At 38.5% G+C, this 72,089-nt stretch overlaps 6 protein-coding genes across 8 annotated transcripts in view; 3 read left to right on the top strand and 3 right to left on the bottom strand.

Moving 5' to 3' along the window:
* The first annotated feature begins 8,604 nt into the window (after nt 1-8,604).
* On the top strand, nt 8,605-10,665 carry LOC110690754 (unknown protein 1-like). 2 transcript variants are annotated; one of them, XM_021867648.1, is made up of 2 exons: nt 8,605-8,845; nt 9,491-10,665. In XM_021867648.1, exon 2 carries the CDS (start codon nt 9,551-9,553, stop codon nt 10,295-10,297), a length of 747 nt encoding a protein of 248 aa, XP_021723340.1. In that variant the 5' UTR covers nt 8,605-8,845; nt 9,491-9,550; the 3' UTR covers nt 10,298-10,665. The 2 variants fall into 2 exon arrangements, with proteins under 2 accessions (XP_021723340.1, XP_021723339.1); XM_021867647.1 differs by having other exon boundaries at nt 8,608-8,845; nt 9,550-10,665.
* A 695-nt stretch (nt 10,666-11,360) lies between these two features.
* On the bottom strand, nt 11,361-11,996 carry LOC110690801. Its single transcript, XM_021867688.1, has one exon. It carries the CDS (start codon nt 11,994-11,996, stop codon nt 11,361-11,363), a length of 636 nt encoding a protein of 211 aa, XP_021723380.1.
* Nucleotides 11,997-13,164: 1,168 nt separating this feature from the next.
* LOC110690800 lies at nt 13,165-13,746 on the bottom strand. The gene has a single exon (XM_021867687.1). The coding sequence runs from the start codon at nt 13,744-13,746 to the stop codon at nt 13,165-13,167; it is 582 nt and encodes a 193-aa protein (XP_021723379.1).
* A 5,789-nt stretch (nt 13,747-19,535) lies between these two features.
* Nucleotides 19,536-28,647, top strand: LOC110690753 (protein PIN-LIKES 6-like). The gene is made up of 10 exons (XM_021867646.1): nt 19,536-19,836; nt 20,024-20,200; nt 20,282-20,361; nt 20,434-20,680; nt 21,837-22,028; nt 23,927-24,001; nt 27,316-27,416; nt 27,682-27,734; nt 27,872-28,060; nt 28,201-28,647. The coding sequence occupies exons 2-10, from the start codon at nt 20,024-20,026 to the stop codon at nt 28,320-28,322; spliced, it is 1,236 nt and encodes a 411-aa protein (XP_021723338.1). The 5' UTR covers nt 19,536-19,836; the 3' UTR covers nt 28,323-28,647.
* Nucleotides 28,648-28,728: 81 nt separating this feature from the next.
* Nucleotides 28,729-42,600, bottom strand: LOC110690752. Its single transcript, XM_021867645.1, has 3 exons — nt 42,340-42,600; nt 42,067-42,160; nt 28,729-30,785 (listed from the first exon to the last, which is right to left on the bottom strand). Exon 3 carries the CDS (start codon nt 30,783-30,785, stop codon nt 29,139-29,141), a length of 1,647 nt encoding a protein of 548 aa, XP_021723337.1. The 5' UTR covers nt 42,067-42,160; nt 42,340-42,600; the 3' UTR covers nt 28,729-29,138.
* A 25,848-nt stretch (nt 42,601-68,448) lies between these two features.
* Nucleotides 68,449-72,089, top strand: part of LOC110690749 — a 6,925-nt gene continuing 3,284 nt past the window's right edge. Inside the window, exons 1-6 of one of the 2 annotated variants that reach the window (XM_021867642.1) lie at nt 68,449-69,559; nt 70,072-70,341; nt 70,619-70,671; nt 71,567-71,624; nt 71,810-71,855; nt 72,064-72,089. The exon at nt 72,064-72,089 is cut by the window's right edge and continues 73 nt beyond it. The gene's annotated coding sequence lies outside the window, so the exon portion shown is untranslated. Of the gene's footprint in view, nt 69,623-70,071; nt 70,342-70,618; nt 70,672-71,566; nt 71,625-71,809; nt 71,856-72,063 lie in introns of both variants that reach the window. The other variant, XM_021867641.1, reaches the window with a different exon arrangement.

Raw genomic sequence — 72,089 nt, 5'->3', positions numbered from 1 at the left:
CAGATAATACTAGCCCGACTCATTTATTCGGGATAAAGGTCCTGCCTCCTGAGTGTCGGCCCTCCGTCTGACACGTCGCCGCCTGTAATGAGTGACGGTGGTGAATGGGTCTCGGGGCGGTGGGGGAGTCAGCTGACTGGACGAGGGGTCCTCCTGGGTACCAGAGGGCGCAGTACTGTGGATGTTGTAATCCTCTGCGTGTCTGGGTGACGTAGGATCACATCCACCGCTGCTTTGGCCGAGATCGAACTGTGAGTTGCCATCATGACCGTCCCGCCGGTGGGCGAGATGAGCGTGACCATATCTCCGTAAGGTAGCGACGCCCATATCTCGCACCTGCTCGACCTGGGCTCTAGTGGTCCAAACTGCCTCATGACTCGGTCGGGCAGGTGACTCTCCACAACCTCGAAACAGATCAGGGGGACCCTAGCACGCCACTCCGCCTGATGGTCTAGCAGATGTGGAGGCATGGCATCTACCAAGTCAGGTACATACGGGTCCCATGTCACCTGTAAATACACATCAACAGTAATATTATGAATATGTTAGTTCGCAACAAGTACAATGTTAAAACAAAAAAGCTAAAACTGTATTTTAAATTGTTACCTGGTCCTCGGTGAGTCGGTCTAGGGCGTCTCGGTAATACGGAAGACCCCTCGCCGCATGAGCATGTGTCAGCCTGGGTACCACCCACCTAATATCGTTTCACCAACAGGTAGGTGGAAGGAGTGCGTCTCCTGTCTCCACCTAATATCGTTTAGTGTGAGAGGGAGGAGGGAAAGCGTTGAGGTTGAGGTTGAGTTCTTGCGCATTCTGCTGAAGTGAACATGCTGATATATGGCCATGAAACGCTGTCCCGGACAGCGTTTCATTTAAAAAAAAAAAATAGGGCATAAAACGCTGTCTCGGACAGCGTTTTACCCATTGAATTTTTTTTAAAAAAAACCCAAGGATAAAACGCTGTCCGAGACAGCGTTTTATGCCCTACTGAATTTAAAAAAATACAGAAGGTAAAACGCTGTCTGGGACAGCGTTTACCAGTTGAATTTTTTTTAAAAAAAAAAACCAGGGGTAAAACGCTGTCCGAGACAGCGATTTACCCTGGAAGCTTAGTTTGGTAAATAGTTTTGCCACGCAACCATTTTTGTCAATAGTTTACGTTTAGAGCTCAAATTGGAAAAACGTTCTAATGATAGAGTAACTAGATGGAGTTTGAGTTGACCCACAATGGATCGAGGTGTTTGAATCGGGTAATGACTAGTCATTTTTATCCTAACAAATCAAATTAAGTCAGGTCATTATATTAATGTTTAGCCAACCTCACTTTCACCTCCTGATGTTATAGTCTACAATGTTATAGTAATCTTTCCCTAAAAAAATGTAATAGTAATTTACATTACTATAAATAGCCAAAGAAATTTAATTGTATGTATGAAACATACAAAAATAGGGTACATAAGAGTAATATACATAAGTAGAAAATTCTACATCTCTTGTCTTTTTCTCTTAATTCTCTTTATATATATTTCATAACAATATATTATTTTGCACTTTCCATACTTCCTCCGTGTGTTTAATAAGTGTTACACTAACCAAACGCGTTCGTGTTTTAATAAATGTTATACTTTATTTTTTTATCCAAAAAATAGGAAAAAAATGAAACTAATAATCTCACCTTTAGCTCATCTGCTCAAAACAATCTCACCTTTATTTCATCTTCTCAAAACAATTTTACCTTTGCGTATTCTAGAAACAATCCCACTTTTATACCCCATATTTGATCTCAAAATGAGCCATTATACCTACAACTGTTTAAACAAATAAGGGCTTGTTTCACATTATTTTTTGTTTTTCAGTTTTGTGTTTTTTTTAAAATAAAAATAAATAAATAAATAAATAAACAAAAATAGATAACAAGAAAAATGTGTTTTCACTTTTAAGTTGTCAATTTTCAATATTATTATGATTTTCTTAAATTTGACAATTTTTTTTTATTTATTATATCACCTCAACAATGCCAAACAAACCTTAATTTTTTTGTTTAATTTACCTCTTCCCACCTTATCACCTTCTTTCATGGCAACCCCTCCATCACCACCATGGGTACCACCCTCACCCCACCTCTAAACTAAACTGGCCCTAACCACCACATCACTACCCAAACTAACCCCCATCTCGAAACTCAAAGGCTTGCCATGTTCCACCTTTCAACCATTACAAACCCAATCAGCCACATCGCCAATAACAATCCATCCTCACCTCTATACACATTCCAACAGTCACATCACCATCTCCAACAAACCCCAATTCTCACACCCTGGCCTTACACAGCTAACCTTCGCCTAAATCCCCTTCTCCCCACCGCAACAACCACCTGATCAGCCCGCTACAATGAATCGCAACAAGCCAGCCATCTCCACCTTCCCTCAACCACCGCTTAGCCACAACTCCAACCACCTCCTCACTACAGCCAATTCTTGAGACAAAGAACCACACTCCTACTGTGCAACGCTCAACCATAATGGTTTTGGGCTGATTTGTGAGGTCTACTGCGAATTTTGAGCGTTTTTTGTTTGAATTGATGGATGTCGGGATTATTGTTGGTATTAGAGTACCAACTCAACCAAAAGCTTAAGCTGATGGTTGAAGCCCAGGAATATGTTTTATACTCTATCACTCCCCCTCACATAAAAGGCCCTTTAGGCTTGAAATGTGGATGCAGCACAAGCCCTCCCATACCCGACGCAAATTAATTCCACTTTGAAGGAGGGGTGGATAAGATTCGAACCCGTGACCTCTATGTCACGCTATGTTAGCAGACCATCTCAACCAAAAGTTTAAGCTTATAGTTGAGGCCCAGGAATATATTTTATACTCTATCACTCCCACTCACTGAAAGGCTGTAACACCCCCGATTTACTAACTGAAAATAAACATTAATTAAAGGAAAAATAAACAACTTTTAAATAAAATTGCGGAAGCATACTCCTAAATCGAAGGTATTACCGCCACACTCCACAACCTGTCAAGTGTTAAGGCTTACAAAATCCCAATAATTACAACCCAATAAATTAATCTAGGTGAGCTGTTTATACAACTTTATAAACTCATGACATCACACTAATCGAAACACTTGAGCTCCTTTAGCTACGACCACTTGATAAACCTGCTTAGAAAATCTTGACTGCTCACCATTAAGGACAAATTCCAAAATAGATCGTCGCAGGGCCACCATAAGAAAAAGACATGGCCGCAAACACAAGTAGCACAACAAAACAACACACACACGTCAGCAAAAAGCTGAGTAATCACCACACATCAGAATACAGAGTATAATTGAATAATAGACCATACTAGCTCAATTAAACAATGTAGTTCGAAACTACATTACACATTGTACTCTGAAAATAACCTTTAACAACTCAACCTCAAATAATAATACGAACCTTTACTCAATATATCCCATAAGTGTGCCATGCTCGTTGTTCTATACCTAGCCTTGGACATGGGTAATTCGAATAGAACCAACAAGTATAAAAACTTGAATACTCTCAATAACAAAAAAAAACACCTTGAACCAGACCACACACGGGCCAATTCCCACTGTAGGGGACCATAGAAAAATAAATAATAAAGATTGTACCTCATTCTTAACTTATGATTATTACCCTCTTACCAACAAGCCAAGGACTAAGTTATATAACGCCGAGCCTCAAACCAAGAATAAAATAATAATTCTCAACCTTTTGATCTCAAACTCGATCAAATAACCATTCATAATTTAATAATAACTCCACAATGGCACAAGTTCCCAAATAACATGACAATTCGATCACAATATCTCAACTCTTAAAAAAAATACTAATAACCCAAATATAATCAAATCTCAACCCAAAAATAATACTCTACCTTAATAACCCTAAAATCTCGATAAAATACTCCCTATAGAAACAACATTAGAACCCTAGAATAAAACATAATCAATAATCATATTTAATAAAAGTAATATGATACTCATATCCAATCAAATCATATAATACCAACAATCAATCATATATATACGAACTTGATCACACGAATTACAATTATAAAATTTACACATAATAATAATATAGAGTGCAAATAATAAATCATATCACACATAATAATAAGAAATATCAAACATGTCCAAAGTTTCGTGTAATTACCTTTCGAAAAGCCAAAACATGGTGTATTGATGGACGAAACAATATAAAATACGAACAGATATACATATTACCATAGTCATGAGAATGAATAAATGATACTTGGAGTTTTAATTATGCATGAGGATAAATTCATGATGAGGTGGAAAGGAAAGATCAAGTGCAGCTTGCTTGATTAACGCATAAACCCAAACAATCAATAAGAAGAATAAAAGGTATATATCTGGCTCACAGTTGCACTCGATACTCCGTAAAGAATTTGATAAAAAAAATAGCATATTTTAGGGTTTATGTATACCTCTAAATAATAGAGTTCTACTTAAAATAAAATAGGGTTACCAATGTTTTATCATTTACAAAATTATACTTACAAAAAAATTATCAAAATAATTATTTAATAAATATACGGGTATTACAAAGGCCCTTTGGGATTGAAATGTGGATGCAACACAGGCCTACTCATACCTGGCCTGGTGCGAATTAATTCCACTTTGAAGGAGGGGCGGATGAGATTCGAACCCGTGACCTTTGTGTCACGCTGACTCTGATACCATGTTAGTGGACTAACTCAACTATCAGCTTAAGCTTTTGGTTGAGTTGGTCCACTATACTCTATAAGTTGGGTTGAATAAATCGTGGAGCAACGCCGCTGGTGAGGTGCGTTGTCGGTTTTTGCGGTTGATGGCGCGTGAATATTATATGATTTTTGGTGGTTTCGGTGAATGGTGAATGGCTTTACAAAACCATTATTGTGTGTGAATGGCTTTACAATAATGGTATTAGATAGTTATTTTGTTGAAGCCGACGTCCAGCAAGAAAGGGAATTAACAAAGGGGAAGAGGAAGGGGAATTTCGATATGTGGCTGGATTAGGTTGATTTGGCGGACAACTAGGTCCGGTCTGCGGGTTGCTAGTTTGACGGGAGAAGGAGGGGCTAATAGGGGAGGGAATTGGTGACTGGGTCTGATTTGTTTCGGCAAGTGGTTGGGTTCGGTTGTTCCGGTGAGTGGTTGGGTTCGGTTGGTTAGTAGGTAGCTGCTCCGGCAAAGCATTTACTTAAAACAGAAGAAGGAAGAAGAAGGGTTATTATTATTAGGATTTTTTGTGAAAAACTACCTTTTATATACAACTTTTTGTGAAAAACTACCTTTTAAAAAAAATGTTGTAAATGACTACCTCTTTTTTAAAAAATGTTGTAAATAGCTACCACTTGCCGGAATCTTGCCGTTGACTTACTTTTCCGGCGTTGACTAGACCACTTGGCGGCTTTTTCCCGTTTTCGACCACCCCCACCCCTCCTCCTCCTCCCTTTTCCAGTTTTCGACCACCCCCACCCCCTCGCCGTCAACTCCCCCTCCCTTTGTCCAGTTTCAGACTGCCCCTACCCATACCCCTGCCGGAAAATTGCGCTTGTTGCCCCTCCGCCTTCCTTCCCGATTTTCGACCATCCCCACCCCCTACAAGCCCTCTTTTTCCCTATCCATCCTTACCCCTTCTTGCAAACCTCCTTTAATTTAGTCGTCCCTACCCCTTCTTCCCCGCAACCACCATTAAAACCAACCTTCAATGTCTTTGAAACCTGAAATTCAAAAAAAAAAAAAACCCCCAAATCCAGAAATTGAAAAGGGTAAGGTTTTCGAGGGGGCCGAAGGAGGGTGGGCGGGATTTTGAGGGTGAGATATGGTGGGTGAGATTAAATTTGGCTAGAAATTGATAATTTGTTTGAGGGGTTTCGAAGTATTTGGGGCCGGAAATCAGAAAATTGATAATTTGTTTGAGGGGTGGCCGGAAATGGATGTCGAAAAAGGAAGTGGGGGTGGTCCGATTGTGAGGGCTGCAATAAGGGGTAAGGGATGGCTACAAGGATGGGTGCAGGGGTGGCGGTGATCGGAAATTGGAAAAGGGAGGTGGAGGGGGTGGGTGGTGGTCGAAATTTAGTAAAGGGAGGCGGAGGGGGTGGGGATGGTCTAGTCAATGTCGGAATTAAAAGTCAACGGCAAGATTCCGGCAAGTGGTAGTTATTTACAACATTTTTTTAAAAAGAGGTAGTCATTTACAATATTTTTTTTAAAAGGTAGTTTTTCACAAAAAGTTGTATATAAAAGGTAGTTTTTCACAAAAAATCCTTATTATTATTATTATTATTATTATTATTTAATTATTGCACCACTTGCTTTTTAAGGAAGCTTCACAAATATTGCAGGCTTTGCAGCATATTCATTTTAAGAAACAAAATATCTTTATTCACACTACAAACACCCAATATACCCCTTAATTTTAAGGCATTATTCTTTAGTTTATGTTTACATCACATGGATAATTTTGTATTTTTTACCTTTCTCTCTCTTCCTGTATCCCACTATAAAAAATGTGTTATCACCCTCTATGGTGCAATAATAAAAGAACGAAAAAAGTAAATAAAACCTAATAAGAAGGTGATACGTGTCATATTACCTTCTAAAACATATTACCAATTTCACAAATCGGTATAAGTCTTGTTTTGAGAAAATGGGGTATAAAGGTGGGATTGTTTCCATTGTACGCAAAGTTGGGATTATTTTGAGAAGATGAGCCAAAGGTGGAATTATTAGTTTTAATTTTTCCAAAAAAATACATGTTAATACTACCTCCATTTCATATTATTTGCAACGATTAAACATTTTTTCATCTCTACTATATGTCAAATCGTTGCAAATAATATGAAACGGAGGTAATATTATTTCTTTATCCTTATAGGGTTCCCAACCAAACTCGCTTATACTTTTTTTTTCCTCTCACGTTATTACTTTTTAATCCCGATCCTCTATCCCACTGTTGTCTTGGTCCGAATCCTCAATACTACTATTATTTCCTCTCACATTATTAATTAAGTGTTTAATGATGAGCTAGCCAAGAAATTAGCTAAGAGGGTCACTATGTGTATTATTAAAAAGTTAGGTATCACTTTACAGAATAAAAATTTCCTTGTCACAATATAAAAATTTCCTTGTCACCATATAGAAATTAGCTAAGAGGGTCACTATATATATATATATATATATATATATATATATATATATATATATATATATATATATTAAGGTTATTTTAGATTTTAACACCTCACAAAAACGCGAAAATTGATTTTAACAACCCCATAAAAAAAAGATTTTAACACCAGATAAATTTCCAAAAAATTGGTATTACCACCACTTAACGGTTTTCATCCAAAAATTCCGTTAAGTGTGGCCCACAGTAACACGTGTCAGCATTTTATTTGTTAAAAAAAAAGAGAAATTAAAAAAAAAAACTTAAAACTACCCCGGCCACCACCACAACGCCACTCCTGCCTTCCACCCAACTCACCACATCCCTCCCCGAAACTACCACTCGTGTCGCACCACCAGCCCTAACCACCTGAACCCTCCCCCTCCCTTTCCCTCAACCGTAACGCCCCCAAAACCCACCAAACCCAAAACCCTCGCCCCCCCTAAACGACCACGAATCCGGCCTTAAAAAGGCCCAAATCGGCCGGTTAAGGCCACTAATCCCCAAAACCGGCCATTTGTGGCCAGATTCGTGGCCGCTTTGGGGAATAAGGGTTTTAGGTTTGGTGGTTTTGGGGGGTGATACGGTTGCGGGAAAGGGAGGGGGAGGGTTAAGGTGGGTTGGGGGTGGTGGTGCGACACGGGTGGTGGTTTCGGGGAGGGCTGTGGTGAGTTGGGGGAGGGCGGCGGTGGCGCGAGGGTGGCGCTGTGGTAGTGGCTGGATAGTTTTAGTTTTTTTTTTCTTTTTTTAATTTTTTTTTCTTTTTTTGGCCAATAATAACACGACACGTGGTTTATGGACCCACTTAGCGAATTCCTAAACGGAATCAGTTAAGTGATGGTAATACCAAATTTTTAAAATTTATCTGGTGTTAAAATCCATTTTTTTTATAGGGGTGTTAAATCAATTTTTACGTTTTTGAGAGGTGTTAAAATCTAAAATTTCCATATATTAAAAAAGGCGTTTCTAACAACGTCCACGTGTCACGTAAACTCTCCTCACTACGCCACGTCACCCATACAACTACTCATAACGCCATGTGGCTCTCTCTTATATCATGCACTTATAATAATAAAAAAAATAGTTCACCACAAGATTTGAACTCACAACCTCTAATTCTAGAACTAATTGTCTTGCCACCAAATTATGTGATTTTTTATGTGATCTTTTGAATACAAAATATTAATATGTAACAAATGACAATATGAACAACAAATTTAATTAGAAGAAAATTGAATCATAAATTACAACATATATTACTAATCAGTTTCATGTAATAATTCCGGGGCATTGCCCGAGCCCAAAAATTAGTTGTTGAATTAAAAGTTGGATCAACAACTGATATTGGGCCTTGTGGACTCATGTCATGGGTGAGTGGAATTCTTTTTTGAAAATGTTACACATTTATAGCTTAAAATAAAAACACCAAAAAGAAGGAATTTGGAGCAAAAAAAGCCTCAATATATAAAGTGGCCGCGGTTAAAGTTTCAGAAATCTCCCATTTTCCTCCCCGCCACCTTTTTGTGCTGCTGCTACTACTGCCTTTCTTCCTTCCCTTTCTCTCTCTCTCTGTCCTCCACACCCAGATTCTCTCTCCTACACTCCTCTGCCTCCCGCTCTACTCATTTTTGGAGGTAAACCTTGTTTTTGTCTTTTTCATTTATATATACCCTCTTTCTTGCTCTAATTTAATCTAATCTAGGGTTTTTTTTTTTTTCCTTTTTTTTCTTTTGGGGTTTTCCCCCAAATTGATCTGCCTGCATGTCCCCTCCCCCTTTTATTCTCTTTATATCTCTATTTGAATGTATGAATCATTGATCTTTTGTGTGACAAATTTGTGTTTTTTTTAATTCAATTTTTTTAAAAAATAAACTTTATGCTCTCTAATCTAATTGGTGATATTGTCCTGTTTCTATGAGATGCAATCTTCCTGTGTTTTTAATTTTATTTTTAAGTAAATTTGGATTCTTTATTGAGATTGGTCTCTGTAAACAACCCTCTTCAAATTAAATCCTTCTTGAATCTCCATTTCCGGGTTTAAGCTTGAAATTTTATGAAGTTAAATTATTTGGTGAAATGGCGCTTATCTAGTTATCTGTATATACTAGTACTTAAAAGAATAAATTTCATTTTTGTAAAATTAATTGTAGTTAGTTTACAAATTGGAGTAATAAAAGCGATAGTGACATATTGCAGCTTAATGTCCGAATTCTTATGTTTTGATAGTTAAGGACTCCTATTGTAATTGGTAATGTATTGCGTTTGTTTGTTTTTTTTAGGCTTCTGTGAATTGTGATGTCGTGCAATTAGTTAATCGGTTTCTTTTCTCCGGAAATAGTATGGTAGGTATGGATGCACAAGAGATTCGTGAGAAATCAGTGGAAAAAGATAGTGTCTGCGAGGAGTCTTTAGAATCTTGTGCAAAGGCCAACGGAAGTGTATCATCTCACTTGAAAGATAGTGGTTCACCAACAACAAATGGTAGTGAAGGCAATGTAAAGGGAGTTGCTTTATGCCCAATTACACCCATTTCTTGCAGAAAAAATGGGGATTCTGTTTTTGTGACCAGCTCCCCATTGTCGGTTGAATCTCCTCAATTTCCAAATGTGGATGGCTTCAATTCCCCAATAAATGAAGAGGTTGTGGCTTTAGGTCTTGATGGTAGCCCTCGCACACCAAATGAGGGAGTTTTCGATCCATTTGCCCCAGGTCCTGATGAGATGCTTCTCGCTCCTATAGGTAAAAAGCATGTGAAAGAGTCTCGGAAAATTGTTGCTCGAAGGCTAAATTTTGATGACCTTGACAATTTTCTAGTATCAAAGGGTGATAGCGAAAATGCAGATATATTGACAGAGAAGTTGTTGCTGGAGTCTGTTTATGAAACTCTTCTGGAAGCCATTATCTTGAAGCAGTCAGAGGAGTTTTTTGCTGAAAATCAGCATTTGGAATTGGAGAATCTTCATACACCAACCTCTCCACCTCCCCTGATGGGAGTTGCTGAGACATGCCCTGGAGCTCCTATGAAGGCTGCAGTCAATAAGTCAAGGATAATTGACGTGGCACTGTGCAGGAAGCTTGAATTTTAGTTACTTTCAGATGTTAGGCAGAGAAGCCTGGATTTTTATACTGACTTATTGTTTAATGCTCCACAGACGCAAGCATATCTGCACATACTGCTGACTCCAAGGGTTGCAAGTCGTTTACTGTTGTATGTGTATTCTAGATCCCTGTATGTTCACCTCTTAGTTTTAGTGATTCACCCTTTAGAGAGGTGTTAGATTATCATGCCCTTGTACAGCTGTTTCAGACAATCATTTTGAGCAAATATCTTCAAGTGCTTCAGTTCTCTTGGAAGTTTTCTTCTTTATTGTTATGGCCCTTGTAGGCTTCACAGCTTTGAACGTTAGTCTACTGTCTAAGTGTGTATTCAAGTTGCTGCATTTTTATGGCATTATTATCTGATATCATGGTATTTGAGTACACTAGAGTATAACTATGTAGGCGTTAGAATTACTTATGAAACACCAGCGTTAGAATTACTTATGAAACACCAGTGATAGCGGAGGCACAAGTTGAGATTGGTTGCCTTTCTCAAACATGGAATTTCTTATACAGAGTACCTCACTTGGCAGCATTGATGGTTGTCTTCTTCTCACATGTGATTTTTTATACCACTCTTGGCAACACATTTTTAATGTCATAGATTCTTGCTCTTATCATTCATAGCACATGCATATGTTACATAAAAGCTGCTTTTAAAAACCCGTGAAAAGGCACCATTTGTACACTTAACATGTTCAGAACATGGATCAAATTTCACAATAAGGCTAGTTGTTCATCCACCAAATATTTCTTTGCATACTGTAGCTGTTGGCCATACAGAAAAGACACACTGACTCCAAATGTAGTTGGTGCTTTTTACCTGAATTGTTAAACTGTTTACTGAGTAAAACTACTACGGAGTACAAGAAAGTGAGATAATAAAGTCTAAAAGAGCGAAAGAATCATTAAAAACCAAAAAAGTTGTACTTAATATAAAGTATCAAACAAGTACGAGGTGCCAAGAACTGTAATTATGTTTTTATGTACAAAAGGGTACTGTCTCTCTATTTTAACAACATAAGGATAGCAGCAAAAGCTAACAGGAAGTCAAAATTTGTTGTGGTTCTTGCAGTCTTGACTTTTTATTTTCAGATCTGGAAATCCGATTACAATCTGGCAATCAGAGGCAGAGACGATATGCTTATGGAAGATTTTCAGAATAGTCACCCTGCCTGGGATCCTGGTTTTGGTTTCCAAGCGTAGCTCTCCGTCAGCTATGTTGCTGAAGAGGGATGTCAGTCCTGAATTCGCAAACCTATCAACCTCGACAGTAAGAAGGCAAATCAAAGTGGATGTACCCCTCGCAGGAATCAGCCCGGGATGAAGCTGAGTATCCCCAACCCGGTCCCCTTGATACAGCAATACACCCTCTCCTTGATCACTTTTGAAGCTGGCATGATTGCGGTTCTGAATCAGGAGAGTGAGGTTGAGAGTGATATTTAGCTCTACCTTTATGGCTGGGAAAGAAATCCTGGGAGCAACACCTTCCAAGGAAGCAGACGCCACCTGAGTCCTTGCAGGTTTAACCTTAAAAACCGTCACTCCTAAGATAATCCCTACAATTATTATTGCTAACAAGAGCAGAAGAGTGGCCAGAACAGCAAACTTACACCTCCTCCGTCTCTGTTTTGGATGAGATAGAGGCGGAGCCGTAGCGGTTTCCTGAGTGTTGAAAGTTTTCATTGAAGGAGCGTATACTCTATATGAAAAGGATGATCAAAGCACGAAATGGGAGTTAAATAAAGAGTTGTTTATAGATCGAGTACTAGATGAGAGTTTCAGCAGACAATGTGATGACATATACTCCTTGTGTTGTAATTTAGAGTTTGTAATCTAGTTATACAGGTAAAATACTGAAATTATGATTAAATGCTGAGCCTCAACTGCCCAGCTAACCAACTACTACCATACAACCCCGTCTTCTTAAATGCTGATACCCCACTGGAATGTATCTTGTGGGTGATTACAGAAAGCTGATGATTCGTGCAAACATAACTGCACTTTTTGGGTATCAAGTCACTTTCTTTGAATACCAAGTCTTCCTTTACTAGGAAATTCATTACTCAACAACCTAACTTGTAAGTATGCGCTGTGTTGAGGTCAGAATTCACAACTTTGAGTTTCAACAAACACGGTTTTCTTGATTGCCAAATCGTCCGACTAATAACTACAGTACGAGTAGGCATCGAGCCATTTATTGCTCAAAATGCCAGTCTTTTACCGTAGTCAAACTTAAACAAATCTTACAGTACTAATTAATATGTTGATACCAAATTCAAATTGTATACAGAGTAATTGCTGATTTATTTTTGGATGGGAGACTAAAACAAGTCCGAAGCCCAATATAATTGGTAAGGGATCGTTTGTTTGAAGGCATAAGTGAAACATCTCACAAGAGTCCTAACAACTTTAGAAAAGTAGGTTAGTAAAACTTGTTAGAAAGTAGCACCTCCTATGTTTGGTCGATTCTTCTTTCATTAAATTTAAGATAGACAGACAGATGATAATTATCACTGAAGCTGTCAGTATTAATTAACAAGTGCAAGGCAACTTATCTAAGATAGAAACTTGTTAATGCTGGTGAAAGATATCCTGGCCTACCTCGTCGAAATTAGAATCAATAATCAAATACGACAATTATCAATTAAAGATATTTCAATTACAGTACTAAAAAGATAATAATACAAGTATTAAAAAGGTGAAGTGAATACATGAATAAATATACGTGCGATATTCTGCTCCCTCAAAGTAACTAATGATCCATTAATTAATTACTCAGTAGCTAAGTAAAACAATAGACAAACCTAATAGTATCAAAATCGCAACCACTTTGATACCAAAAAAAAAAAAATCAAGATAAACGAGTGTTGTAGGTGCAATCGGAGTCGGAAATAGATCGCGTGGAGACGGAGATATTGAGATTACAAGAGGCAGAAGACACAACATGAATCTTTACAAACAATACCGTGACCTTGCCGGAGATGCGCGTACGCGTGGTAAGAGGCAGAGTTCCGGCAAGAAGGTCGGAAATGACAGCCTGAGAGTTAGAAAGAAATCGATCGGCCATAAGAGTGAGAGTAAGGTTCATAGGCAGGGTCTCCCCAGCCGAGATCTGACCGGCGGGAATGGGAGCTTGTCCAACCATCTGACCCCTGTAATCCACAAAGGCGGAGCTATCAGAAAACTTGAGTCCGACCTTATTAGGATTCTTTACAGTAATGGAAGCATCGAGAGAGACATTGAGGTGGACTTTCATTCTCAGGGCATCAAAGGATACGTCCATGTCGTGGAGGGAGACGGACTTCACGGTTGTCACTGGCCGCTTCGCCTTAAACACTGTGCCTCCTAATATTGAAATTAGTAATACCAACCCGATTACCACGCCCAACGCCACCAACCAACACCGTCTCCTCTTACGCCGCTTTTCATCCATCTTCAATATTCAATATTCAATTTTTCATTTGCTTTCTCTTTCTCAATTTTTTATATTCTCCAATTTCGGAATTTTCTGTTTCTCTTTGTGTTTCCAATTTCCAACTCAGACGCCTCTCCTTCTATAACGCCACTAAACACTTTCCTAACTCGTTGTGAGGACTTAATTCACTATTCTTGTCCACTATGCCGACTTTCTCATTTCATGCATTCCTTTCCTTTTATAACCTCCCACCTATATCACAAAATATACTTTCCTTATTTATTTTTGGGAAATTGGAAATTAAAAATTCAACCTTTTACTAATTTTCCCTTAAAAATATTCAATCTTTTACTTATTCCATAAAAATTCAACATTTACCTCCCTATCCTCATCTAAAGATCCATTATCTATTGATGAAAGGTTTTTATAAGTTATATACCACGTGTCAGCTATTAATAGGTCTATTATTTTTTAATTATTAAAAAAAATTAAAAGAAATAAAAATCTAAGCCCTTACCCACAACCCCCCGCCACCTACTCAAACACCTGACCACCAATCACGCCAACGACAACACCTTCCATCTCCAACACCGCACCTAGCAAGCAACCCCGATAGCTGTCGTACATCTCCTCCAACTCCACCATCACAGCCAACCAAAACCACACCAAAAAACGAAATGAAGGGGGCTTTGATGGGATAGGGTTGGTGAATTTGAGGTTTTTGTGGTGGGGGTGTTCGGTGGTTGATGTTTACTTTGGGTGGTGACTAGGTTGTCGGGGCTAGGGGTGTGATTTTCGGGGCCGAGGCTAGGTTTTCAATGCCTTCAAAATCGACGAATATTGAGTCGAAATCTTCCGATTGAAGCAGTCGTTGGGAAGAGCAGTGAGGATTTCGGATTGAGGGCGGAATTGTAAGGTATGACAATAAGAATTGGGAGATGAAGAGGAGTGAGTTGAATCGATGAAGTCGCTAGTCAAGAAGAGGACGGCTTCGATGAATTCGTCGCTAGAGGAAGGGGAAGTGATCGGAGGAAGGTGTTTTCCGATGACGGTAGCAGGACACGCTGTTGATTTTCGTTTTAAGGAGAGAGGAGAAAGAAAGAGGAGGAGTGAGAAGGGAAAGTGTGAGAGAATTAAAACAAAAAAATCAATTTAATCTATTTAACAGGTTAAAAGTCAAAGGGATTTTTAGATGAAGATATGGGGTAGAGGTTAGATTTTTATGGGATAATCAAAAGGTTGGGTTTTTAAGGGCAGACGAGTGAAACTGTGAAGGATTCGATTTTTATTTCCATTTTTCCTTTATTTTTTATACCGTACATTAGGTATACAACTGAACTAGTCTACGCTAGGCTATAGCTTCTAGATAAGGCCCAACATAATGACATCCTTGTTACTCCCTTTGTGTTTTTAAGTGTTACACTTAAATCGACATCTATTAACTATTACTACAACAGAAGTCTGCTGACATCATCTTCTCTATCAAATGTATATGTGTCACTTTCTCATGAAATTTTTTCCCGCCAAATGCACTTATGATGTCATATATATTTTGTTTTTTTATTTATTTTTTGAATTGTTTTTTATTTTTTTTATTTTTAATCATTTTCATTTCAATCTTTTGACTGTGTCAATAAATAAATAAATTTTATTTTTGGTTGGAATAAATAAATTGCTACCTAGAAATTGGCTTTTATTTTTATATTTTGTTACTCATGTAATTTATGATGATAGCTTCATATTTTTTATGATTTAATTTATAAGTATATACAATAAAATTATAAAATAAATAAAATAAATAAGCTATTTTATTTCAAAAATTTTGTAATTTGTGCATCGCACGGGTCTAATCTAGTATAATTCTAAATAGATTAATTGACTTTTTAATATAAACAATAAAGTAATTTTGGTAGTGTTGACACTGAAAATTTTTAAATTATTAGGTGTCAGATATATGTAAATAAGGAGATTATATATATAAAAAAAATATAAGCTATTTATCTTCAACATCTCGTAAAATATTTGATATTTTTCATGTTTACTACTCTTCGCCACTCTATATAAAGAGAGTCATTTCTAGGGTTTAATGGGGCTTAGATGGAACAAGTCACAAAGACCCTATCTCCTCCCACTACCAAACACTGTAGGTACATAGTATGGAATAAGCCGACAATGCTCCATACTATTGATATGTCCATTTTATATAGTGTTTTACTCCCGTCCCTTGGTCATAATTGGTAGTGTTTTTGGCTCTTTAAAACCACTTTTATTACTAATTGGTGTTTTTTAGTGTTTTCGTAGTTTTGGTTGACTTTTGTAGGGAATTGCACTTTTGGAGCATTTTCCCGGGATATTATGAAGTGGCTACGAGCATTGGAGGAGCACTACCAGTTTTCATAGCCCAGGGCCGGTTAGAGTCGTCAAACCGATGATTAAGGGCTCAACATTTGAGATTTCGAGGCATTTGGACCGAGTATTCAAGACCCGAAGAGGAAATCCGGATTGGGCCAAAGAATCGGAGCCCAATCGAGAAGTCTAAGTTGCAAAGGAGTGTGGCCCGGCCGAAATAGGCACCGCCCGAAGGCGCGCCCGACCGAGCGAGGAAGATTACCTTGCGCCCGAGTTCGCGCCAGGCCGGGCGCGAGAGATGCCCATAATGGAAAAAAGGCGGGCCCGGTCGGGCAGCCCTTCGCTCGATTGGGCACGAGATTTTGAGGAGTTTTATTCAGCGGAATTTCTTAGTTTTAATTAGGAGTAATTATTTTTGTATAAATACGATTTAATTTTTTTTGTTTTAGTACTTCTTCTCTCAGATTTTCTTTCTCTACTTAGTTTTAGATAATTTTCTCTCTGTACAACTTTGTTCTCTACTTAGTTTTTAATTCAACTCTTTAATTTCGATTACTTTGGTAACGATTTCTTCTACTTTAATTTCAGTTATTTACTTTGTTTCTTTCATCATGTTTTGTTTAATTGCTTTGATTAGTTTAGTTTTAACTATGTCTGAGTAGTTTTCTTTCTAGGGTTTGTGTGGATCCATAAATAATATGAAGGGGTAAATTATTGTTGTTGATTATCAATGCTTGATTAATTTCCTATTGATTGATTTAATGCTCTGCAACTAGATTAGCGCTGGTCTTTTATGTATGAGTTACGCAATATTAATTTGAGATTCGAGAGATGAGAATTGATATTTAGGCTTAGTTTCAATAGGCAGGTTAATTTATAAATGGTTAAGTCGAGATTCGAGAGATGAGATTTAATACCGGTAGATTAATTCTGTGATTGTAATACGTAGCGAAAGCCCTTTATGATCTGATTAATAATTGATGTATTGATGATTGATTATTATGTCTTACCTTAGAATGTTATTTATTGGTGAAACCTATGCCTTAGACCTTTATTCATTGATTTCTCTTTACTCTTAATCTTAGTAGTTTAGTTTCCTTCCCATATTATTAATTTATTACTTAATACGTAGTAATTTAGATTGCTTTAATTGATTAGGAATAGAAAAACTAGTTTCCCTGTGGATTCGACCCTACTTCCCTATCTACATTAGTTAGAGGATTTAGGAATTACTTTTGATTAGGTGATACGACTTTATCCTGTCAAATATAAACATATCAAAACCCTAATCGTACCCTTTGGAGAGAGTACTCAAGACATCTACGAGAGTTGTAACCCACAAATTATCAATGAAATAATTGTTCCCATATATTTTCTACCTCTTTATTTGTATATTGCAGGTATGAATTTTTATGGTGTACAAATTAGCACGCTCGGTGGGACAATTTTCGCTCTTTATCTCCACTCTCCAAATTTCAAAACTCGTAGATTTAATGGGGGCATGTCAAATTTTCTTTCAAATTCTACAGGAAAGTTTCGAGACCAAGTTGCATCCGATGTCAAATCTCCATAAGAAGTCTCGAGGGGGCATTTGTTGGCACCGAAATTTGTTATTAATTATTAGGTGTCAGATATAAGATAATATATAAAAAAAAAATATAAGATAGCTATCTTCAAGATCTTGTAAAATATTTAATAGCTTTCTTGTTTACTACTCTACGACACTCTATATATAAAGAGAGTCATTTCTAGGTTTTAATGGGCTAAGATGGAATAAGTCACAAAGACCTCATCTATTCCCTACAAGACTTAGATGGAACAAGTCACAAAGATCACATCTCCTCCCTACTAAGCTAGTATGAAGTAAGCGACAAGGTCTCGTACTAAAAATATATCAAAACTCCAACCCTTAGGAGAGAGTGATCGAGAGATCTATGAGAGCTGTAACTCTACAAATTATCAATGAAATAATTGTTTCTGTGTGTTTTATAGCCTCTTTATTTGTATATTGAAGGTTTGAATTTTTATGGTTTTCAAGTAGTTGGGGTTTTACAAAAAAAAAAAAAAAATGACCTTAATTGAAAAGGAATGTATGTGTGAGAAAAACAACTATATAAATAAGAAATTAAAAAAAAAAATGATGAACAAATTTAACTTCAGAAAGTGTTAATAGAATAACAGTATCAATTTGAGAACACTCTCCAAAGTAGATAGCAGACAATCTATCCATAGTACCAGTCATTTGAGCTGTTCGGTTCGAGTTATTTCAGATTGATCTTTCGGCTCGGTCTCCCACCCATAATCATTTAGTAGAGGGGAAGCGTTAGGCAATTGGCTGTTGCCATTTGTTGGAGATATTTTTTCTAACTTCAGTTTTATGCTTCAAAAAAAGATTCATCTCCTTGAATTAATTGTGTAATGGTTAGTAAAATCAATGCAATTTTCCATTTTAAACCTTGTTAACTACTCCCTCTGTTGCATAATGATGTTCATGTTTGAAATCATTGACTTTTTAAAAATAAGAGAGAATCTTCTAAATTTCTCTTAATCTATAAGAACAAATATAGGGTCATGTGGGATCTAGTTTGATTTGTCTTGATGAGTAGATTATTAATATCTAACTTTTATAATTTTTGCTAGTGTGAAATTAAAGATATTTACGGTTAAAGATGGGTCAAAACTTGCATCGATTTCCGCAAACAGGAACATCATTTTGAAACAGAGGGAGTATTACTAATTGTCATCCTTTTTTTTTTTTTTTTTTTTTTTTAAATTAAATTTATTTTTTATTAGAGAAGAGAGAAAGAAAGCATGGTACCAATGCTTGATCCTTGGACCTAGACTTCAGAGATTTCTTCTCCTACCACTAGTCCACAACTCCAAGAGGGAAGCTGGTGACTTGTCATTCTTTTGTCACCGTCTTTAATTGAGGCTAATTGATTATTGTAATCCTTAATTGAGGATAATTGTTGGCCTTCCATATTTTGATTTTCTTAATTAATACTTCGTATAAGATTCTTCCTTTGAAAAAGGAGAAAGAAGAGAAATCTCCTAAACTACGCAAAATATAAACTCGATCTTGTTTTTTGAGCAATATTAGACAATTTTCTCAATCTTAATTCCAGATTTCCAGAGAGGGAGAGCCGTGTATCCCCGAAAGTTGATTGTCAAGACTCAAGAGTTCGTATGGCTAGTAGAAAATTCTAATATGTTAATTATTGTATGTACACTTGCAATTCGGACATCAACCTTATGTCGCAAAAATGATAGGAGTTAAAGTTTATAAATTATCAGTGTCTAAAGAGGGTGAAGTTTCTATAATAAAATCACGAGGACTTAGCCTACTTTTGTATACAATGTCAAAAATGTTAAATTTTAGTAGTAAAACGCATATGGGTTGTGCACGAGGTTCGTTTATAAAAGATGGGTGAAGCCTGATAGGGCTGACAACAAGATTTTTTTGTAAGATTGGGCCAGTTGAACATAACATGTGGGTCTATATGGCGGCTATGGGCCAAGCCGCTATGACGGTTGGTAGTGGAAAAAACGGGAAGACGAAGACGTAGTTACATCTACATGGGATTTGTTCAACACATTGGGATGTCTGTCAAAACTCAGTCACTACTATTTGCTTAATAATTCATAATATACTCTTATCAATTATTAAAATCCTTGATCGACTGAGTTTATAGCATTGGAGAAGAGAAGAGAAATCACAAGATTCCTTTCAAGTGTTTTAGAAGGCAACCGAAACCGCAGGTACATAATACATTTATTTAATTGCGGAGTAAAGTCTGTTCCTTTTTCCCAAGACTTAGTTATTTTAGTCACGGAATACATATTTCTTTTTTAATTAAGATTTATTTCCAAACAAACAAACAAACAAACCCCAGTTGATTTTAATGTTTGTATAGATTTAGATTTTGAATTTGGGTTTTGATATCAGATGATGTTGACACAAGTTTTGATGGGGACGGAAGGAGGAGGCCAATCTATGTTGTCCACCATCAAAATCGCCGTCCTTCCCATTGCAAAGGTGTTTACCATGTGCTTCCTGGGATTCCTTATGGCCTCTAAGTATGTCAATATCCTTCCTTCTAATGGCCGCAAATTGCTCAACGGGGTCGGTATTTTTTATTTTTTTTATTCTCTCTTTTTGGGTTTAATTTTGATCATACTACTGATTTTCTGTTTCTGATCCCAGCTGGTTTTTACTCTGTTGCTCCCCTGTTTGATATTCTCCCAATTAGGCCAAGCTATTACTCTCCAGAAAGTGATTGAATGGTCAGATACTTAATTCTTCAATTCGTAGGACTTTTCTCACTTAGTAGTATTTAATCTCAACTACTTATGCAGGTGGTTCATCCCTTTCAATGTTATCCTCGCTACTATTTCTGGCTCACTCATCGGCCTACTCGTCGCCACCATTGTCCGCCCTCCATACCCCTACTTTAAGTTCACAATTGTGCATATTGGAATTGGAAATATTGGCAATGTACCCCTTGTCTTGATTGCTGCTTTGTGTAGAGATAAGGCTAATCCTTTTGGCGATTCAGACAAGTGCAGTCAAGATGGAACTGCCTATATTTCATTTGGCCAGTGGGTATGTTTTTTTTTTTTTTTTTTTTTTTTTTTTTTTTTTTTTGTGCACACATGCTGGACTTACTTCCTGAATGCCCGAATTTAACCTGTAATTTACGGAGTAATAATTAAATTTTCCTGGAATTCAATTGTTCAAAAAGTTTAGATACTTGTTTGTCATATAGGTCTCTCTGTCAAAGAATATACTGATGTTAATGATACTTTTCATTTGTTATTGCATATATGCAATTTTTTTGTAAAGCATTACACCTTGTAGTTTATCTGATGACTTGATGCATTACAACTTGTAGTTTATCTGATAACTCATTTTACTGGATTGTTGTTACAATACAACTATGCTTGCTATTGCTATATGATACCAGTCCAGAATTATTGAAGTGATAGTGATCCCTTGTTTCCCTTCAGCTTACTTGTGTTTTTTTCACTAGCTTATTTGAGCAAAATTAGCTTATTTGACCAATATTAGCTTATTGACTATTAAATAAGCTAATTCAAGGTGTTTGGCGGGAAGCTTATTTAAAGAGCTTATTCCACAAATAAGCTCTTTTTCAAAAAGCTCCTAAAAGCTTATTCAATTCTTATGGTGAAATGACACCGATACCCCCATTTAATTTAAAAAAAAAAACTATATGAATCACCTACCCCACAATTAGCTTATTGGTCATTTCACATAGGCCCTGTTTGGTAGTAAGCTTATTGGGGGTATATTAGCTTATTTGACTAACTTTAGCTGATTGACTAGTCAAACAAGCTAATACAAGTGTTTGGTAGTAAGCTTATTGAAAGAGCTTATTTCACTGAATAAGCTCTTTTTGAAAAAGCTCATTTTAAGAGCTTTTTCAATTAGCTTATTCATTAATTATTGTGAAATGACACTTTTAACCTCATTTAATTTAAAATCCTATCTAAACTACCTACCCCACAATTAGCTTATTGGTCATTTCACATACTCAATCACCTTTAAACTATCAGCTATTTACCAAACACTTTTCTACAATAAGCTAATAAAATAAGTTAGTCAAATCAGTTTATACAATCAGCTAACACTATCAGCTTTCAGCTTTTAGCTTTTCTCCAAACACGACCATAAGTATTACCTTATTTCTTTTCAGCGCCTTTTTGAATTTTGAAGTCTAGCTGTTTTCCTTGTTTTCTAGGTTGGGGCAATCGTCCTGTATACATATGTATTCCAAATGCTGGCACCCCCTCCTGAAGGTACCTTTGAAGTTGAAGGCGGACATCTTCCTATCAAAAGTCAACAGCACAGTGGAAGTGAAACACCAGAACAAGCTCCTTTGCTTCCTAGAGATCCAGGGCCATTGACATCACACGTGTCACAGAAAGGAAAGGCAAGAATCTTTCTACTTTTCTTATATTTTAAAAGTTGTAACTCTGTGTTTAGGACTTCAACATAGTGAATGTTTGTTGATTGATAGATTTTAATGTCCCTGCTTCACCTACATTTATTTGACTGATTCCATTCTCTTAATTATACGTAAGTTCAATATATTTCCTCCTTTCCACTGTTTTTCATTGATTTATGTTAAATAGTTTGTTGACTTAAGTCTCAAATTCTCAATGACTACCACTCTCCACTTATTGTCCATTGCTTTAATCTTTTTCCAATACGGATATCAAATCTTTTTGATGTTTGCACTATTTGAATTCAAGTAAACTGTGAATCTGGTGTTGACAATCAGGTTATAGTCATTAAGAACTTGAATTTGTGTTTTTTAATCATGCTGAAATTCTGTTTTCCCTTAGCTCATAATCTTGACTTGCTAATATGTATAGAACTTGTGTTTGATTTTTTGTGAATTCAAGCTCTATTGTAGGTAAAATCTTCTGGAATTACTGAGGGGTTTATAATCTTAACTTTATAAATCAGCAACTTACTTTGAAAAGGGTAACTAAACCTTTTTCAGAAGTGCTAAGATTATTTGGGATTGGATTGTTGAATCCACTACACCTTTTTGGCTGCCATTAAGTGATAACTCAAGTCTTGGAGTCTCTTTAGGTTCTCTTTAGTAAACCTGTGCTAAGAATATATAATTAATCTTCCTATCAAGTTTGTATCTTTAGAAATGCAGACTTCAATATATAGTCTCTGAAAACTGCTTGAGTGTTCATCTTTTGGATAGGGCATGTTCGGAATAGGAAAATTTTTTAGGGGTTAATTGAGCCGTGAACTTGTGGTAGATGGGATGAATTAGTGGTGATTGAAGGAGGAAGAGATGAGGAATTTTTTTAATCCTCATTTAGGGGGTAAATCTTTAAGGAATGGTGAAAAGGGGTGGATATGAGCTGAGTTAAGAAGAGCCTTCAGCTTTATTGAATCAAGAACTTAAACCACATAGATGAGCTCGAACTCAGTTCGAAGGGTATGGTAAAATTAGGGTATGCCCATCCCTAGCGGTGGGGAAATGTTGCCTTCATTTAAAGGTAACAATATCCCGATGGACCCCACCTCATCCTCCTTTTGGAACCATCTCCATCCATCTTCCATCTCTTCATTTGTCATCCTGGAACTTCATTTTCAACCTTTTCTATCGCTTTGCAGAGATAGTAATGTCAAACATTCTGATTATGCATGTGTCAAAAATTATGCACAGGAGGAATACAATTCTCTCATATGCTAGTGAGTATCTAGTCTCATATCTTTATGACAATTTCTGATATCTAATTGTATACAAAATTTACATGTTTCCTTTCACATGCATTATTTTCTTCCCTAATACAATTATCCTGATCTACTTGACTGATGGGATGACTGTCTCAGCATACGTTTTGAATCAGTGACTGAGAAAACGGGGTAGTTATCTATACAACCTGTTGAATCACAAAGGAAGGACAAGTACTTGTGGACAACTATCATAAGTCCAAATGCAAGAATTGTAACTGAAAATAAAAAATGGTGACTGTGGGGGACTAGGGGTTTTGGGGGGTTGGGGGGGGGGGGGGGTTGGGGTTGGGAATTATCACATCCAATTTTTACTGAGATTGCTAAAAATTATAAGTAATACAAATGATGAAGATTTACATTTGCTTATCACCTATATTTAAAGTTGACTCAGAATTGTCTCCCAGATACTGAGAGATGTACTGCTTGTTTTCTTTGATTCAAGAATTGTAATGGCTCGTGCAATTTAGTGTTTATCCATCTGAATTTAGGAGATGCATCTGCAAACAAAGTCTACAGTAGCGATACTCTCTCTATTTGTACTAAGCTTCAATTTGTTTGATGCAGGTCAAGGAGTTCCTGTTGTTCATATATGATAAATTAAAGCTCAAACAGCTCATACAGCCTCCTATTATTGCTTCTGTAAGTATATTATACCTATCTGCCTACGTTAAGTATTAAACTTGCAAATGTTGGTCATTTTTGTGCATCAACGTGTCCCCCCTCCCCCTCTCCCACTCTTTCCTTTACACGTGCGTGTAAAATGTAAAAGTGTAATTCATGCTTAGTAATCGATGGAAATGACTACCTCGTGGAATGATACTAATATGTCAGTAAAATTCAATTTGATGTTATATTCTGATATCTTTGTCCCTAGAACTTGTTTACTGTTTGTCGATCATGAAATTAAGTCTCACGTCCCTCATTGAGTCATTTCAGGAGGGTAGCTGGAAATTGCTGACTTTTTGGGGCAGTGGGACTACGTTAGTCCTAGTGATTAAAAAATTTCATAACAGAACGATAAATGACGTGAATTATTTCAATTGAACCTCCCTATCTATAAGTGCAGCCAATAAATAATCCATGACAACCTGATCAACAAGTAAAATGCCAAGTTCATCCTCTTGCAAAGAGAGCCTTTAGTACCTTATACAATTGATAAACCCCAATAATTTTCTGCTGGAATAGTAGCCTTTTCCATAGACAATGCCAACTTATCAATACCTACTGAAACATAAGAAATAAAGAAAAAGCATAGCTATACTTGAAAGTGCCATAGACAATCCATGCACTTTGGCTCTTAACATATCAATCTAGCTGGTTTACCTATACGCCTCACTTCATGAACTCAATATCACTAACACTATGGATAACAATAGTGAAGGGAAAGGGAGGGGAAGGAAAATGAGGGAAGGGAAAGGGAGGTGGGGGGGAGGGAGAAGGAGACCTTCCATTTTCCTTTCAAATCTCTCCAATAATAGAGGGATTTGATTTATTAAAAGTGGAAGGAAAATGGATCCCTCCAATTCCCTCCCCTTCCCTCCTTACATTATATATCCAAACAAGGGAGTATGCATCCCTCTACTTCTCTTCTCTTCCTTTCCCTCCATTTCTCTCTATCCAAACATAGCGTAAGGGCCTTTATGTGATTGTATAGTGGTCGTAAAGGGTTCCAAACAAAGTTTTATGACCTCCGGATGCATCCTCCACCATCACTTGAGTTTTCAATAAGGGGCCTCAATATTTTTAAAAAAATTCCGATTTCGTGTATTATAGCCTTTAGATTTAGCCTCTAGAGAACTTTTTCAGACCTACAAGGTTAAGCATCGTGGTTTTTCCTAGTTTTGCTACTTGCACCACTAGCCTTTACGTGATCGATAATGACCATATATGGTTCCACACAAAATTTTATGACCCCAAGATACATCCTTTACCATCACTTGAGTTTTTGACACCAATTCGTGAAATCTTGTTCAATTTCATGTATATACCCTTTAAATTTGGTATCCGGAGAACATTTGTAGATCTAGCAAGGGTAAGCATCGAGGTGTTTCTTGGGATTCCCAAAGGACCTCAAGAGGCCTACTAAATGCGCGGAATTTTATTAATTCATGCATTTGCCCATGACTTTGCTTTCTTTGTAATCACGTCTTAAGATGCATGCCTTGCCTTAAAGTGGGGCTCTTTGGAGTATCATTTACTGAGGGGTTACTTTTGTTGTCTAATGTTGTCTTTTATCTCTAACGTCTTGGTATTGGGTCCACTCTTCTATTAGCACAAATATGAGGACCCTTCTATAATATCCAGGATTCTAAAGGCGAAGTAATTTTGTGAGCTACGATACCTCTTTCTATTGAAGGTAGTTAAACTACTCTAGAAGATTAACAATCTCTTTATGTTGAAAGAAGGATGGCCTTCTTCATAGGTCATCGAGCGAACCATTAAGGTTTAAGGGCCTTACCATGACTTGCCTTGTCTAGGCCATGACTTGTCCTAAGGCAAGCCAAGATGCTACCCTCTATTGTTACAAGTAGGTGTTTTATGCCTTGGTCTCATACACATGCCCTGTGTTTGTGTATGCCTCAGGCCATGATAGCAGCAACATTAGTAGCGCCCAAGGTCCTTGTGCCTTGGCCCTCATACATAGTAATTTCTTTCGCACACACGACATGATGCTACCCTTTTTTTTTAGCTAATTATAGTTGGTTTTAGGGGGGACAAATTGAAATGATATCATGCTAAATCTTAATAGATCGTGCACCGTGTATTTTATTCCAATTACTTCCTTTATATAGGGTTATTCGACTAACACAAACCCTTATAAAAACTAAAGATAATGCCAATAATAATAAAAATAATACTATGCTCATATAATAATAATGATGTCAACCAACCTATGTAATATACCAAATGTAATGCCGGCGTGCTAATAAATTACACGCCATATCTAAAAAATCAAACTAAATTGATTATCTTGAGTCTCTTTATTGCATCCACACCAAAAACTTGCAAGATTGTCGTATACATAAAAATGTTAGTACTTCCGCTCAACTTTAGACACACATGCCCACACACATCTACACAAGCAAAGAAACAATAAAAAAAACTTGGGTATCTTAGGGCCTGTTCACTTCAGCTTAATTTCAGTTCAGTTCAGTTCAGCTCTTAATTTCATTCTCTCATAAAATATTCATTTCGATTCAATTCAACTCAGGCTCAGCTCCAATCAGTTGATTTCAGCTCAATTGAGTAGGCCCTAACTCCTTAACCCCAAATATTGGGTGTGTTCTTAGTTTGTTGATTTTGGATTGTAATTATATCAAAAACTTAGGTATGTTACTCCTTACTCCCAAAAATTGGGTGTTCTTAGTTTGTTAACTAGTTCTTTGCCAGCGGATATTCAGAATAAAAAATTACTTTTATAAATCACTATATAAGTTTGTACGAAGAATATATTTATGATATCAAAGTATTGATCATTATAGATTAGATACGGTAATGTAGAGTACTTATTATTATGTTATGAATTTGAAATTGAGTTGAAATCCTTTGTTTAGTAGTACAATACATTTTATATATTAACGATTAAAGGTTCAAGGGAATATATATTTTTATACATTAACAATTAAGAAAATATTTTATTTGTTTAAGTTGTTATTATTGTTCTATTTTTTAGGTTGTTTAGGCTGCATATTCTCTCTTTGTTTATTTTTATTTTATTTTTTTATTATCAATTGTCTTATTTTTGTAAGTAAAAAAAAAAAAGGGTTTTTGAAGGGAAATTTTTTTATTGTGAACGTGACACGTGTACTTCGGGGATTATGCGGGTGATTACTTATTTACTTCAGTATATACAATTGATTTTAAATTGTAATTATTATATATATTTTGTCCATCAAGAGTCGTTTGGTCATAACTCTAGTTGAGGTTTTTTAAATATTATTTTCATGCTGCAGGTGTTGGCAATAGTATTTGGCTGTGTGCCTTTCTTGAAGAATTTAATCTTTACAAGTGATGCTCCTCTATATTTTTTCACTGACAGCTGCATGATTCTTGGGTAAGCTTGTTAATCTCTTTTCTATTAATTTCAAGGAAAATTTATTGGTATGATAATATCAGCTTCATATTTTTATTGATCGGAGATTGTTCTCTAATTAGTTTCACATTTGTCCCCCCCAATAAAACCTCTGAAGAAAGGTGTTTAAATGAATATGTATTGCAGCTTCTAACAATAACTCAAGAAAAGTTTATGCTCTTTATAAAAAAATAGGGGGTTGTTAGTTGTTACACAACAATTCTTACATTTGATTTTTTTTTCCTAGGGAGGCTATGATTCCATGCATTTTGTTGGCATTGGGAGGCAACCTTGTGGATGGTAAGCTAACTTTTTGCAAGTTCTGTGATTTGCTGATTATTTTCTTAGTGGTGGTTCTAAGTGCGGGCCTGTCTTCTTTGATTTTAGTTCCAAGGAAATAGAGGATCAGAACTGAGTAGTTGTGTTGTTACATGCAGGACCTGGAAGTTCAAAACTTGGTTTTAGGACAACTGCTGCTATAGTTTTTGGGCGGTTGGTGTTGGTACCCCCAGCAGGGCTTGGCATTGTGACTCTGGCTGATAAGTTGGGCTTCCTTCCTGCTGGTGACAAGATGTTCAAATTCGTGCTTCTCCTTCAGCACACAATGCCCACTTCTGTACTTTCAGGTACTTTTTTGTAACAAATTTTAGTACACTACATTACAGCAGTTGTTTATTATATTTCAGCAGTGACAAAAATCTTACTGCCACACTTATTAGTTTATTGACTTGTTAGTGGTCATGCCTATATACTCAATGTTTTGTAGGTGCTGTGGCGAACTTGAGAGGATGTGGGAAGGAATCAGCTGCAATACTGTTCTGGGTTCATATATTTGCAATTATTTCAATGGCTGGATGGATTGTGCTATACATTCACTTACTCTTCTGAGAATTCAAGATGTCTTTCTTTGCCGAATGCTATCATTTTTTGAGATCAACTAAATTGGAGAGTTGAGATAATATATGCCTTGTACAACTAAATTTACAAGTCTAGTTGGATCCATCCGTGATCGCTGGGAACAGCAAATAGAGAAGACTTTGCTCATTGTTCAGATGATGCTTGGCTGCTAATGGTTTTGGAAAAGCAGCTTTGTACATATGATGCTGGTTATGCCTATGTATACTTTAGTTCAATTACTTGTGGTTATGTCAATTATGATTAAATCTTTTTGAAATTCATTAATTTATATCTATATTCAGTAAATTGATTGATTGATTGATATAATGATATTCAATACTACGTATATTAGTAGGATAACATTGACTTTATGAAAACCCTTAAAATTGAGATCATGTATTCAAATCATAAAGAAAAATTTAATCTGGATGTAGAGAGTGCCACATGAACAATGATCTACCCTAACGAAAAATGGCAGCATTGCCCAGGTTTCTTGAGTGAAATAAAGAAATCAGATAGTTTCAGGCTACGGAGCAAATCTATGTTCTGTACAAAAGACCCTTTACAATCAGCAAAATCATAATTTTACAGAACCCTGTCTATATTTTGCAGGCTCAGACAGACAGACAGACAGACTAAAAGTTGCATTAGCAAACGTTGATTCAAAACCTGATGACTCTGAGAAGTGAGAACTGAAGCGATGAATCCTACAATGAACATATGACACTATGGCAGTAGTATCCCATTCTTACAGTTATGGACAAGAGCAGAAGCAGTAGCTTTCAGCATCTTTTACACTCCGCATGACTAAAACCACCACCACCACCTCTTTTCCCGCTCATTGCGGGAGCCTGAGCCAGAAGGTTGGATGGGTTGTGGAGGCCATCCATTTGAATTAGTTTGCCCATTTGAACTTCCAGCTAGAGAATTGCCCAACCAAAGCACCAAGACAATTCCTGCTAGGCCAAATATAGGAGCGGCTGCCGAGAATAACCACCCTCCCCTCCTACCATTGGTGTGTGAAATAATTGCCGGAGGACCTAAATCACCCAATGCAGCAGCAAAATCTTGAGATTCATCCACTTCACTTGTATCAGTGGCAACTGAAAAACCATCATCCCTACCCTCCTGGATTTCAGAACTGAACATTCTATGGCTAGCGTGGCGCTTGCCTCGCTCATAATCTCTGTCATCGGTTGGGAGTTCATATCGACAAAGGGGGCAAGAATTCCTCGCACTCAACCACGGCAATATACAGGATGGATGGTATAGGTGACAGCAGGGCAGCTGATTCACTTCAATGCCAATCATCAACAAATCTTTACAGATTGCACAAGCCAAGCCATCAGGTTTCAGATGCTCATCAGTAATGACTACGAGGGGCAGTTTATCAATGAAAGACACAGCTGCAGGAGGTGCTCCTCTTCTTGCATTATCAGTCTCAGTAAGATGATCCAAAAATTCTTCAAATACTAAAGAATCAAGATAATTTGCAGGATCACCACTATATGGTGCTTCACCAAACACTTCCATGCTTGCAGGGATGCTGGGAATCTGGAGGTCCCTAACTTCCCTAATTCTCCGGCGAATCATCCTCTCAAACTCAGAAGAATCTGTTCTACTATGTTCAACAAAATAATCATTGCCAGCACTTGAATCAATATGAGCTCGAATTTCACGAGGCCTAACTGTATTCTCCTCAGCATCAATTTCTTCCCACTCACCATCTTCTACTTCATCCTCATCAGAATTCCAGTGCACAATACCAGCATGCATTGGATCAATATCAGTGTCACTGTCAATATCACTTCTCTCCATAGATTGGACAAATAAGTCTATGTCAAAGTAGGTATGATCATCAATTGAAACACCAGAGTCACCTTCATAAGTACTAAATGACAGAGCATCACTATTACTATGATAAATCCTGTGTCCACCAACGCTGACATTAGATTCACTCTCTCCATAAAACGAATCGGAGTTGAATCCTTCACTTCCTGTCTCAGAAAATAGTCTCCGCCATCTACTAGAACCATTAGGTGTTGTATTAGAACTAGCCGGCTGCAGTACCATCACATTAGGATCGGTATCTCCACGAACATCTTCATGCTCAGGCTCAGTATGTCGTGCTAGGCTAATTATTTGTGAGAACTGTTGTGAGAAATTTTCAATGACCTCAGAACTTCCATTAATTGACCTTCCTCCAGAGACCCTTCTTCGAAGAGAGTTGTGTGCTGGGGTGCCAAAATCTTCAACCAGCAAAAATTTACAGTCATCACATATGTTGACACTTTGGAGACCACTATTATTTTCATCCTCCAATGATAGAGTTCTTCCACAAAGACCACATGCCTCAGGCATTTCTACACGATCATTTGTCGAGCCATTATTGACGTGACCAGGCAAATTAGAATGAGGTGATACTAGTGTATTAGTTTGCAAGTCCAATTCCATCTGTAATATTCATAAAAAAGGTTTAAAATGTGGGAGGGCACATATTATCCAAACGAGATATCAAAAGACCTTAACTACATGAAAAATTGAAAATAGAAATACAGAGATCAAAGAGAAAAGTTGTCAGAAAAAAATTTCAACATATTTCAAAAAAAGATGAGCAGATTGAAAGCTTATAAGACCAATAAAAGCATCAGGATTATAAAATGTCATAATAGGTGGACAGATAATACTTTTAGAAAATAGCACATCAAAAGTCACTCTGCTTCTTAAATATCGGCATGCTAATCAAGGAATCCTATAATTGACAAACATTTTCCTTCATATTACTCAAACAACAAAACACAAACAAATAATTAGGGGAGGAAAAAAGGGTAAACCGGTAAAGTTGGAAGGAAAAAGGCATAGAACCATTGTATTGAACAGTAAACAAAATACTTTTTTTTAATTTCCCAATAAAAAGATGACTAATCCCTTTATGTTACTCCATTAACAAATTAAATGATAATTAGGGGAGGAGGCAGGGGTAAAGTTGGGAGATAAAGGCCACACAATGTTCCATAGATTCTGAACTGTAAACAAAGATCTTTCAAACAAAATATGAAAATGCCGAAGTGATTATTACACCACTCTACAGTAATTCATTTTTAATGGGATCTGCAGAAGCACCCAAATAGATTGGTCTGGAGTATATAGAGTAAAAAAGGCAGCTTTCTACTTTCTAATATGGAAAATCTGTGATGCACCATAGCAGAGCACCTGTGAATCACATACGTGAGACGCCAAAAAAGACAACCAGGTAATAGAGAAGGGATTGCAGGCAGGCAAGGTGACTGAGCTGCCAGAAGAGGACAAAGAAGGTGATCAGAGCAGGTGTAACATCCTAGGTATTGATGTATTCGTAATAAATAGCAAAGAGAGGGAGTGGAGAGGGCATTGAGAAGTAAGACCTTAATTTGAGTGAACTGGGAGAGTATGTTAGCTTCTCAAATGCTCACTGCTGTAATTAATATATATATATATATTTATATATATATATATATATATATATATATATATATATATATATATATATATATATATATATATATATTGTAACACTCTAGTGAGTATTTATAAGTAATAGAATAAGTTCAAGCAATAAAGATTCAATCTTGGGGAGAAAGGCAGCTATTTGATTAATTCGAAAATGGAGTAACAAGCACAAGAGTAGCTTGAGGCTACTAATCTCGGACTTAGCACCTTTAGGGCACCACTCTCTAGCTCTAAGAAATTACAATGATCTTGCCTGCCTCGCACATCCTACCCTCCCTTTCTTATATATACATAATCTGCCAAAAGAAGGAAAACAACAAAAGTTGTTGCTGCAGCTGTCAAGGCTATTCCCTGATTGGTGGTGGCTGCTCTGTGACTGCCCTGCTGTCCATTCTCTGACATTCCATTCCAATTTGCTGACCCCTCCTCCTCCTTCTTGCATAAGTGATCAAACCACGGCCCTTGTTGAGTATTGTGTCCGTTACATTCCCTCCCCCTTGAAGACTCACCTTGTCCTCAAGGTGAAAGGTAGGAAAGCGCTCGGAGATGAGTGAGGCTTCTTCCCATGTGGCCTCAAGTATGGGTAAGCCCTCCCATTTGATCAGCACCTCCAACTCCGAGGGTGAGCTGCTAGATTTCCTGACATCCAGCACCTGCTGAGGCTCTGCTTGCAGCTCCAGCGGAGCTCTTCTGTCAGCTGGGTCGGTATGGTGGGGCTCACTCCTTGGCTGCCTAGTGCTCTTTTTAGCCGAGAAACGTGGAAGACTGGGTGCACTCGGCAAGAATCAGGCAGGCCCAGCTTGTAGGCCACCTTTCCCACGCGTTGCACCACCAAGAACAGTCCATAACAACGCGGAGAGAGCTTCTCATTATGCCTCTTAGCAAGCTATTTTTGTCTATATGGCTAGAGCTTTAGATAGACATAATCTCCTACTTGGAACTCCTCTTCCCTTCTCTTTAAATCGGCATTGGCTTTCATCCTATGCTGAGCACGGAGCAAATTCATTTTCAAATCTTCGAGCACCCAATCCCTCTCTTGTAACCACACCTCCAAACTATCTACCGGGGTTTGGCCTCTACCCACCTTAATTAGCTTCGGAGGGTCTCTTCCATAGACCACTCGGAAAGGGGTGAACCCGATTGACTCATGGTGGGCGGTATTGTAAGCAAATTCAGCCCAATGTAACATTTTCCCCAAGACTTGGGCTGCCCATTCACGAAGCACCTTAGATAAGTTTCCAAGGTCTTGTTGACTATTTCAGTTTGGCCGTCGGTTTGGGGATGGTATGCGGTGCTTCTTTTAAGTTCCGTGCCTTGTAACTTAAACAACTCACGCCAAAAAATACTCATGAATATGCGATCCCGATCCGAAACTATAGAGCTAGGGAAACCATGGAGCTTGACCACCTCTTAAACAAAAATGGCAACCACTGTAGCAGCACTATAGGGGTGTTTTAAACCCACAAAATGCGCATATTTAGAGAGTCTATCTACCACAACCAAGATAGAATTCATCCCCATCGAATTTGGAAGACCTTCAATGAAGTCCATTGAGATGTCCTCCCAAATGGCCTCGGGAATGGGTAGGGGTTGTAGTAGTCCCGCGGGTTGCATTTGGGAATGCTTTGCTTGTTGGCAGGTGGGGCAGCGTTGTACATGCTCTCCGATGTCCTTCCTCATACCAATCCAATACCACTCCAAAGCAACCCTCAAGTAGGTTTTGGTCTCCCCTTGATGTCCTCCAATTGGGCTATCATGGTACTCTCTCTAAGAGTTTGGGAATTAAGGTGGATGACCTGGGTATTGCAACCCTCCCCTTAAACAACAACCTGCCATCTTCTACTGTGTACCCCACGTAATTCCCCTCCCCTTGCTTCACTGCTGCTGCTATTTTTCCCAAAAGGTTATCCGCCTCAACCTCTCTTTTCACCTCATCCCACTTGATCCCTTGGATGGAGGTCATGGCTGCCATTTCCAACTCCGAACTACCCCTCCTAGAGAGTGCATCCGCCACCCTATTGCTAGCCCCCGGCTTGAATTGGATTTCAAAGTCGAAAACCAACAACTTGCGCACCCATTTTTGATAGTCTCCTCCCACTTCTCGTTGCTCCATCAAATATTTCAAGCTTTGTTGATCCGTCCTCACCACAAAATGACGGCCCAACAAGTAGTGGCGCCACTTGACAATGGCAAGACAAATCGCCATTAATTCCTTCTCATAAGTGGCTTTTGCTCGCGACTTGGGCCCCAACAACTTGCTGTAAAACGCTATAGGCCTTGAGTCTTGCATTAACACCGCTCCTAGATCATAGCCCGAGGCGTCGGCCTCCACCACGAATAGCTTGCTGAAATCTGGCATCACCAACACCGAGCATCTCTTGAGTTGCTCGGTCAATGGTTTAGCTATTTGGGCATACCCTTTAATGAATTTGCGATAGTACCCGATTAGCCCCAAGAAACCCCGCAATTCTTTCAAATTTTTAGGAGTAGGCCACTCCACCATAGCCTTGACTTTCTCCGTGTCCACGGCTACTCCATCTTGGGACACCACGTGACCCAAATAAGCCACTTGCGGCTGCCCAAACTCACACTTCTTAAAATTTACCACCAAGCTATGCTCCTTGAGCAATCCCAACACTACTCTCATGTGCTCTCGATGACTCTCTATGTTGGGGCTATAAATCAAGATGTCATCGAAGAACACTAGCACGAATTTTCTCAAGTGAGGTCGAAACACTTCATTCATTAAGGCTTGGAAAGTGGCGGGTGCATTAGTGAGCCCGAAGGGCATCACCAAAAATTCGTAGTGACCCTCATGGGTCCGGAAGGCCGTTTTATGTGTATCCTCCTCCCTCACAAGAATTTGGTGGTAGCCCGATTTAAGGTCGAGCTTGGAAAAGATGGCAGCCCCGTGAAGCTCATCCAAGAGCTCATCTATAATAGGAATGGGGTATTTATCCGGAATTGTCTCCCGGTTCAAGGCACGATAGTCTACGCAAAAGCGCCACGAACCATCCTTCTTTTTAACCAACAAAACCGGGCTTGAAAAGGGACTCGCAGACGGCTTTATGATACCGGCAGCCAACATCTCCCTAATCATCCGTTCAATCTCATCTTTCTGAAATTGGGGGTACCGGTAAGGTCTCATGCTCACCAGGTTGCTCCCCTCCAACACAATTGCGTGTTCATGACCCCTCTTGGGTGGCAACCCCTTAGGGTCAGCAAACACACCTTGAAATTCCTCCATTACATCACCCAACCACCAGTGGTTCGACCTTCCCCTCACTCGAGTTCATCTCCACATGGTTGATTTCTACCCATAAACCTCCACCCTCGTGTCTCAAGGTTTTTATCATCGCCTTGAGCGACACCTTTGAGCGTTCCAAGGCTGGATTCCCCACCAAGGTTACCCTACGATCACCTACCATAAAACTCATTATGTGTGCTTTCCGATTGTGCGTGACTGACCCAAGCTTCTTTAACCATTCAATCCCCAAAATCAGATCGGCACTGCCCAATTTAAGTGGCAGAAAGTTGTCTACCACCACGAATCCACCATTCAAGACCACCCTTACCCCTGCACATCTCCCCTGCCCACAATCACATCTCCATTTCCGAGCGACACCCCAAACTCACGGTCACCACTCACCGGAACTCCCACCTCCGTCACTAACACATCGGAGATAAAGTTATGGGTGGCACCGGGGTCCACTAGTATCACCACCGGTTTAGGGCCCACCCTCCCTTCCAATTTCATAGTTCTAGGTTTCGAAAACCTACCAAAGAACAGAGAGAAACTCTGGCAGCTACTTCGTCGTCGCTGGAGTCCAATTCCGGCGGCTTGGATGGCCCACGTCTTCTTCGCTCCCCAGCAATAGCACGCTGAGTTCTCGATTCTTGCAGCGGTGACCCACACTCCACCGCTTGTCGCATCGGAAACAAAGCCCCTTGGCCTTGCGCTCTTGGTGCTCGAAATCGGTCATTCGCAGTGGCTCACTGGACCTCGCCGTCGAGCTGGTGGTAGATCGGGGAAAATTCACGGAGGCCTGAGATTCGGTGGTAATAACGGGTGCTTTTGGCCATCCCTTGAATGTCGTGGCTTGTTGGCTAGAGTGCCAAAGGTGCCAATAAGACTCGACCCGGTTAGGGCTTTGGATCCAGACGATCCGGATGCACTGGCAATGGATTTACCCGACCTGAAATAACCGGGTGGTTTCCTTAACCCGCCGATCCGATTTCTCTCTTCGACCCGACCCGCGATCTCCATGGCCTGTTCTAGGTTAAACGGGTTCATGAGCCACGTCAGCCTTGATTTCGTCTTTGAGCCCCTGTATAAAATGGCCCATCATAATAGTTTTAGGGATATCCTCCAATGGAGCTGATAGTTCGATGAACTTCTTACGGTACTCCATTACGGTGGTCTCCTGGCTTGCGGCTAGCCTGCTCATGGAGGCTTCCGGCGTGGGTTGGTCGGAATTGCCGCAAAATTCGCGCCTTCATGCTCTCCCAGTTAGCAATCGGCCTCCTCCTATTCTCCCATTGGAACCACCGCAGCGCGTCGCCCTCCAACGCCGAAACCGCCGCTTGCAGTTTTTGTTCCTCCGTGAGGCGGTAATGGAGAAAATACTTCTCTCCCTTAAGTATCCAGCCATCAGGGTCCGTTCCTTCGAATAAGGGCATATCTAGTTTCCTCGGCTTCCAACGGTGGTCACCACCGCTGTTCTGATCGTTCCAATTGCGGGCTCCAGGTGTCTAGCCTAGCCCTTGTTCATGGTTCCTCTAGTTAACCAAGTTTCGCAGCTCCTCGAAGAACTGGGCTTGATTAGTGGCGTTTGCTGCCGTCTGGGCTTCTTGTTGTTGTCGTAGCAGCTCAAACTGATTATCGAGCTTTTGGCTGCTTCTTGAGTGTTTCTTCTTGTGTCTTCATCACCGCTTCCATTGCCTCCAACCGCGTCTGTACTCCGGCCATTTGCTCATCCAAGTTATCGCATCTCTGAGTTGCAGAGGCCACCATGTTTCTCTCTTTTTTTTTTTTTTTGAAAGCAGAGTATGGAGTGGTGGTTTCCGGTACCGACAAGCGTAGGATCGCCGCTCTGATACCACTTGTAACACTCTAGTGAGTATTTATATGTAATAGAATAAGTTCAAGCAATAAAGATTCAATCTTGGGAAGAAAGGCAGCTATTTGATTAATTCGAAAATGGAGTAACAAGCACAAGAGTAGCTTGAGGCTACTAATCTCGGACTTAGCACCTTTAGGGCACCACTCTCTAGCTCTAAGAAATTACAATGATCTTGCCTGCCTCGCACATCCTACCCTCCTTTTCTTATATATACATAATCTGCCAAAAGAAGGAAAACAACAAAAGTTGTTGCTGCAGTTGTTAAGGCTCTTCCCTGATTGGTGGTGGTTGCTCTGCTTGGTGACTGCCCTGCTGTCCATTCTCTGACATTCTAATTTGCTGACCCCTCCTCCTCCTTCTTGCATAAGTGATCAAACCACGGCCCTTGTTAAGTATTGTGTCCGTTACATATATAAATATAGGGTTGAGATCTAATGAGAAGCTTCTCAATTGAGAAGAATGAAAATGTGCAGAAGTTTTTCACTAAATGTGCAAAATTGATTTTTGTACTAATTTTTTTTTTTTTTTGAATTTTCTGTGAAAAAACGAAATTGTGCACATTATGTTCAAAATATATGAACAATAAATTTGAGTCTTATGCACGTAAAATCATTATAGGACCAAGTTATAATGAGAACCAACACTAAAATAAGAACTAGGAACTAATCTAGACCCTTAGATCATGTTAATCGGATGGCTCACATGCTTCCCATGTCATTAATGGCATTTTTGTAATATTTTAACTTTATGAAATAGTTTCCAGTTTTATTTCTCAAAAGTAAATGAAAATTTAGTAAAAGTAAATGAAATCAGTCTTAAAGTAAATGAAAATTGTCTTAAAAGTTAAAAAAAACTGGAAAAAAAGTTTGAAAACAGCAAAATTACGAGAATGCCATTAATGAGAGCGGGTGTAATATGAGCCATTAAATGGAGTGCGATCATGAGATTAGTTCCTATTTCCTATTATTCACCTTGGTTCTCACATGATCTCAATTCTATATATATATATATATATATGTATATATATATATATATATGTATATATATATATATATATATGTATATATATATATATATATATATATATATGTATATGAATATATATATATATATATATATATATGTATATATATATATGTATATATATACTCCGTCCCCTATTGATAGTCCCTTGTGGGCATTTTCATGGGAATTAATAAACACAAATAAGAATAGTAAAAGTAGATTGAAAAAGTAAATTGACATTGGGTATGCTAAAAAGTAGAGAGAGAAAGTAATAAAAGTACATGGGAAAGTTAAATTTGCACAACTATTGTTGCAAATTGGAGGGAATTTGGATAAAAAATTAATATTAATGGTTGTTGGAAAAAACAAACGGGGTGAACATTTTGGGACTAAAATTTGCCCATAAGGGACTATCATTTGGGGATGGAGGGAGTAATTTTTATCAACAAACCACCTTACTCTAATTATCTAATGGTCTGTTTGATAGCCGGTAATAAATTGGGGTAGTGGGAATCAATATTAACTATTAAGTGTAATTTAGTATGGACACAACCAACAATCTCCATGGGAAAACATTCTCATTCCCCAAACTAGTGTTTTCTTCATATTTTTCCATTACAATCCATTTACCACTTGAGAAGGGGTGCTAGGTGGGAATAAAAATTTAAATTGAGAATTCGGGGTCATCTTGACTGATTATGGGAATAAACATTTATTTTCTTTTCAAATTTACATACAAAACTATTCCCATTTCCCTTGCCTCCCAATCTAGAAGCCATACGCATAAACCCATGAGTATAGTCAATATTTCACCCTTGCCTCCCAATCCGAGCCACATAATGAGCTTTTTTCCCAAAGGAAAGAGCTTAAATTTTGATAAATCAAGTATAAAAATGTCAAGATTTGGAGTCAAATCTAAAAGGTCCAAACTAACAAGAGGGTAACAAATCCAGGATCCAAATTTGGTATCAAAGCTAATTTACACTATACTTTGTGTATGATTTCTAAAGAAATATCCAGAAAGATTACTATTCAAATATAAACCCCAAAAAAGCGCAGAATAATCAAACTGTTGCAATATACAATAAGAAAATCAAACACCAAGAGGTAACAAAAACTTAACAGTTAATTTTTTTTTAAATAAAAAAAGTCTGTCAATCACATTTTCCAGTGAGGATCTAACGCCACCAAACCAGCAAATCCTTAAATATTATACAAGAAAAATCCCTAATACAATAGTTCAAAAAAAAAAAAAAAAAAAAAAAAAAAAAACCTAATTTAGATATACGGAGCAGCTGAGCACAATATAATCCTACCAAGCTTCCACCAGTTTACCTTATGTCCTCTCTTAAGCACTTTCTCATAAATGATGTTTGGAGTAATTTCTCATAGGAAAGCAAAGTTCTTATTTTTTATATTTTGTGATCACCAATTAAAGGATGAAGATGTGAGAGGAGGTGAAAACCAAAAGATATCAAGGAGAGAGATTGAGGAAGAAAGGAAGGAGACAAGAACAACATGCAAAACGAAGAAACAAAAAAGACAAGAATGATGAGAGAGACCGTGATGGATTCCATTATTTGCATACAAGGTGCTACCTATGGCGTCTATAAGCAATAATACTCAAACTCAATTAGAAGTGCCAAACACGAGTATGTGTCCCAAGTCTCCTAACTCCCAATTGTCAGGCACATTTATTTTATAAAATCTTTGCATGATCTTGGCCAAGTAAAGTATTTAAGTGTCATATCAATGCTCGAGTGTTGAATGTCGAGTATCTGACATGAGTAGTTGGGGTGTTTAGCATGCGAGCATGGGTGTTGGGGGAGTAGAGGGTAGGGTTAAGAATGCGGAATGGTAGGTGAGAATTCATGAAAATAAAACAAATCCCTTATTTGGTGATTGGAAAAAAAAAATGTTAGGATTAAACAACAAATTCACATATATGCCCTTACTAAACATGCCTCTCCCTTTCTCCTCCAAACACCCCACCCCCTTAACCCCTTTAGGTAATAAAATGGAGGGAACTATGGTAAGAGAGATTGAGAGTTAATCTCTCCTTTCTCATAAAACAAACACAAGAATTTATTGAGTTGTGATATGAACTCTCAACATTTCCTTTAGTGTTCATAAGACAAACACACTCCTATAGGTGAAGTAAAAAGTCAAAATAGCATTTTAGGTTTAAGGAAATAGCCATAATGCTCCTCCTAGAAATTAATGTGGAATCCCTAAGGTTCTTTATTAGTCAAATTGAGGAAGAGCTCATTGAGCATGAGTAGCGAGCATCATTATTATCAAAGCTGAGCATGTATCACAATCTCAAATAAAGCTTGATTTTTGAGAAAAAAAATTGGACGTGCATGAGTTAATAACAATTCGGGCAAGTGTTTTGGACTTGCTATTTTGCAAAACTTAAACTCATTGCCCATTGCAAATGGAGCTAAAAGAGTATTCAGTGACAATATTTTAGCTCAAGATGAATCTTTAAGGACATTAACAATCAGAGTTAGATGAAAAGGATGCTTAAAGGGATTAGTTTATAATGCAATCAGCTTTTTGTTGATAATTTCAGGAGTTTGAACTTAAATCAAAGTAACTCAATATCTAATTCTATAGAAGAATGTCATTTCATTTCAATTACACAATCTGACATGCCAAAGCACATAATTTGAGGATGTACCAGATGAGACTAGAGAGCCTCCAACAGCCTGAGAATCATGTCCCGATGTTTGAAGTAGGTAACAAAGACAGCATAGTTCAAGGACATAATCTAGTTTCTTAAATGGTTTGACTTGGACAAATAGCAGAAGATATACACTATACGATACGAAGTACCCGTACATGTTAGGTGTGATTAAAAACAAATAGGAAAAATGGAAAAGAAAAATCCAACCTTAGCACCTTTTCCTTATAAAAATCCAACCTTCATTTTATTCCTCAAAAATCCAACTTTTATACCCCGCCTTCCCCAACACGTCCATTTTACCTGCGACTGGTTGAAAAAGTTTTTTTTTTTTTTTTTTTTGTAATTCTCTCATTTTTCCATCTCACTCCTCTTCTTTCTCTCTCCTCTCACCTCAAACACTGAAACCACCAACCCCACCTCCGCCTCCACCACTCATCACCGTCGTTTCACCTCTCCTCCCCTCCCTCACTCTCATTCCCCCTCTCTATCTCTCTCTCACCTCTTCCTTCATGGAGTCAAGGCTTATGATTTGCAAAGGGTGGGATGGGCAAGTGTGTTGGTGGTAGGAGAAGGTGGTGGTGGTAGTGACGAAAAAGTGCAAAGGGTGACATCGGGCTGTGTTTCGAGGAGGTTTTTAGGGGCTAGGTTTCAGGTACGGAGGGTTTCGAGGTTAAGGGAATCGAAGGTGGGTGATTTGGGTGGCTGATGTGACGGAAAAAAGGGGGTTTTTTGATTATTTTTTTTTTGGCGGCTGGGCGGTTAGCGGGGTTTGGGTTTGGAGGTGGTGGCTGGACGGTGGAGTTGGTGGCTGTGCGGTTTTGTTGGTGGCTGGGTGTGTGTGTGTTGGTGGCTGTGCGGTTTTGGTGGTGTGTGTTGGGTTTCGGTGGGCGCGCAGGGGAGGGAGGGGGAGAGGGAGTGGTGGCAGGGGAAGATGGTGGAGGTGGCAGGGGAAGGTGGTGGTGGTGGAAAAGGGATTCTGATTTTTTTTTCTTTTTCTTTTAATTTTTTTTAATAATTAAATAAATAATTCACCTATTAATAGCTTACGCGTGGCATATAACTTAGAAAAACCGGTCATCCACATGTAATGGATTTTTGAAGAATAAAATGAAGGTTGGATTTTTGTAAAGAAAAATGCAAAGGTTGGATTTTTGTAAATAAAAATGCAAAGGTTGGATTTTTCTTTTCCATTTTTCCAAACAAATATATATAGAGCGGCTTTGGGGCTTATAGGGTTTAATCCCTCTTATGTAATGCACACTCCTTTGCTGTATGTTTCCCCATTCCAACAAATACAAGGGGTAATCTTTTTAATACCAGTACTATAATTTTGATAATATACAATTCCAAAATAAATAAGATTACATTTAAAAAAAAAAAAAAAAAAGATTTGTAACAGAATCAATACAAGATAATTGAATATGATTACCTGCAATTGGTGATTTATGAGGAAAATCGCTTATTCAAATCAAAGAAAGCTCCCAATTTATCGCAGTCGGCAAAGCTGAGTATTTATTTCCATCCTACAACATTTTCAATCAATTGATCAATCAACAATGAACAATTAATCAATTATTATGTATCTATGCGCGGATTAATTTCTCTGATTGAATACGGGGCTTGAGATTTCAGATAAAAACCTAATAATAGCAAATGAAGTAAGCAATAAAAATTCATAAAACAGGGAATCAGAAAGTCTTACACACGAATAGATCTTCGGCTTCAATACAGAAAAGAGACAAAGATCGTTGCTTTTTCTCATTTCCATTTTTCCGCCTTTTCACTTCAATCCACCTAACCACAGTCCACAACTGCTAGCCCATGAACTATAGTCAAGATGACGCCGGCTGGAGGTTAGTGCTTTTGGTCGGGTCTGATCGGGTTGGGTTCTTTCGTATGAGCCAGTTTTTTAAGCCTACTCCACAAATGGTTTGAATTTGGATTTATTTTACCACAAAAATACTACTCCGTACTTGAGTTTTTCATTATGTATAACAAAGGGATATTATTTCTGAACCATAAAATATTTTTTTCTTACGCATAATAAGAAATAGAGGTAGTAAAACGCTTATCTACTTTCATATTTGTAACTACTTCCTCTCTTTTTTTTAGTTGATACATGTCTATTATCATACTTGTTTAGGGTAATTTTACCCTGCCATGTGGCCCAATCAGAAGGTGACACGTGTCAGCCCCCCAGATTGGTCCAAAATGGACCAATCCCTGCTTGACACGTGTCATTCCAGAAATAAAGGGAAAAAAGGCGGCATTCAGGCCCAAATCCCGAGAACGCCGCAAAAACGGCGCAGTCCACCAATGATTAGGGTTCAGTGACCTAATCAGGGGCACAATTCCCAAAGACCCTATAAATAGGGAGATGTCCCTCATTTTGAGGGCACGTTTTACCATTTAATACACCTGCATTCTCTTACATCAGAGAAACACCTGAGCTTGGAATCCAAGCAGATCCCCACCTAAATTTCCGTACTCTTTATTCCGTTTCAAGTTACTAACTTGACCGTCGGAGGCGGAGCTCCAACCACCCGGAGTCTCCGTTATTTTGCAGGTACAGATCGGCCGGATCAGACTTCGTGACGTAACTCTTCCGAGGGACAAAAACACCCAAAACATTTGGCGCCATCTGTGGGGAGAGTACCTCGAAGATGGTTCAAGAGTCTGTACCACCCCCTAACCGTCTGGGTGAAGACCCAGAAGTTTTTACAGACCATGAGGAGGATGAAGACCCTCAGGTCGAAGCCTTTACAGCAGAAGACGGCTCTCTCAAAACCAAGCGCATCCGGCCCAAAGACACCCTGGAGCGGGGTGCCTCCCAGGCGGGTCCCAGTCGACCCTCTGGGAAGCCGGAAGGGGAAACCCAAACGGCAGCTGGATCAGACCCTGTCACCCAAGACGAACTCATGAGATTCATGACAAGTTTCAAGGGTGAAATTAAAGAGTTGATCACCAAAAGTCGGGCTGGCCCAAGCAAAGGTCAGTCAGCGAAGAAGACTCCTCCCGAGAAGGGGAAGTCGGTCAGAGACCGGCAACCCACTCCCCACCCAAAGGAGAAGGCAGCTGGGACCATTGATTGGTAAAAAATTCTCCTTCCTAGGGGGAACACCAATAACACTCGCCGGACCCAGCAGCCGGTGAGAAGTAAAAAATCAACGCTTGATGCCCGGGAAATCATAAACCGGAGGAGAAACCAATCGTTGTCTGAGTCGGCTTCAACGTCGAACTTTTAGCTGTCTGAGTCGGCTTCAATCAGGAAGTAGGATCGAGCAAACAATACGAAAAACCGGTCGAAATTAGAACGCATATTTCTGGCTCGGTATTGGGGGAAATTGGCGCCAGCAAACAGAGACTGGCGCCAAATTTTAGCTGTAGCGCCTGGCGCCAATACTGGCGTCTGGCGCTACGACTAAAATGTTGGCGCCAAGCTCTGGCCCCTGACGCTACTTCTCACATGCCTCAGCAGCTTACTGTGCTCAATAAAATCATCCAGTTTCGCGCGGTGTTATTTCAGTCCTAGTTGTGAAAGACATTTCTCAAATTTCCTACGTGTAAAATCCTATGTTTTTGACTCATTACGGATGGTCTTTCAAATGAGAACCTTTTTATGCATATGACAATAATGTTAATCAAAATTACGCACATGAAATACTTAGAACTTTTCGAGTCTCATCCACTAATTCTAAATCATTGCCGAAACAAATTCAGGAATTAAAATAGAAATCCTCCCCAGCGGAGTCGCCAAAAACTGTAGGGAATAATTTCAAGCCTTAAAAATCCCACTAGCTTGAACCCCACTGTGATCATACACTAAAGTACGGTGGCGTCCAAAAGGGAAGAAGATAGAGCAAAAGAGTCGCCAACAAGTTTTTAAGGAACTTATAAACCGTTCACGAGGTGAAGGTTACACCCCTTAACGATCCAAGAGATCGCCAACTCCATAAGGTCATGAACCAAATAAGGGTTCGGGGATGATGGTACAAATCCAACCTAAAAGAGATTGAACCTGCCCTAATAATAGGCCTCTACTTTATTCTGCTCGTATTCATGTGCGCTTTCTGACTAACATGCAATCAATAGATTAACCCTAAACCTGTTTAATCTATGTTGGTTGAATTTAATGCACAAATAAACTATTATTGGCGATCACTTGAATTATAATCACAATTAACCCTAAACAAGATTATTAATTATCTTATTAAGCGTGATTACAAGTATCAATTCCCTTTAAACATGCAATAAAGGTGATCAAGCAATAACAATATAAAATAATATGTATCAAGCAACATAATAAATAATCAACATCATTAATAATAATAATATCAATCATAATCATAATCATGTTAAAGCATAGCAAGATCCTAGGCATGATACTAACAAGATTAATAACAAACCCTAGCATGTCACTAAGCAATAAAAATCAAATCTTTAGCCCTAACATGATACTAACAATCATAAATATTAGGAAGAGAATAAAAGGCACCATAGCAATCATATTTGATATTAAAATTAACCTAGACATGATACTAGGAATATCATAATAACAATATAAACATGATTTCTACATCATAATATCAATTAATCAATTAAAACACTTACTTTGATGCCTCGTACCTCTTTCTAATAACAAAATACACACGTTAGTAACTTCAAGGAAAATAAATTATCAAAACAATTAAATTAAATAATTGAAAGAGAGATTTGGGACCAAACCCTCAGAAATTAAAACCTTTCACGTCTAGGGCGAAGGCAACTTCGAATATGGCTAGGTGTTTCTAGATCTTGTGAATGCGGAATTTTGTATGTGAAAACAAAGTTTAGAAAAGAGAGAGAATAATCAAGAAAATCTTGATGAGAGTTGATGATTGAAAAGGGGGAGATATGACCTCTATTTATAGGAAAAAAGAGGGTCGAAGAATTAAGAAAAGAATCCAAATTCGAATCGAAATAGAACTCGTAGACAACAGTTTTTGCGGATTTTGTTTTTATCATATCTTTTGATCCAGGAATTGGAATAAGATGAATAAGATGTCGTTGGAAAGATCTTGAAGTCTACTTTCTAACCCAATTATAATCAGATTAAAATATGGTGTAGAATAAAAGATATGAACGAAATAGTGAGACGGTGTCAGTTTTGGATAGAGTTTGATATCTTATTCATATCTTTTCCGTTATAGCTCGGAATTATTATTATAATATATCATTGGAAAGATAATTTCAAGATCTATCCAACCATATAAAATTTGGATAAAAAATATGAGGCACGAAAATAATATCTGACTGTCTTTGAACATGTTTAAATCCGAATAGAATTAGGACTTTAAAAAGGGAAAGTTTTATAAAAAAGGAAAGTTTATATTTAAATCAAGTTCCTTAATCTTATCTTTTCAAAAAAGGATAATTAAGATATTTTAGAAACTTATAGAAGATTCTAATCAATCCTAATTAGTTTAGGAATAGGATTAAACCTTTGGACCCTCCTCATGATCATTGGGTCGTAGGCAAAATCCGGTTTGGGCCCAGTTTAGTATTTTGGCCATAACTTCCTCATTATCCATCGGAATTGGGCTTATAATATATCGTTGGAAAGGTCTTTGCAAGCCCCATCCAACTACACCATTATTGGACCCTTATAATGGACCAAACTAAACTGGAATAGACGTTTTCATAAAATAGAGTTGGTTTTCGAAAACAGAAAGAAAGAATTTTAACAAAAACTAACCGCAACACTAGACTTTTCCACACTTTCACCTCATTCGATTATGGTTCGACGTGAAAGGTATTCATCACTGGGTTTGGTTTTGGGGAGACACAAATGAATGTCTACAGAAGCCCCCACTTTGACTGAGTTTGGAGAAACGCAAGTTTCGAAAACGAAAGTCAAAGTATCGATAGGGACGGAGAATGATTCAGAACGTTCTGCGATCCTAAATCACTCTTGTAACGCCGATACCTGCAAAACTAGCATTAGTTAAACAGATAGAAGAGTTAAGAAACGCGTATCTTGCACCGTCGAGCACACGTCTTTGAAAGTAACCGATTTGCTGCTGCTGTTGTTTTGATGACCTTCTGCAAGCTAGAGAATGCCATCCCGCTTGAAAACCGCTACACCTGTAACTGCTTCCAAATTAGAAGATTGCTTCGCCTGAAACGATCCTCCTCCGCTATGATAATATTCCACATCCAAGGGAATATCATCAAAGATTATTTCTCTTGAAACAATCTCCATCAGTTTGTGACAACTCTCCACAATCTAGGGAACGCCACCTTGCTGTTTCGATGTTCACTCGTCTCTGAACAAAGAGCTTCTTTTTTATATGACTCTAATTTCCGCTGTGATAGTCTTCGAAAAGATCACTGCTTCTTAATGTTTGTTATGCTAGTACGTCGGTACTTTGCTGCTTGTGAACCAGTATGTCGGTGCTTTTGCTGTGATGACAATCCTCTTTTCTTTGGGAATAGTTGCCAACACAACTCTTGTATGATGTATGACAATCCGATTTAGGGAAAGTTGTCAATGCCACGTAACAATCCATCCTTGGAAATTTTGCCACGATGAAGCGACAATCCGTATCTCAGAAAATTTGCCAAAATCCAATTTTTGGAAAAATTGCCAATGCTTCGTAACAATCTTTCATAAGAACTTTGCTACGATCGAAAATCCACATCTTGGAATATAACTCTTGAAAGCAATCCACCTTGGAAATTTGCCAACGCTATGCGACAATCCTTTTGGGGAAATATTGCCACTATTGACAATCCGCATCTTAGAACATTTGCAAAAAAAGAGTCGACCGACAATCCACTTCGGGAAAAGTTGCCACTTACTGAAATGAATGACAATCCACGTTGAGGAACTTTTGTCGAAATTTATGATGAGTAGAGACCTACAACAATCCTTTGGGAAATTTTTCCGTAGGGAACTGGGTGCATGACAATCCAATCTCGGAAAACTTGCCAGCGATGACAATCCAATATTGGAAAAATTGTCGTTGAAGAAGATGCACGACAATCCATTTTTGGAAATATTGTCAGTTGGGGATGACAATCCAATTTTTGGAAAACTTTGTCGTTTAAGTGCTTGCTTTTGAACCGATGCTTTGGTGTTTGTAATGAGCCAATACTTAGGCGCTTAAGCTAAGTGAGACGATCTTTCGTCAGGTCAATCACTTACTACGATTGTAATCGAGCCGACTACTAATCATGTCAAATTGCTTATAGGGGCTAACTGGCGTACCAAGGAACCCGAAATTGATGTATGAGGTCGAAATCACCTTTCTGGGAGGTTTCGAGCTCTGTCGTTGCTGAGATATCTCTGACGCCAAGAATTGGAGTAGGGTCTTCTCTATTCTGCTGCACCTGTATTTATTTTTTACTATATAACTTTGCCAATCTTTTTAATCATCTTAGGGTTGACCTAAGGTTTAGCATTGCTTGACTCATTGACTTAACATGACTCAAGGCATAAACTGGATTCGATATGTTTGACTAACTCGAGGTTGACTCGACTCGAAGTGTAATGACACATGTGTTAGACTCAAACCAAAGTGATATGACACGACATGACTCAATGTGTACATGACTCGTGTGTGCATTGTAATGTGATCGTACGACTCGAAAAAAGCAAAAAAGCAAAAATTTTCCGTCATTTGAAGATGCATGTTGAATGAGCTTAGTCAAATGTTGTTTGATACTATCTCTCAAGGTTCAAGGATTAATTCATCCTAGGCTATCTCAACTGTTGACTCCATGATGAAAGCATTTGGGTAACTTAGGCACGGAGGCTAAGCACTTCATACTTCGTGATGCAATGACAATTATGAGTGATGAGCGATAAGGCATGCTTCAATGTTGTATTAAGATTTCATGACAAAGGGTTCCTAAGGGAAAGACTATTTGGTCATGTATCTGTGCGGTGTGTGAAAGTGACACTAAAGCTAGGCCGCAAAAGCTAAGTGTGTGGAAAAATATATTGAAAAGAGTCAAATGGTGGTGACTCTTAGGCTAGGTAAGCTAATAATGTAGGGATCAAGCCCCCAAGTCTAGCTCTAAGTGAAAAGGGATGAGCATTGGAGATCCCTTGATATGATCATGGTGTAAGTGTGTGAATGTGAATATGAATGCATGTTTATTACGGCCGCACCTCGATGTGAGGTTGCCTACATATCCGTTAGGAATCAGGCCGAACGTAGCTCTAGCCAAACCTCGCACAAGTGTGTATACCTCAAAAAGGTCTTTTTAAGGGTTGTAACGATATATTGTCGTCAGATTCTTGGTCGTTGAGGAGTTGACCGCCTACAACATCATCCTTGGCAGACCAACCCTCAACGTAGCCAAGGCAGTAATCATCCCGTCCCTCATGCTCATCAAGTATGAGAGGGATGACGGCACTGTTGGTTCCTTGAATGGGGATCAGAAGACGGCCCAAGAATGCTATCTCTCAGCCGTCCGAGATACAGTGGCCCCAGGCGGTCAGGAACCAATAGACCTTGACAATGTCAAGGACGCCGACCCAACTCCTGCCCTACCAGCAGCCGGAAAGAAAAGGAAGGCACGTCTGCTAGTGGAGGTGAAGAATGAGAAAAAATAGCAATCACTGACCGGTGAACGGTCAGATGAGCTCCGTCCCCAACCGGCTGGCGAAAGCATTGATCTCGTTCTGGATGACAGCCGTCCAGAACGTACTGTTAAGGTTGGGACGATTGCTCATGCTACCTTGGGTGCAAGCTTGCACCTTCTGCTGAAGGAATTCAAAGACATTTTTGCCTTTGAAGTGGAAGAGATGCCAGGCGTCAGCCCGGATCTTGCTGTCCACAAACTCGCCGTGGACCTCAAAAAGAAGCCCATCCGGCAAAAGAAAAGAAACCACGGCGAGGAAAGAAGTCAGGCGGCAGCTGCCGAAGTCAAAAAGCTGCTAGACGCCAGGTTCATTCGGCCTTGTAATTTCCCCGACTGGGTGGCCAATGTGGTCCTTGTTAAGAAACCGAATGGGACCTGGCGCATGTGTGTTGATTACACAGATCTCAACAAGGCGTGTCCAAAGGACAGTTACCCGCTTCCAAAGATCGACAGTCTGGTCGACTCTACAGCTGGTCACGCCTTGATGAGTTTTATGGATGCCTACTCTGGCTTCCATCAGATACCCCTGTGGAAGAAAGATCAAGAGAAGACGGCCTTAGTCATTGATCAGGGGCTATTCTGTTATACTGTGATGTCGTTTGGCTTGAAAAATGCACCTGCCACTTTCTAACGGATGATTAATACGGTCTTCATTAATCAGGTTGGGAGGAACGTGGAGGCGTACATTGATGACATGATAGTCAAATCCAAGCAGCAGGCGGATCACCTTGCTGATCTCCGAGAAACCTTCACCGCACTCAGGCGGCATAAGGTTATGTTAAATCCTAAGAAATGCGTCTTTGGTGTTGAGTTTGGGAAGTTTCTCGGATTCCTGATTGATCAAGGGGGGATAGAGGCTAACCCCGAAAAGATACAGGCGGTGATTGACATGAAGTCACCCCGTTCTGTCAAGGAAGTTCAGAGGCTCACCGGTTGTCTGGCCGCCTTGGGGAGGTTCCTCAGCCGGTCAGGTGACAAATGCCTCTACTTCTTCCAAGCAATCAGGAAGAAGACCAGATTTGAATGGGGGGATGATGCTGAGGCGGCGTTCCAAAGGTTGAAAGAGCATTTACATTATCTGCCTAGGTTGGTCAGTCCTTTGCCTAGGGAGACGTTGTACATGTATTTAGCCGTCTCAGACCATACCCTCAGTGCCGTTCTCCTTGCTGAGCGAGACAGCGTGCAGCTCCCGGTTTACTTCATTAGCCATGTTCTTAAAAATGCTGAACTCCGGTACCTCATGGTTGAAAATTTTGGCCTTTCTTTGTATATGGAATTCAAAAAATTGAAGCCTTACTTTTTGGCACATCCGATGGTGATCTACACGGACCAGCCACTCAAGAGGTCAATGTCTACCTTGGACTCATCCGGGAGAATGTTGAAATGGGCTATTGAAATGCAGAGCCTTGAAATCACTTACGAACCAAGAAAGGCAGTGAAAGGTCAGGCGTTTGCCGACTTCATTGTTGAAATGACTCGTCCGGTGGCTCCGGATAATCTTGATCAGGTTTGGAAAGTGTACGTAGACGGGAGCTCTACAAAGAATGGCTGTGGTGCAGGCGTAATTTATGAGTCTCCTGAAGGAGACAAATTTGAATATGCACTACGCTTTAAGTTTCAGGCCTCTAACAATGAGGCGGAATATGAAGCCCTGCTAGCCGGCATACGCATGTGTAAGGCGGCAAAGGCCATGAAAATTGACGCCTACTCTGATTCTCAATTGGTTGTTAGCCAATATGAGGGAAGTTATGAGGCTACCCATCCGGCTATGATCAAATATCTTCAAGCAGTCAAAGAAGAGGCCGGGGCACTTGAGGAATTCCGACTGAATCAAGTGCCTAGGTCTGAAAACAACCAGGCGGATGCATTGTCAAAACTGGCACCTTTCACCTGCCACGATACGCCTCGGTCTGCCTTTTGGGAAGTTCTGGAAAAGAGAAGCATCTATGAAGATCCCATTGGAGTTCTGGACCGAAGCTCTACCTGGATGGATGGCATCCGGGATTATCTTTCAGACGGCACCCTTCCTGATTCGCCACAGGAAGCAGCCGTCCTGAAGAAGCGAGCTGCAAGCTTCGAGTTGAGAAATGGAGAACTCTTCAAGGCGGGGTTTCTTAAACCCCTGTTGAAGTGTGTCACCCCAGAAAAGGGGAGGGAAGTTCTCGAAGACTTGCACTCGGAATTCTGCGCCTCTCACATAGGCGGCAGGTCCCTAGCCGTCAGAGCCAGACGACATTATTTTTGGCCCACTCTTGAGGAAGACGCCATGGAGTTAGTTAAGAAATGTGACAAGTGCCAAAAGTTTGGCAAACTTATTCATCGTCCGGCTACTGATCTGACGGCCATCCACAGCCCAATCCCGTTTGCAAAATGGGGCATGGACATTCTAGGCCCTTACACGCCTGCTCCAGGCGGAAAGCGCTACATCTTGGTGGCTGTGGATTATTCACCAAGTGGGTTGAGGCTGAGGCGGTTAAAAACATCAAGACCTCAGACGTAATTTATTTCATCTGGAAGAATATTATCACCCGGTACGGGGTACCTATGTCTATGGTGTTTGATAATGGTCCTCAGTTTGAGACGCCTCAGCTAAAAACTTGGTTGGGAGATCAGGGGATCTCAAGCTGTTTTGCATCTGTTGGCCGGCCCCAAGCAAACGGCCAAGTTGAAGCCTTCAACAAACTCATCTCAAACGGAATTAAGAAGGAAATAGAAAGAGCCGGTGGCTTGTGGGCAGAAGAGTTAATCCATGTTCTATGGCCCATCCGGACAACAGAAAAAGGGGCAACCGGTGAAACCCCATTTCTCATGGTTTACGGTGCTGAAGCCGTCTTGCCCATCGAACGTTACGAGCCGACTCTCAGAGTCATGTTGTATGATGAAGAGGAAAACTGGGAAGCAATGCGCCTAGCATTGGACTCACTCCAAGAACGCAGGGGCAATGCCGCCTTGCGTCATGAGATTTACCGTCTGAGAATGACTAGAGCCTACAACAAAAAAGTACATAAGTGTCCTTTGAAAGTTGACGACTTAGTGTTACGAAAAAAGGAGGCAACCGGTAGGGCCAATGAGCTGGGAAGGCTAACACCAAATTGGGAAGGCCCCTACCGGATCTATGAAGAAGTAAGGGACGGCACCTACCGTCTGGAAACCCCAGACGGCAGGCGCCTGCCTAGAACTTGGAATGTAGACAATCTGAAAAAGTACTACTTCTGAGAATGTAAATTTTTGTAAACAAATGAAGTAATCAATGAAATCAGACTTTGTTTGCAAATTGTGTTCTCCATCCGGGTAATACCCAGGCGGGTTCTCCTTTACCCAACTAGGTTTGATACTTAGTAAAGGTTACATTTGTTGGACCGCCTGGGTAATACTCGGATCCCTTGTTTATTTAGGTTTGATACTTTGTTTATTCAACCGCCTGATTATCCGCCTGGGTAATACCCAGACTGACCCGTTTGTCAAAAAACTAAGTTCGATACTTAGTGTAAATTCAATACTGACTAGAAACTAAGCACAAAAACGTTTTGGTGACTACACAACCGGTCTCAAACAAGACCAGAGGCTAAAATGGTCGGACGGTTGCTCATTTTATAAAATCGCCTGGGACAAAGGCGTCCGGCGACACCCCTCCGGGTGCAATCGTCGCAGAGAACAGACTATTTGTCGGTTCTACGTATCTATGCAGACGACAAAAATTGAACGACCAAATTGGTCAACTCATAGCCGTCTGACCAAAATAACCAGCGAAGAACGAATAAGTTCCCAGAACCGTATGCCCATAGGCATCAGTCGGTCACCGGCTGAAGTTCTCACTTAGGTTATTTATTCCAAAAATTGCACCTCTCACCCCAATTGGGGCAAAAGAGTTCAATGGCTATGAAATCTCTACCAAAACGGACATACACCGTCTGTGTAGTGACCGAAACGCCTGTTGGTGTACGGCTGTGCACTTAGTTTGGGGCAATCACTACTGTGATTGATTGACTTACAAACATATCATGCTCTTTGCAGCATCAGACGTTTTCAAGTCAATCAACCAACTCCACTTGAAACCAATCACACAACCGTCCAGGGGCAAGGACAGCCAGACTATTGACTAGATAGGCAAGAAATCGCCGCATGCTTTTGATAAGATGGGCAAAAATTAAAATTTGCAAAAAAATAAAAATTCAAATGTAAAATGATCAAAACCGACTCAGTCGGTGCATTTCATTAAAGTCCATCCAACCAAACGGTTGTAATGGATCAAATTTTAACCGAACCCCATCCGGGAGAAAAAATTGTTAATTAACCCGGCTCCACAGCCGGTAAATACACAGATACTCGGCACGCAGGACGGAAAAGGCAAGTTTTGGCATACAGCCGTTGAATAAAAAGAATTAAAAAAGCAAAGATTGACATACTGCCGCTGAGGGGTCACTTCTGGTCTACAGACGAAGCCTCCTGGTCCTCCCCCTTCTCCTCATCATCTGAGGGAATTTCCTGCGCTTCACCAGGACCAGGAAGCTCAGGCACGGACGGCTCATTGGAGTTGACCCAAGCTTCAAAGGAGGCAGGCTCTGGCTCGCCTTGCTCTCTCAAGTACACCACGTACTCGGCATAGCTGTGCGCCATTGCCCAGATGCTATAATCCGCGTCTGGGTACAAGGCAGCCCAAGAAATCTTAATACGGGCGTCGTTGTCAGCATCACTCTCAGCAACAAGGCGGTTTTGCTCCGCCTCCAAGGTTGCTGCAAAGTTTTTCTGAGCTTGAGCAGCATCCTTCTCCGGCCTCTCAACCTTGGTCTTCAGTTTGCCAAGGTCCGCTTGGGCCTTCTTGAGCGCCTCATCAGCCTTTTTGGCGCTCTTGTCTGCCTTCCTATGGGCCTATCCTCCGCCCCTTTCTTGGCCGTCTCAGCATCCGTTGCCCGCTGGTTGGCCGCCTTCAGATCTAGCTCCAACTGCTGGATTTTAGACGCCTGTGTCATAATTATTGCTTTAGTTTCAAGTTCATTTACGATAGTCGAGTGTAAAGCAATATTATCAACGTCTATGGCGGACTTCTTGGCCCTTTTTACCTCTTCCTGTTTTTGGGAATAAGGACGTTTGAGCTCGTCCACCCGCAGCATAGCCTGCAAAGAGTCAGGCGGTATCAGTATCTCAGGCGGGATAAAATACTAAAAAAAAATACGATCGAATTAACAAGTTTCTTACCTCAGCCAGAAGGGATAGAATGCGTTCAAGATTGAACGACTCTATCCCAGGGATATTGTCCTTATCCCTCTTCCGGACGGCTTCCAGCATGGCTTTGGCATGCTTCTGGACGTCTGGCCAGCGGGGAGAATGATCTGCACCACAATCAATACTTGATGAGTGCGAAACTAAGGCAGCACCTATTTGTTGTCGACCGTCTGAGGATGACGTCTGTTGGGAGTGGGATTTCACCCGTAAAGGCCACCCCAGCTCAAGCGGGGATTCAAAAGGGTTCTTACCTTTAGAGCCGGCCAAGCAGGAACCGCTTGCAGGCGTGGTGAACCCCGCGGCTGCTGATAAGGGGTTGACAAGATCAAGGCACATGCTGCCGCCTACCTTCTCGAGTCGCCACGATACCCGTATCGTCTTAGCCCCGGCTGAGGCGCCAGGAGTTGACGCCGAGGCGGACTTCTTTATTTTGTTGAGAACGGTTGGGGCCTCCTCCCTAGCCCGTTTGAGATTCTTTTCAAACGATTTCCCAACTTCTCCTCCCTGCGAAAAATAAACAAGTCAAAGTTAGCATCCGGAAAAGATAGTTTTTAAAATCAACTTAAGAAAGGGTCAGGCGCGCAATACCTTGGCCCTGAGCTCGGCCGCAGCTTTCTCCGCAAGATCTTTGCGGATGGTCGTAGAAGACCGCTTGGGAGTTTTCTCCGACTGCAACATGTTTAATGCTTAATCTGCAAAAAGAAAGAAATTGGTCAATATCATAAATCAATACCGATAGAAAAATACTACAGCCGGTATGAACTCAGGCGCATACGTTTGGTAAACATGTGCCCTAGCCCGCAGGCGGCTAGGAAACATTCATCCCTGAACCAGGCGCTCTTGGGGATCCAATTCTTATTGTTTCCCCGGTTGACAAAGTTGCGTCTGTGAGGCCGAAAAAGTCTGCCTCAATTATTTTGTCAAAGTCTTCCTCTGGGATCCGGGGAAGAGCACACTTCCTGCCCAACAAGTCATGCTTCTTATTGTACAGACGGAATTCATAATTTTCCCGTCTGGTTGGGGCTAACATCAGGTAGAACCTGTGCTTCCAGCCATCGAACTTTGAGACCTTGTCCAAGGTCATCATGTATTGCGACTGTGGGGTTAGAGTATACCACGCCCTCCAGCCGCCTGGGCTTCTGCTGAGGTAATGCATGCTTGCAAAAGCCTCCCAGCCGGGGTTAAGCCCTTGGAACTCGCAGGCGGCAACATACCCCAGAATGTTGGTCCAAGAGTTGGGGGTAAGTTGCCAGACCCCAAGGCCGTAGCCTCTCAAAATTGTCATCACCGCCTGGTGAAGGGGGAAGCGAAGGCCGGCTTTGAACGCCGCCTCATAGCAGCCGAAGTAGCTGTTGGCGTTCTGTTGATCGTCCCCCCAGGTGATGGTGCCCAGCTCAGGCGGCACCCGGATCTTATACCCGTCTCCTAACGGGTGCATTTTCTTAAAATTTTCCAAGTTCTCCCCCATTTGGATCCGGTCCTTGGAGGAGACGTGGATGCTGAAGGGATCGTCCTTCTCGCTCCATTTTTTCCTTTCTTCCTCCTCGCTGTCCGGAAGAGGGGGTAAGTCATCGCTGCTGAAAGGGTAAAGTCGTATCCCCTAATCAAAAGTAAATACCTAAATCCTCTAACTAAAGTAGATAGGGAATAGGGTCGATCTCCACAGGGAAACAAGTCTTTTTACTCCTAATTAATTATTATAATCTAAATTATCTAAGTAACCAATATTTATGTTTGAGTATGAAACTAAACTACAAAGAATAGGAATAGGGAGAAAACAATATATAAAAAGATCTAGGGCATAGGTTCACCAATAAATAATACTCCAAGGTAAAACACAGTAATCAACTATTGACATGGCATAAATAACATGATTAACAGGATCTTGCAATTTATTAATCAACATAGATCTAACAGGCTCTCGCAATTTACGAGATCTAAGTTCTTATTGAAAATAGCCTTTAATATCAAATTAACATCTGCTCGATTCATCAATTTAATATTGCTATACTTTTACAAGCCGCAATTGTAAAACATTAAAACAATACAATAAGAAATTATCATGCAATACTAATAATCAATAATAGTCAATCATCAATGCATCAATTAACCAGATTGTAAAGGGCTCACGCTACGTATTACAATCACACAATTAATTTACCGGTATTAAATCTCATCTCTCGAATCTTGACTTAACCATTTATAAATTAACTTGCCTATTGAAACTAGACCTAAACATTAATTCTCATCTCTCGATTCTTGAATCAATATTGTCAAACTCATGCATAAAAGATAGGCCTAATCTAGTCACAGAGCATTAAATCAATCAATAGGAAATTCTAGCATTGAAAATCGACGACAATAATTTACCCCTTCATATTATTTATTAGATCCCCATGAACCCTAGAAATAAAACTACTCATGCATATTAAAAACTAAACTAAACTAAACAAAGCAATAAAATAAATCATGATCAAAGGAATAAAATAAATAACTAAGATTAAAGGAAGAGAAATCGTCACCAAAATAAATCTGGAATTAATTAAAGAATTAATAACAAAGGTTTAGAGAGAGAGTTTAGAGAGAGAAGACTAAGTAGAGAGAGAGAGTCTAAGAAAAAAAGATTAAGAGAAGAAGAAGAAGAAGAAGAAGAAGAAGAAGAAGATCCTCAATAATCCGTACAAAAACGTATTTAAAACAAAACTAAGAACAACTCCTAATTAGAAACTAATTGCTCGTCAAAAACACCTCTCCAGAAACACGCGCCCGATCGGGCTAGAGGCCGCCCGATCGGGCGCGCCTTTTTGCTAGCACATTCTCCTCAGCAGCACCGCCCGATCGTGCTAACCTTCGTACGATCGGACGCGCCTTAGGCCACTCGTCCTTGGCTTGCTGCGCTTCTTGCCCGATCGAGCTAAGCTTGCCCGATCGGGCCCTTGTGGTTCCTCGAGGCTTTGGAATTCCGATTGGGCTCGACTCCTCAGCCCAATTCGGATCTCCTCTTCGGGTCTTGAATACTCGGTCCAAACCTCGGTATTCCAAATACCGAGCCCTAAATCACCGGCTCGATGGCTCTAGCCGGCCTTGGGCTCCAAAAATGGTCATGTTCTTCCAATGCTTGTAATTGCTTCATAAAAATCCCGGGAAAATGCTCCAAAGGTGCAATTCCCTACAAAACTTAACTAAAACTACGAAAACACTAGAAAACACATATTAGTAATAAAAGTGGCCCAAAAGAGCCAAAAACACTACTAATTATGACCAAGGGACGGGGGTAAAATACTATATAAAATGGACACATCAGCTGCTCTCAGAGGTAGAGGCGGAGCTGTCACTCTCCGTCTCCTCCTCATTTTGATCCAAGGGGGCAGAGACGGCCTCGTCGCCGCCTTGGTCACACTCTTCCAGAAAAGAGTCTGTAGGGGTTGAAGGGGCACGCGGAGGGGATCTCTCCAGAGCCGTCTGGTCTCCCTGACCAGACGTTTCTCCCTCAAGCGATTGGCCGCCTGAGCCTTCGCTACTATAATTTGGATCAGTGGCCGTCTGCATTGTCCGAGCCATGGTGTCCTGCACATACACATAACTGGTCGGAATCCTTGGCAAAGGGTGGTCCCAACACCCCGAGACGGCACTCCCAGTTCTAGACTCAGCCGTCCCTGGTGACCGACTGGACTCTAACCTAGGCTGTGCCGTGTGTGTTGGTGATGCATCCATTTATTGCAAGAAATATGTACAAGAGGTGAAAAAAGTAAAGAGCTGAGAGAGACAGAGACGGTACCTTTTGATTTGGTATCTGAAAGGAGGCGGGTCCGGCTGGGTCGCTGAAGAACAAAGTTTCTTGCTCGCGTCTGACTCAAACGGATGACTTCTGCTCTCTCAAAGTTTTTCTCTCTCGAAAATTTTTGTAAACGTACAAAATTATGAGGGTAAAACGGCTATATATAGAGGGTAAATATGGGGGCATTTCCGTAATTTGCCCGGAAGGTGAACGGTTACTCTGCAACGGTAAAATTACCGCCAACCGGAGCGTGACATGTGTCACAGATGCCACGTGGCGTGCCACATCACATCTGTGAGGGGCAAATGTTTAGGGTAATTTTACCCTGCCACGTGGCCCAATCAGAAGGTGACACGTGTCAGCCCCCCAGATTGGTCCAAAATGGACCAATCCCTGCTTGACACGTGTCATTCCAGAAATAAAGGGAAAAAAGGCGGCATTCAGGCCCAAATCCCGAGAACGCCGAAAAACGGCGCAGCCCACCAATGATTAGGGTTCAGTGACCTAATCAGGGGCACAATTCCCAAAGACCCTATAAATAGGGAGATGTCCCTCATTTTGAGGGCACGTTTTACCATTTATTACACCTGCATTCTCTTACATCAGAGAAACACCTGAGCTTGAAATCCAAGCAGATCCCCACCTAAATTTCCGTACTCTTTATTCCGTTTCAAGTTACTAACTTGACCGTTGGAGGCGGAGCTCCAACAACCCGGAGTCTCCGTTATTTTGCAGGTACAGATCGGCCGGATCAGACTTCGTGACGTAACTCTTCCGAGGGACAAAAACACCCAAAACAATACTTATCAACACATGTTTTTAACAATTAATATCTAATTATCAACATTGTTGTTATGAAATATTGTATGGATATCCATTATCCTCCTTTATCATTTCGGAATGTTCTAGAACTAGGGTATATTGTTATCTAAGCAAACCCTAGTTATATTGTATGTATATATATATCTCCTCTCTATGGAATAAGATAGACTGATCTATTCTCTCTCTAATTCCTCCTCCTTCTATTTAATTTTATAACACGTTATCAGCACCATAACTCTACATTGTTTTCAATAGCAATCAAAGCTTCATAAATTGACTAATCTCAAATGACAATCAAAGGTATGTCTATACTTTGTTATTATCAAATTATTAGGTAAATAATATTACACACTTTTACAAATCAGCATGTAAATAATCGTACTGTTGGATATATTCTAATTCATAATTTTGATGAAGTTTATTTTTGACATGGAGTATTCTGGTTATTATTATATCACTGTTGTACCTTTGGTATATATATATTGATCTATCATTATGTATTGTGCTCATACTAAAAGAGGAAAAAAAAATTTTACTCTTTTCGATTGTCCTCTGATGATGATTGTTTGTTTAATTTTATTAATTTGGCTATATGATTTCATACTTTATGCCTTTATATATGAAAGAAATATTTCTTATATATATATATTGCTTCTTGGATTGATAAAATATAGTACTTCCTATTGGCATTAGGTTATATATCATGTTAAATTGCTTTGTAATACACCCATGAGAAATCAACAACTGTTAAGGTACTCCGTATTTGATTAATATGTGTCTCATATATCTGATCGATTTCCGCCGGGCAAATTAATTATTGAGCAAAATTTCTGATGTGTTTTATTTTATATCATTTTTATTATGATAATGTAGTGTATTGCAATGCGGGGTTGGTTAGTCATACTAACTAATGAGTTAATAAGACTCACTAATTAAGGAGCTTTCTATGGGAGTTTATTTTCTTGTAGTATTTGCTTAGTTACTTATTACATGTTTATTATCTCTACTAACAATTGTGTCCATTGATAAAGTATGTTTGATTATGGACCTTATTATTTGTCTTGATTGATTATGGATTGTTTGTTTGGTTTGAATGATTCAAGTTGTTAAACTTCCACCCTGATCTTTAGACCTAGACTATGTAATTGTTGATCATGGAGAATGTGCCAAGTTAATATTTTCTAGATGATACTAGTTATTTCTCTGTGTCTCTAAGAAGAACCAAAAGGTATGTTATGGCAAGAGACTAATTTAATCAGGAAGGTAGAACCAAGTATAATATGTACGCACTAGTATACTACTCTATGTGGTATATATGAATGAGAATTTAGATTTCATGTCTTGAAATTTTTATGAATGTTTTGTGAATATTTGTTATATTGAATTAGAAGATCTATTTGAGCAATTTAGCGTATCATAAGCTTTCCCATGAAGTAAGTTGTCATTTCCTGAAACCATGATAAGAGTCATGTTTATTCCCATATGATATACGCACATGATGTGGAGTTTCCAACTATGATGAATTAATTTCTCTAAAGTGTTACACATATGGCATATGATCTGTAAAATTGTGGGTGATGTATATGATAAATTATGTGCTTTATAAGTTTAATGTATGACCTTAATAAATCTTGTGATTAATATCTCAAGTATAGTTTTCCGCTAATATGATATAGATGCAAGTCATGCAACACGACACAAATGCTTAAATATTGATTTATGTGTGATTGAATTTAATTATATATGGTGTTATATGCCAACGTAAAGTTGAATTATCGGAATGATGAGTAAAATAATATGAAAATCGGAGAAGAAAAATATTAGTTTATAAAGCATGAGAATAAATATACAAAAGATTTGTATAATATTCTATCTGAATACCGAACTTAAGGTGAGAATTGATGATTGATATATTACTTGATTTACTCACTCCCAGAAGTGAACAGGTTTTTGTGTGATTAATAGGATACAAGTATGTTTACATCATAATTTTTTGATTATATGAAAAGTTTATAAGAATATCTACTTAAGCAAAAAAACAATGTTAATTATGAGCTAAAGAAACTAGGTATGACATTATGAGTTTCTTAGTTGAAAAATGTATTCATGCATCATGCCCATACTTTAATTTTGAGAAGATTTAATATAAAGTTAATAAAATTGGGCAAGAGTTACGAGTAAGAGTTTATAAGAATAATTTTATTATGTTTGATACATGGATTGTTAAAAGAATTTATGGCTTGAGAAGAGAATGAATATAAAGATTGTTGGACTAGTTTATACCCCCATATGCAAGGATTAGGGGGAGACAGTGTTTATTCCATTGTTTTTATGTAATCCTTGCACATGAATAATTAAATATGTTAATGGTCAGTTTGGTACATACACAGATACACTAGCCTAAATATCAATAATTTATTTAATAGAGGCCAGGTGACCACATGATAATCAAATATTTAGAAAGATATCATCCTGAAGATGAATATGAATAAATGTCATTACTTATATACTAGCTATAAATGTACATATTAAGTTGATGTCCTAGTTAGACAAGATCAGTTGTTATTGAACTAGCACGCCGGAAGTGTAGTAATGCAAAATGTTACAACGATAAGAATCCTTGGAAGAGGAAAGAAGCACTAATTGACAATGATAAATTTGAAAAAGTGACACATTTTATGTATCTCATGAAGAGATCATTTTTAATACATTAAATGTGATATGATTATATAAAGTACTCCAGAAGAGTATAAAATGTTGTCCAACAAGGTTAGCATGTATCAAGATTACAATCAATGCTCTAGTGGAGTATGAGTAATTATTGGATAAAATATTAATTGATTGTATTGCCAATTGTATAAAGAAACACATGTGTTCTAATATCACATCACATTCATGGCCATGCATATAGTAAGTTTAATAAAGTGATCACTAGTGTTGAAAACTGACCAGAGTTCAAATTTAGAGAAGTGACTGGATGTGATAATCAAATTAGGCCATCCGGGTTTAATAATTACCCGTTATGGAAACCTGAAGTTTCGTTTGATACTGTGCTGACGCTCTCTCAATGTTAGATGTATGAAATGAATTGAATGGCAAGACATAACATTGAGATTGAGCTATATATATTTGGATTGTGATTCATACTAATTTGTATTGATGAAAATTTCAAGAGTTAATAGGTTATAAAAAGGAGTAATGGGTGACCAGAAGTTCACCAAAATAACGTATATATTATTGTAAACTATTAGAGAACCATAAGCTCACCAAATACATTATTTAAAGCTTTAATAATCCAGAAGATCACCACCTAGTAGAATTACAAGCAAGTGATCTATGCTTGTATAACAATTCTTTTGATTGGGGCTATTATATGTCAGCACATATGAAATAGGAGAAGAAAAAAAAAACGTAGAACTGCACAACATATGCCTCCCCAGAAGAGAAAATATTATTGAAAATTTAATAATAAATACACATGAAATATAAAGTTAATGAATAAATGATTCTTTATCAAAATTGTTCTCCAGAAGAGATAAATTTTGATTGTGATCCTCCCAATGAAATGAATTTTAATGAAAATTTATATACTAAGTTGGTATAGAATTAGACGCCCCTATAAAAGAGATATTTTACCAACTTTGGGGGAGAAGAAATATCAAAAGTTGGAAAAATCGAAAAAAAAAATTAAATAAATAAAGAATATTTATGATCCCTATAATGGTAGTTTGAAAAGTTATATATATGCCAACTTTTGTATATATATTATCAAGATATGTTGTACATTTATGATTTGATTTGTATTCAGTTATGACTCATGTTGCATAGCGTTGAAGATACATTTTGGTCATATTAATTATGTTTATACATTGAGATAGAATCTTGCCAATTGTACTTGAATCACTACACCTGAAGTGTAGGTTGTATATGACCGGTTCCAAAATAAAGATTTGCTTAATAGATATGATATTTGGCAAGATAGTGCAGTTGACACTAATAGTGTAATAGTATATAAATACCATAGTGTATGAAATACCCTAAAAGTGGTATAGATATCTGAATTATTATAATAGATGGCCTATGATGTAAGAAAAGTTATGATGGTACCAATGAGAAATGTATTCAGATATCATAGTAAAATAGCATGCGGAATGTAAGTTAAAGGAATTTTATAATACCGGTACATAATGGAACCGATGAATAATATGCATATGCATAATGGAATGGACTAATGAGTAAGGGATCTGAAATGTATGTACATTTTGATGTCAACATAATGATAATGATCATAAGTTTATCATGGACCCGAAGTCCAATGAAATATGGATTTTTAAATCCATATTGTACAGTGTCTTACATTATTTTAAGTCTTATTTATTTTCATGTGCATGTGTGAGTCATAAGTTAATGGATATTTATTGCATATATAGGAAGTTGTTAGATGCATTACTTTATTGTATATATGTTAATATGTTATCATATTTTCTATATCTCATATTGCATGTATTAATTTCATACAATAACTGTGGTGTATATATGTAAATGTTCATTCAAAGTATAGTAAGGTATGTTTACAACTTTGATGAAAAATTATAAAGAGATTAATATTCCAATGGGCTTATAATTGTGATGAAATTATTGATTACACCAATTTAATTGCACATTATGAATTAAGAAGAGTTCCTGAAGAACTTATATACGACCTATTGTAATATCTAGCCCTACAAAGTTTATATCTTGAATTTGCAATTATTATCAAACTCTTGAAAATCTATGTACGTGACAACATTATTAACATCTCAACCTGAAGTTTGAGCATACGAGAGTTAATGAAATTAACTATTTGTATTTGCAAGAGAGCTATCGTATCAATTATGAAACATCTAAAGAATATCAATGGATCACTTATGCGTGACAATGATTTCTTATGGTCTAGAAGAACCATAATTAGCGTATATAATTACGTGTGTTATATTATAATTCATATGAGAAGAATGATATTAATAATATCAAGCTAAGTTTTGTCATCAAATTATTACTCTTATTAATGAATGTTTGATATAATAATGATCATCAATATTTATTATCAACGACTTCCAGAAGAAGTCATAACCGTATCAGTTTATCCTTTGAATCAACTATTAAACAGAGATTTGAAATATTGATATTAGAGATAAACACATGTATGGTGAAATGAAGACACTTCACATGTTAGCGTGAAGACTTGAAGATGCAATTTCAATTTAGGAGGATCAAAGATCAACAAGTGATATTTTACCAACTTATTAAAGATATCCAACATATTGGATTCATTGCTGCGACACTAGAAGATCTCAAGTTATGTATTCATCAGGGGGAGAAAATACGGCTGCACTCTTTTTCCCTTGACCATGGTTTTGTCCCACATCGGGTTTTCCTGGTAAGGTTTTTAATGAGGCAGCATCTCGAGCGTATTACGAAAAATGTTGTACTCTTTTTCCTTCATTAGGTTTTTATCCCACAGGGTTTTTCCTAATAAGGTTTTAACGAGGCACAATCTTCGATAATGGACATCCAAGGGGGAGTGTTATGAAATATTGTATGGATATCCATTATCCTTCTTTATCATTTCGGAATGTTCTAGAACTAGGGTATATTGTTATCTAAGCAAACCCTAGTTATATTGTATGTATATATATATCTCCTCTCTATGGAATAAGATAGACTGATCTATTCTCTATCTAATTCCTCCTCCTTCTATTTAATTTTATAACAATTGTAAAATTATATAAAAAAATCGAATATTTATAAAATATTAGAGACGATGCAAACAAGATTTTACGTGACTACGTTTTATCATATCTACAAACCACAAAAGCAAGTCAAACTATAGTGTGAATAATTTAAAAGTCAAACAGTGTCAACTAAAAAAACAGAGGAAGTATATCATTAACTTTTTGTTTATTAAATGTCAGCTTCACATATTATTTACGAAAATATGATGCTGATTGGTTTTTTGTTGTTGTTGTTGTTGAGTTATTTACATAAATGTCACTAGATAATCAATTCTTGTTTATTAAAATAATAAACTGGTTTCGCCATTCAACCTTCATAACTTAGATTTTGGGTTCATAATAATTTCTTTTTGATTTTGGGGATTCTTTAAAAAATATAATTAACTAATACACAATTTATATCAATTAAATTGTTACATCATACACAAAGCCTCATATGATAAGTTGTTATTGGTTAATATATTACCTTATTACATCCTCCGTTTTTATTTTATTGCACCATTAGGATTTTTACACTATTCACTTAATCTTCTTTGATCATCATTTGTGATTTATCCATTTGGAAAAATATAGTCATGTGGGATCTAGTTAGATTCGTCTCGAAATCTTCTTTTCAAATATTATTTTTTTATAATTTTTACAAAAGTATAATTGAAGATATTAATAGCTAAAAAAATGCATTGGCAAACGTGAAATCCCTCATGGTGCAATAAAAAAAGAACGGAGGAAGTATATTTGATTATGTGAAGAGATGTTATAAAATACTTGTAGTATTTATCTTTAGGAAAAATTGCCCGCAATAATCCGACCTTTTGCCCGTCCACTGAAAATAATCCCACCTTTGGATTATTTTTTAATAATCCCACCTTTACCCCCCGATCTTTTTTATTGGTCCCAACCGGTTAGTTAACTTGTTATAGCAAGTTACTAGCCACGTGTCGGCACCTAATTAGTCCAAAAAATAAATTTTTTTTTAAAAAATAAAAAAACAATTAATTAATTTAGAAACCACCCACTAGCCAAACCACCTCCCCTGCCACCAATCCAGCGCGCCGGCCTCCCCTGCCACCCCTCCCCTGAACCACAGTCGAACCCCCTTCCTTGAACCACCCTCGAACCCCTCCCTCCCTCACGAACCTCCACATGAACCACCCTCGAATCCTCACGAAACCAAGCCAACCCCCAACCGGCCAACCCCATTCACGCGGCTCCGGCTTACCCTCCCCTCCCATGAACCACCAATCCTCTCCCTCACTCTTACCCCCGTGAAAACCCAACCCTTAAACCCAGGCTCCATCCGCGAAAAACCCACCAACTCCCTTAAACCCAGCTTTGACGCGCCGACTTCCCCCATCCCCAGATTCTGGTCGCGTCGCGTCTCCCTCGTCCACCGTTTCCAGCCGCATCGTCGTCGTCGTCCACAGAGGAGGGGTTGGGTTAAATGGTTAATGGGGTTAAGGGGTTGGGTTAATGGGTAATTGCGTTTAGGTTGGCTTGGCTCGGTGGGATTCCGGTCAGCTTGGTGGTTTCAGGTGTGGGTGGGATAGTGGTTTTAGGGTTTAGGTTGGGTGGTGGTGGCTGAATTGGGGTGGCTTAGGTGGCGGTGGTGGTTTTTTTTACTACTTTTTTATTTTTATTTTTTTGACTAATCAAGGAGCGACACGTGTAAATTCTACTTTAAAAAAAATATATTACCTGCTCAACCGGTTCCAAGTAAAATGGGACCATTTATAGCGGAATGGGTATAAAGGTGGGATTATTAAAAAATAATCCAAAGGCGGGATTATTTTCAGCCGACGGGCAAAAGGTCGGATTATTTCGGGCAATTTTTCCTTATCTTTATCTATATGAGAGTTTATGTCATAATAAGAAAAGTATCAAATATATCCGCACGAACGCAGAGGGCGTATAAGTTAAGCCTAATAGAACAATCCATTAGTACTGAAACTATTCTATTATGGAGTACATTTATCGTTATACTCTTCTGTTTACTTTTTGTTTCTATCGTTGTTCCATTTGAGTCACTCCTAAAGTGTGAATAATGAAGTTTGATTTCACATGCTACTAAATTTACTACTCCGTATATATTACTGTATTAGACAAAAAACTATTCAATATGAGAGATCCAGATTGAAATTGAGATCATTTGCGATTAATGCTTGTGTTTGTTTTATTACACAAACTAGTTATTGGCTCGGGGCGATGTCTCGGATCAGTATATTTTTATAAGTTTGTTCAAAACTAAATTTATAAGGTTAGTGATCAACGAACAATCTTTATAATTATTAAGTGAAAGAATATATAATAATTATATAATTGCATTGATATAAATAGGTTGTATCAAATCTTTATTATTTCATATCCGTGCTACTAAATATGTAGTATTACTCTGTAACTACCTTATATGATAAAATGCACAAAATTAAATAATGAAGATGCATGACTCAAATTTTAATAAAATATCACGAGTGAATATTATGTGCACCTAAAAACAAAAATTAATTGAGTTCTAGACGAAAATATACTCCGTAGCTCATTCATACATATTATTACACAATCAGTAAAACTAAAATAGTAAAATGTTTGTAAAAGAAGTGTAAAACCAATATAGGCTAAAGTTTAATTGCATTGATAAATGTATAAAAACATGAATACTAAAACATTCACCTATTGCATGTCAAGGCTAAATAAGGTTGTATGCAAATAAGAAATCAAAATTCTCACCTAAAAAACTTGTTCCAAGAGGCTAACAATCTTTAGAAATTACTCCAATTCAATAATGATATAATTATTCATTAAGACCAATAATTAAGACCATTACAAATTATGTCCGTTACAAATTTTGAATTGGAAGATTTTTATTTATTTTTTTTACTAATAATTGAAACATCATTAACATGAATTGCTTATGTGGCGAGTTTAAATGTTGAAAAGAAATGACGTGGCAAAAGTTTTAATAATAATATAGATAGATATGGGGCTTGCCCAATTGATCTTCAGAACTAACATATTTTGTCAATCTAGTGCTTACTCATACTAGCCGGCTCATACTTGTGCTTCGTCGGCCGCTTAATCACCAAGAACGTAAGTCTATCCTAACTCCGTTTAATAACGGTAACAATAGTAGTGGTCATTATGTTCAAGCTGCTTCCTCCATTGAAGCTACCACACCAGCATCTTCATCATGCCCAAGCTTCATCTAATAAACCGACCACTGACACCATTATTTCCAACGGCTTTGCCGCCAAATCAAACGAAAACCTTAGGAAAAAGGTAAAATTAAGGGCTTAATCAACCCCAAAGTGTAAGGGTGACCATTTTCCCTTGAATTACTAGTCTAGGGAGCTTTGTTTGAATTACTAGGAGAGAGGAGGAGGGTGGGGATTTGGGGCTTTGACCCTAACTTTGTTGTTAATGTTATCAAACCTCAACTAACACAATAGTGCATAGCTGGCAATATGAACATGTCAGCACATGTCCAATGACATTATTATCCTTGACTTAATGAATGAAAAGACATTATCAGCCCTCTGATTGACAAATTACGTTCATCATGAAGATCAACCTGTAATTTCCGTATAGATATAGTTGTGCTTTGGAATGGAGGGGAAAGGTGTTAATTAATGATTATGGTATATTTAGTAATGAGGTGGCCCAGGTTGATCTCCTAGCTAGATAAACTTGGGTTGTTTATCTAGGGCTATAGTTGTATTTTCGCGTAAAAAGTAAGGGGTGTGAATGTCAATTCATTTGTTTACAGAATTTTGCTTTCTCATTGTCGTTAAGTCTCAATCTTAACTATGGTTGGTTGGTACGGTGTTACTTTTGCAACCAAACAACCAGCGAAGGCGCGTCAGCCGTAGTGAAGGAGGTGGGATGCTCTTCTCCTCTCATCCCCTCATGGCCACAACAACCACCAATATATATTGCTGCTTCGCTGCGATACCGGCCGGCCAAACAAAAGACACCCTAGTAGCAAAATATGTAAAGTAGGGTCATATTAACCCTTTAGGGGAAGGTATGACAAAGAGGGTGGTGGTTTATCGCCATTGTTGTGGTCGCCTCTAGTGGTTGTGCGGTGGTGGTTAAACGCCATTATCGTGGTCGCCTCTAATGAATACGGTAGGAGCACTTGATAGTCTGGTAGCAACGGTGGGTCGGTGGGCTGGGTCGATTTGGTAGGAGAGGGAATGAAGTGTAGTACTATTTTTGGGGTTGAATATGATGAATTCAAGATTTAGAGCAACAAAAAATGAAAAAGCTCTAGAAAAGTACTCTGGAGTTGAAGAAAGCATCGAAAAAGAGACAGTACCTTAACTCAAGTTGAGCAACTTGGGTTAACTCCTAACAACCGCTTGCAAAATCGTTTGATGCTCCGTCAAAGAACTTTGCACGTGCTTTTTCAGAAAAAGTTGCATACCTCATCTTTTACCAATTGTTTATGTTATTTTTCGCTTCCCAATGTCATTTTATTACAAGAATGCCATTTGATAAACATCATTTTGTTTATCGAGGGGATCAGCTTGTATTTACTCTTTAGTAACTTGTCATCTATTACTATATTAGTCAATTACCACAACTCCATAAGATATTCATAGCCATATCAAGAAATATGTAGTGAGGAGAGAGAAGAGATATCAAGGGTTAATGAATTTACCAATTCAGAACTTCCTCAAAAGAATCTCCCAATTTTGGTGAGCAAATTAAAATCAAAATCCCCTAATTTGAATTCTCAATCCTCAAATTCAAGTGTGAAGGTGCATAATCTTTAATTTTCTTTTTTGAGGAAAATCTTGTTTAATCTCTTGATTGTTATGATTTCATTTGCTATAAATACAAAATCAATCAAGTATATTATTTTTCATTCACATGATAAATTACTTGGTATAATTCTATTGCTTTGTTGTTTGTAATCATAGTTTCGTCAGCTGTATAAGATGTCCAGGTGATTATCAACTTATAGCACAAATTGCTTCTTTAATCTATACATTATACTCATATTTCATAATTGTGATTAGCAGCTACCTTTTGAAATGCAAGTATCAAGTATGTGGTCAATTTCAATGATTTAACCTAAAATTTAAGCCAAAATTGAGATTAATTAGATGAGATGATAAAAAACACAACTTCATATTCATGTTGATTTATCTGCTAGTCAATAATAGTTGGGGTATATCATGACATTACACAAATCCAATTTATACAGAAGAGGTGGACAAAAGAGGAGAGTCATCAACTTTGGGGATGGAGAAAGGAGGAGGAGCCCCAGACTATTTGGCTCAATCTCTGCTTCATCACAGAAGGGAAACAACATCAAAGCATCAAGGGAAACAACATCAAAGCATCATCTCCGTTTACCACCATCATGTGATTCTGATCGTGATCAAGACGACGACAAGAAAATTGACTCATATTCACGCTCTTGTGCTAAGCTTGAACTCAAACAGTCTCTAAAAATTCCACGTCCACTCAACAGGTAACTACTAGCTCTATCACACATATACACATAATACAACAATATTAGTTATTATCTTTTAGATATCAACCACTCTTTTTCTTTATCATTTTTAGTTATTAACATATTTCGCAAATTCTATTTTGTGCCATTGCATAATCTTGTACATTAATCATATTGAATTACAACCAGCCAAACTGATGCTTTGATTCTACTCACTTTTATGTTCGTGAATTTTATATTATGCATTCGCTTTATATAACTTATTTAATGATTACAATTTTTTATTTTCTATAAGCCATGAGCAGGGTGAAAGAGCTCCAAATCATTGCGATGATCATTCAAAACATGGTAAGACTATGTTTCTCTCCTGCCACCTAAAGTAATATGTATGCCCTTGCCCAAAGCTAAGTAAACAGATATGGTTGTCACTTTACTTATGTTGCATGTAGTTACATTGTCTGTAAGATCTATGAATCCAAATAGGCCTTGAATTTTCAAATCTCGAGAGTAAGCTATTGCTTCCGATGCTTCTCATAAATTGATCCAGATCTATAGATACACTATTTTATATAGTCTAAAGAAAGCCACAGCATAAGAGTATAGATCATATCATTACATTGATTCATTCTAATTGCCCCAGCCTCTAATTAACTGTTTGGCACCATTTGTGTTGAGCCAATAAGGCCCGTTTGTTGGTGTCTCCTCAAAGCTTGGCTTTGGGTGTATATTACTACGTGTTCATTCTTGGCTAGTGTATGGTCTCACACTTGAGGGGGAAGATCATTAAGTGCAATTGTGTGAGTTTTATGTGCCCCATGTTGAAAGATAAAGATGTTTCACTTTATAACCCAAGTAGGCTACTCTTACATTGCCAATTGGATTTAGGACAAAATCTCACTTTGGGCACAGTGAGTGGGTTCTCTCTCTTTTCTCTCCATTGTTATAATAAATTGGTATCTGAGCTAGGTTTGGTTGGATTGTTCGCACCCTCTGATAGATGTCATCTGTGCTAGGGCTTGTGCCGATAAGGCCCATATGTTGGTGTCTCCTTAGAGCTTGGCTTTGTCAGGTCTGAGTGTGAATCTATCTGTATTGTTCAAGGGGAAGATCATTAAGTGCTAGCATGTAAGGATTATGTGTCACACATTGGAAGATAAAGTAAAGAACTTTCACTTTCTAACCCTAGTGGGCTAAAAAGATTCAAAGCTTATACTAACGAGCAAATTGTATTTCCAATATGCAGATGAGTCTTGGTTACCAGATAAAAGTAGCCTTGAGCTTGTCCTTGACACATTGCAAAGGTAAGCTCAATTACTTGCACATAGTAGTATCACTATAAAGCTAGATGTCTTATCTTTTATCCTCTTTGTGTACTTTTAGTTTTACTTGCATTTTTGAAACAAAAGGCAAATCGGGCTGTAAAAAACTAAAATGTTCAAAGTACCAATCAAATTCCATAACCTTAAAAACAACTCTCATATTTCAGGAAAGATACATATGATATATTTGCAGAGCCGGTGGATCCTAGTGAGGTTAGCTACCCTTTCTATCGTCATGTTTGAACCCATCAATTTTGGTTATTGATTAATACTCCACTATATCTAATAAGTGCATTAGTTTGACTGATACATGTGCCAATGCACAACTTATAATAGATACGAAGGGAGTATAATAATGTAGTAATATTATTCTTGTTTTCTACATATGTCTTAAGAGTGTCATTTTCCAAAATATCTTCAGGTCGAAGAGTACTATGAAATTATCAA

Source organism: Chenopodium quinoa, unplaced genomic scaffold (assembly GCF_001683475.1).
Source record: "Chenopodium quinoa cultivar QQ74 unplaced genomic scaffold, ASM168347v1, whole genome shotgun sequence".
Classification (NCBI taxonomy): Eukaryota; Viridiplantae; Streptophyta; class Magnoliopsida; order Caryophyllales; family Amaranthaceae; genus Chenopodium; species Chenopodium quinoa.
Note: the sequence above shows the minus strand (reverse complement) of the source record. Positions and strands in the feature narration are given on the sequence as shown.

What these genes read in the sequence shown, in the direction of transcription:
- LOC110690754 (XM_021867648.1), top strand. Translation starts at nt 9,551, where the DNA reads ATGGTAGGTATGGATGCACAAGAGATTCGTGAGAAATCAGTGGAAAAA.
- LOC110690801 (XM_021867688.1), bottom strand. Translation starts at nt 11,996, where the DNA reads ATGAAAACTTTCAACACTCAGGAAACCGCTACGGCTCCGCCTCTATCT.
- LOC110690800 (XM_021867687.1), bottom strand. Translation starts at nt 13,746, where the DNA reads ATGGATGAAAAGCGGCGTAAGAGGAGACGGTGTTGGTTGGTGGCGTTG.
- LOC110690753 (XM_021867646.1), top strand. Translation starts at nt 20,024, where the DNA reads ATGATGTTGACACAAGTTTTGATGGGGACGGAAGGAGGAGGCCAATCT. An exon ending in ATATTTCATTTGGCCAGTGG is followed by an intron (nt 20,681 to 21,836) that starts GTATGTTTTTTT and finishes CTTGTTTTCTAG; the next exon opens with GTTGGGGCAATCGTCCTGTA. An exon ending in AGCCTCCTATTATTGCTTCT is followed by an intron (nt 24,002 to 27,315) that starts GTAAGTATATTA and finishes TTCATGCTGCAG; the next exon opens with GTGTTGGCAATAGTATTTGG.
- LOC110690752 (XM_021867645.1), bottom strand. Translation starts at nt 30,785, where the DNA reads ATGGAATTGGACTTGCAAACTAATACACTAGTATCACCTCATTCTAAT.